Source organism: Buteo buteo, chromosome 25, assembly GCF_964188355.1.
Source record: "Buteo buteo chromosome 25, bButBut1.hap1.1, whole genome shotgun sequence".
NCBI lineage: Eukaryota > Metazoa > Chordata > Aves > Accipitriformes > Accipitridae > Buteo > Buteo buteo.
This window is the reverse complement of record NC_134195.1, coordinates 10031317-10103405: the sequence shown is the minus strand read 5'-3', so window position 1 is coordinate 10103405 and position 72089 is coordinate 10031317. Positions and strand designations below refer to the sequence as shown.

At 44.3% G+C, this 72089-nt stretch overlaps 2 long non-coding RNA genes across 3 annotated transcripts; both read left to right on the top strand.

Moving 5' to 3' along the window:
• The first annotated feature begins 13524 nt into the window (after positions 1 to 13524).
• Positions 13525 to 16765, top strand: LOC142044707 (uncharacterized). Its single transcript, XR_012654400.1, has 3 exons — positions 13525 to 13635; positions 16063 to 16177; positions 16629 to 16765. It is a non-coding gene; the product is annotated as an uncharacterized LOC142044707 (long non-coding RNA).
• An 18533-nt stretch (positions 16766 to 35298) lies between these two features.
• Positions 35299 to 59296, top strand: LOC142044756 (uncharacterized). Of its 2 annotated transcripts, XR_012654415.1 has the most exons (5): positions 35299 to 35939; positions 40500 to 40589; positions 50242 to 50393; positions 53777 to 53895; positions 57793 to 59296. It is a non-coding gene; the product is annotated as an uncharacterized LOC142044756 (long non-coding RNA). The 2 variants fall into 2 exon arrangements; XR_012654414.1 differs by lacking the exon at positions 35299 to 35939 and having other exon boundaries at positions 40272 to 40589.
• Positions 59297 to 72089: the final 12793 nt, after the last annotated feature.

Here is a 72089-nt window from a genome sequence, read left to right as displayed (position 1 = left end):
TCAGAAGAGTAAACACCCAGCTCACAGCGCTGAGAGCTAAAGCTGGGACACCCAGAGCCACAGACTTGCTTGTTTTAGACCACAGGGCTGGAGCTGCCATGGGGGTTTCAGGAAGCCCTTTCACATTCATGCACTGATACAGGGGAAAGTCTGATGGGGACTCACAAGGAGAAGACAACTGAACAAAGCGGTTAGGAAAGCACGAGTAAATACATGTTTTTGCACAGGCAGGACTATCTTCTCTTGCTGCACAGCAATCACCATGCATCTGCTAGGCAAAAGCTGGCGTTTAAAGCAAGCAGAACGCTTACTAAACAGCCTTGCACCAAGGAGGAGGCGAGTAACTGAGCCCCAAAGAACTGTATATGTATGTGCTTGGGTGTGCGTTCCAATTTAGCATACTGGCAATAGTACTACAGCCAAGCAGTCAAAATCTTGAAGTTACCACCAAAAAAATGAGGTTCAAAAAATAGCCTGGGGACTCTTTCTGCTCTTTGTGCCGTTCCCATATATACCTTCTTCACGTTTTCAAGCTTTTCGCACCAGGTAGTTAGAGCCAACTTTCCTTCTTACACTGAAACAAGAGATATTCCGGTGTTTCCTTTGATTCTAGCAGCTTTATAAAGACTGAGCACTGTAAGCTGGTGACCAGAGAGTAAGAAATGGCACACTTTACTCCTTCTTAGAGCAGGAGTAACTTCACCAAAGGACCAGAGAGACAGAAGCAATAAACAGCGTCCTCTGATCATAGACGAGAAGAAAACACAAAGCGACATCATGAGGAAAGTGAAGTCGAAGGGTAGAAAGCTGCACTTCTGAAACGTGCTGTGAAATAGGGACTAAATGTTTCTCCTCTGTCATAATTAGCAGCTCCTGAAGAGAAACCCCTGGCCAGCCTCTCCAGGCTGTGTTGTGAAAGGAGCAACCTCTAAGGATTTACATGAGGCTGCCATGCTATCTGCAAAATCCCAGTTGTGTCTAACTTTCAATACAGCTTGGTCATGTTCGATTTTATGTTCTGCTTCACTATGCTTGAAGTCCAGAAACTAGGAATAAAAGTGTAACAGGCTCGCCCTCTCCTCTAGATTTCAGAGCTACTCTACTGCTGACAAGCACTCAGGAGACTGCTTGGTTGAAGTGAAAGCTCAAAGGTTTTTTTACAGTCTGTGAGCAGTATCTGTACTCATACTGAATCTCCTTATCCATAGTTCACCACACTAAGAATGCCTTATCCCTTAAGTATTGTCCCTAGCAGTAGCTTGACGTGAGTCCTGCCCATGACACCTTCATTTCTCCCAAGGGGTTGCATTGTCCCCAGTCACCATGATTAATAATGCAAAACAAGCCTTGAAAAAGTACCAAAAGAGAAGCTTCCCAGCACACCCAGCTGGGACGCCCAGACGCAGCACAGACATGGCACTTCTTCAATCTTCACAGCTGCGAGCACCTCAGCTCTGCCTCTCGGTGTACAACACTCGGCATTACGGCCTTCTGAAATACAGGGATTTTATCCTTCCCACAAGGAGAAGTTAGATAATGAGCTGCAGCCTTAAAGTGATTTACTCCCACTGTGAAAACTGCTGTTAGAAACATTAACCCTGTCTGAGCAGACTGGATAAAGGGAAACAAGGAAAGTAATGGCAAGGCACGGAGTCAAGCCTGGCTTTTGCAGTAACGAGTTCATTTTCTCCCTCTCCTCTCTTCGGCCGCCTCCTTTCATAAGGGAATGCCCGGCTGGGCTGGCTTTCTTCTTTTCAAAGTGAAGTTCCTCTGTTGTTGACCTCCAAGCTGGGTTTTTTTTCCCCTTAAACTATGGGGCCAATGTACACAGAATGTACTAAAGGAGTGGCGAACACTCTCCATTTTCTTCTTGACCTAACTTCAGAAGACAGAGCAGGCACAAGGAGCTGCGTTGGTATCAGCATCTAAGACCTTATAACCTTCAGGGAAGGGAAGGGAAAGCCCTCATTGAGGGTCATTGTATTTGAATTTGACAGGTATGGGAAAGTCTCATTGATCTCTCTGCCACTATCAAACACCCACTTTATGTCTTCAAACTCTCTCCAGTAAAGAGGCAGGGTAGAGTCTTTCTTGAAATGAAATAACAGATACACAGGCATTTGCTTTGATTCTAGCAACTTCTAAGAAGACCAAACACTTTTTTTTAAAAACAACCACGAGTAGGCAGGCTCCTGTTTTCCGTGGGCCAGGAGGATGGCATGGTTTCACCAAAAGGCCAGAAAGAAGCAGAAGCATCAAGCAGCCCCCTCTGACCATGTTTCTGTTTCTTGTTGCTGCTGCCTCCAAGCAGTTCAACTGGTAGATTCAACTTTGAGTGCTCGTGAGCAGATGGTACTTAGATGAGGAAACATCCCTGTTGTAACAGCCTATATGTTTTTCAACAGCTTTGATAATATGTGATGCAGAGTGACACGGAGCTGCACGGGGAAAAAGACTACCAAGCTAAAGGCAAAACCATATGTATAAGTGTGAGTTGTGGCTATCTGTACGTAATGAAATAACATGGGGGTGTTAGCCTTTTTCTTCCTCCGCTCCCACTCAGGTGTCCAAGCACAGCCATATATGATAGGTCTGGATGCTCTCATGGCTTTCCAGCTCTGGAGGTATCTCCAGAGTCATACCTAGGTATGATTAATATGTACCCTTACCACAGTTGGGACAGGAGCGAGAAACAACTGGCAGATATTCTTAAAAAAATAAGAATAGATTTTAAAAGTCCTTTCATACTCAAGTAATGAAATATAAACTCAGAATAACTAAAAATATATATAGTAAGGGCTTGCCTCTTATTAGTAGTGAGTCATCACTTCCATAACGAAATAGAAAATCAAAATGCAGGAAGATTACATTTCGAGTTCATTATCAATGTGATAGAGATGAAAAATTCAGTCTATTAATTAGAAAAAAAAATGCAGAATAAAACATTTTTAAAAAATGGAACAAAGTAGGGTAAGTTTTCCTTCAGGAAATCCCATGAAGTTCAAAGTGAGCATGAGCTGGCACACTTGTGTGACATCATCTATTGATCCAAGACTGTAAAGAGACTCATAGATCTTACCTTCTGTGATGGGAATAAAGGTCAGCCAAAATATGTCACCTCTCTTTCCCTTCTTCACCCTGGACTCCAGTAACAGAAGTTAGCTTGATATATTTATTCCTGTTTGGATATATAACTCACTGCAAGCTCCGTGACTTCTACCAGTTTGGCAACTAGTGCAACTGCTATGTGTTTTTTAATGACTGGACGGATGGCTTTACTGTGTCTTTCAAGAAATATTACTTTTATGAATCACAAGAGACGATATTGTCTCTTTAAAAAGCTAAAAAAATCCTTTAAGATCTTTTGAAAATATATTGGCATGGCAATACTTAGAGCCCAGTCTTTCCTTGAAGATGTATTTTAACACCAGACTCCCTGTCAACCAATTAATGACACAATGTTCAGCTACCCCTCTGTGGCCTAAATACTAAAACTTCTTAGCTTCAAACTATTCAAACTGTTTTTAAAAATGCATTTTTATCCTTATTTAGACAATCCTGAAGAAAAAGTGTATCACTAAAGCAACAAATAATACTAGGAAATCCAGCAATGTTATCATTCGTAATTGGTTCCGGACTCATGCTCCCATGAGCTCCTGTTCTTCAAATGTGGGAATGAAGCTAACCATGAAATAGTTCATGGGTTTAGCTCCAGTAAGACCATGAGGCTGAGGAGCGTGACTAATAAACATACAAATTACTAGCTCCTTCCATGCTAAGATGATGCACAGGTATAAAACAGAGAGTATATAGGGAGTCACAACAGCAAGGAAACAGCAACTGTTCTACTCACGCTTTGTTACTTTAAATGATGATAATATCAGAGGGACAACAATACCTCAGGAAGCAGTGCAGCCTTTTCAGCTCTGAATTCCTTTCTCCCCTTTAAGGCATAGTCATTCAGCATGGCACCAGCTGGAAAGTGCTGGTGTGTACAAGAACTGTCTTTGCCATCAATTAAAAGGAGCTGAACAAGGATATTGCACTTAAGAGTCACAGTGGAAAGGTTTAACCCCTCTCTTGACCTCCCGTAGCAGCCGATAACCTATTTAGGTTTAAGGATAATTATTTCAGATTTAGTTTTGCAAGTCCTACAGTAGCTCTTATTCGAGATGCATGTAGCATGTTCTGAAAATTGCTTGGTTTTAATTAAAAGGACAAATTCCCCCAGGACTGTAAAACTAGTCACCCTAAAAAAACCCCATGTCCCTGAAGCTTTGGTTCACTGAACCAAGTTGGCTCTGTTATATTCCCAAACTTTGTTTCCTCATCCCTCAAACTAAAAGAAACAATTTCTTAAAATTGTCAAATTATACGAAAACATTCATGTTCTTTCAGGAAAAAGGAATTTTCACGTTGTCCTGGTTTTGGCTGGAGTAGAGTTGATTTTCTTCCTAGTAGCTGGTATAGTGTTCTGGTTTGGATTTAGTGTGAGAATAATGTTGATAACACACTGATGTTTTCAGTCATTGCTAAGCAGTGTTTAGTCTAAAGTCAAGGATTTTTCAGCTTCTCCTGCCCAGCCAGCAAGAAGGCTGGAGGGGCACAAGAAGTTGGGAGGGGACACAGCCAGGACAGCTGAGCCAAACCGGTATTCCATACCATGTGATGTCATGCCCAGTATATAAACTGGGGGGAGTTGGCTTGGGGGGGGGGGTGGGGGAATCGCTGCTCGGGAACTTACTGGGCATCAGTTGGGGAGTGGTGAGCAACTGCATTGTGCATCACTTCTTTTGTGTATTCCAATTCTTTTATTATTATTGTCTTTTTATTATTATCATTATTCTTTTCTTCCTTTCTGTGCTATTAAACTGTCTATATCTCAACCCACGAGTTTTACTTTTTTCGTTTGGGGGGGGGGGGGAGCAAGCGGCTGCATGGTGCTTAGTTGCCAGCTGGGGTTAAACCACGACACACACATATTTCTCGCACACAGAATTGAGCCAATTGGAATGATAAAATGGCTGTATTCGAGCAGGAAGCACCCAGTATGAGCTCTCACAAATTGTGCTGGCAACTGGGGCTGCAAACTAGGGGTGCAGTCATGCCATTTTGGACATCCCACAAGAACAGACAATAATCAGATATGCAACGCCCATCAGTCTTGGGGAGGAAACAACCGACCTGCCTGCTGCTCTCCCTGTTTACTGTTATTCACAGCCCCGAGACTCCCGAGGAGCCACTGGAAGGCAGGTCAGGGCAGTTGCAAGTCTTCGAGGAAGTCTCCAGCACACTTGGGAGAAATCCTGGGGACAGGCGGCACAGTGCTGCACCCCTGGCCGGCAGCCCTGAAGGCTCTGAGGACATAAGAAGTTGCAGGGCTGGGGCTTCATGACTGCTAGTTTAAACCCCGAGGGCACCTCTGCTCTCAAATAACTCAGTTCTCCCATTCAGCCCTGGGCTCTGATGATCTTCCACACTGGGTAAATATTTGTTCACTCCTGGCTTCAGGCGACAGTAGGCTCCAGGAGCAGCTCCCGCCAGGCAGTTTGGAAGTAGTCGCACCAGCTTTGCATCTCTCCACCCACTGCCACCCTGCAGCATGACCCCAGCCCGCTCTTGACCTTCACACGCACCCACAGGCTTTGATGCCACAGCCCCAGGCACAAAACTTGTATCCTCCATTTCCTTCCATTAAAGCATTGCTGCAGTAGGTTAGAACGGAGCCTTCAGACCATTTTGAAGGTTGGAAGCTCAGAAAGTCACACATCATCATCACAACAGCAGTAACAGTAGAAGCAGCAATGGCGACAATCGCAGAGCCAGCAGCTGTGCCACGGGGCTGCCTCCAGCCTGCTCTCGAGGCAGACAGCCCTGAACCATCTCAACAGGACTGCTTTGCACAGCCCGACCTGCTACAGGACCATCCTGCCCTGGAGCAGCCAGGGCACTTGTAGTCACTTAGCAGTCACCTACTAGTTTGTCTGCGCTAGTAAAATAGGACAGGCCAGGGGCTGTGCACTGACACTGAGGACAAACAGAGCCCAGGTCTCCCCTGTATCTCTCCCTCTACTCCCCAAAACAGGGTGGTCATATACGGACTGCCTGGCAGGACGGGTCCTTGGCATATGCCCCTCTCCTCACGGCACCCAGTGTCTGCAGCTGGTAGTCAGTACTGGCCAAAACCATGCCAGCAGCTGCGCTAACCCAGCCAAGCAGTGTGGGAAACCACAGGGCACTGCTCAAACCTATGCCCCGACCCTTACGAGCACAGACAAGGCTCAGATGCCCAGCTAACGGGCACCTCCTGCAGTGCCCCCTTGCCCGATCTGTGCCAGGGAGCCTCGGACCCATTGTCTCACTTCATAAAACTCAAAAGCTGTCAGAAAGGTAGGGCTGCCTCAGGACCACTGACCAGAAGCCTGAGCTTGTGAGCTGGTGGGAAAACAGGCAGATTTCCACTGGAGCTAGGCTTTCCAACAGCTTAATGGTCCAGGAATTGCAAGCACTTGCCATTGCTAAAATATACATCAAAAATAGCCAGGCATTGCCCATACCTCTCTACAGAGGTGTACGTTGCACTGGAGGGAGTGCTCCAGGGGAGAACGCAGTAGGAAAGAAAATAACCTGATGGCTTTGTAAGAAGAAAAATAGATTGACCTTGAAGCCCCGGAGAGGTAAGGGAAGCAGTGAAGAAAGTACTCCAGGTATCTTGAATCAACAACCATAAATTGTTAGAAGGAAGGGCTGCAGCACTGCTCTTGATGTAAAATCTGGCAGCCTGTTGCCGTATCAACACACAGTGCAGGAGGCTCGCAGGGAACAGCTTGAGCCATCAGCACAGAAGAAAGGCTGCTTGCGAAAAGTACTACAGCTCCAGAACCTGAAGGGCTTTACGTCTCTTTTCCAGGACCTGGCATTAGCAACAGTGGGACACGCGTCACCCAGCACCCCACCCCCCTCCCCACCCCCCCGCTGGTAAACAAAGAGACCCTTGAACTGGGAGCCCATATACTATCATAAGCCTTAAACCTAATAGCAGTGAAGTTAACAAATGTTGGAGAAAAATGTCTGAGAGGAAAGACAATCCCTGCGGGTCCTTCAAGCTGCTCACCCCAACATGTGCGAATAACAGAGCTGAATTCAAATTTTCCAAGAGCTATTACATTCATCCCAAGCCTCTCAAAGGTCAAACTGCTCTTACACACATTACCCTAAAAAATGTTATTCACGTTGTCCTGAAGGAATGCCCAAAAAGCCAAGGCAGGAATTAGGTCTCCATGCCTACACAGGTGTTAGTCATTTTTTGACACAGTTAGCAGGATTTTCTGATGTCTTAGATATGAGCCAATGATAACTGACTTCTTGTGACGTAGACTACAATCCCCATTGTAATCACATACTTGGAATGAAAAAAGAAGTGGTTTTTAAAGAAAACAGAAAAACTTTTAATATAAATAATCTGACAGACATTAAGTAGGAGGGGTCTTAGTCCACCTGACCTACTACTATCAACCCCAGGTGTTCAGGTATTTCCCATATCCCTATTCCATGGCAAAACTGTCGTAAGCTGGGACACCGGCAGGTGTTGTGTCCTGTGAAAAATATTCTAGCATCAGTCATTTCACCTCTACTAGTCAGTGCTGTGTAGCCATCAAACCAGCTAGTATTGGTTTGGTTTGGGGGTTCCCCCCCCCCCCCCTTAGCCACGTCTGGAGAGCCTTGCAGGGACCTGCTTCCAAGACTTGCTATGGCTGGGAGACCCCTGCCTATGGACACCGAATTATCATCAACCCTGAGGTGTGCCCATGAAATACTCTGCGTTCAAATAACCATTTTTTATCAGAAGCATGCCTCACTGGAAAATGCCTGGCCAGCTGAAGGGAAGCACATGGACCATTGCCATCCTTTGTCCAGTCACTCTAGGCACCTTCATTAGTACTTCTATCTTAGAAGCCCAAATGTGCTATGATTTTCTTTTCCCGCTCTTCAATCTTGTGTATGACATCAGTCAACAATACACAGAGAAAATCTTTTTCAAATAATGTGGTGTCTACTCATCCCATTGTAATCCCATTATAACTGACACCGAATCATTGTTCCACAAACAGGGAATCACAGGAAGTAGCAGGGGCTCAAATAGTCCCAGCATCTGATGAATTCTAAAATTCCTAAAGTCTGAGTCACATTACCCCATGGCTTAGCAGAGGAGCAAAACTGGAGCGTCCATGAGATGTCTGCTTGACCTGATACACTCGTTAAGTATTTAACATCAGCTTAACATAGTAGTTCAGCTAGAGAGTGAGAAAAGCTGTTATTTAAATAGTGATTAAAGGTTTTGTCTGGTCTCAAGAATTACCTCCAGAAGTAACCACCAAAGCCTACCTCTTCTGCTGAAAGTTGGCATGTTTTGACCGCCAGACCCATCCAGCTCTTGGTTAAGGTGGGGCAGAGCATTTGCAATTTCTAACATGGCCTTAGGGGGCAATTGAGTGCTGGGATAAGTTTTGTACTGGGGGAAAGCAGTTTTACAATGTAGAAAACAGAGCTGCTCCAAGAAAATGTGGTTAGTTAACTGTAGCACTTCAATAGAGCTACTTCATCTTTAATAAACAAAGTATGTGTACGTAATTACATCATTTAGAATATCAACTACCTGTGCAGTGCAAAAATATTGCTCTCAATTGCTTAATTAAAGTGCAGCTCAGCTCACATGTATGTGGTTTGTCTGCTCTCCAGTGCATGGACCTACTCCCTGAAAACTGAGACAAATATGCACAGGAGGTAGGACCAAATTTCCCCAGGTCTTTCACAGAGCAAAAATGCCAAACAGGCTGTATTTTCATCAGCTGATATATGTACATAAATATTACTGGCCTTTCTCCAATGCTAAGTGAAGTCTCTAAGAGCTTTCTGTCAAATTTGGTGAGCTCCACGTTGCGTCCTTTCCCACTCCTCAGTCACTAACCACAGCTCTAAACCAGGGATAGGAAGAAAGCATTGCTTACCTGTACCTAGCAGAAAATCTCTGAGCTATGACAAAACATCTCATTATGTTTATCCATTACTGACGTTTCCATTTACCAATGCAGGGAGGCTGAGGCACTGAGAGAGGTTCAGTGAGTTACCAGGACTTGCCTAGAGCTATAGTTTCTAACCAGTGATGTGGGCTTCAGAGGTGAGGAACGGGCATGTTACACCTGAACCATAGCCCAGTGCCCAAGCTAGCAGACCCACCAGTCCAGTGCAGGCTCCACAGTGACTTGGTGGGCTCAGGGACACGGCTGTGAAAACTGGGAGTCACTGCTCCAGTGCAGCATATGGACCTGTAGGTCCATGTGTCAGAAGACCTTAATCCTAAGGCGGTTGTTATGGTTTAAAAAAAAAAATCATAATTTATTTACCTCACCAAAAAACCCACAGGTATTTCAAGATGTTATTATCCGAAGTCAGCTTTTCAGCAGATAAATTTTTTTTTTCTCTTAAACTCAAATTCTTCTCTTCTTCCTTTTGACACCACAGGAAGGCACGATGTGTGTTATGCCATTGTGGATCTGCACATGGCCAAAAGGCACATGTATTTTGACCAGCCACCTGCCATCTACAAGCATGGATAATAGTCCATTTCTCTCCCATACCATTTTTGGATTTCCTTCCCTACCCAACCACCAAACACCAGACTGATTGACAAACAGGATTTTCCCTGGGAAGTCAGATTAAAAAATTCTTCACCAAGCAATGTGTAGTCTAAAACTCCAAAGGGAGCTTAGGGTAGCCATGCTAAATTTTCAGGCTATCTGTCAGCCAGGGCCAATCATAGCCCAAAGTTAGGCAGAAGAACAGCAATTTCAGAAATTAGCAACCAACAGTTGCCTCTGACACCCAAAAGGAAATACCAACTAGACACACGCTGCCTGATCCTTAACCCCAAAAGTATTTGAACCCCTCACTCTGGACAGTATTCCCAGCCAAGATATTTCTGCTGGAGTTATGCATATACCCAGGTCAGCCTTTTCCCATGGAAAAAGAGGGAGGGAAAAAGGACTTTTCGCAATCCTGTTTAGCAAATAGACAAGTGGCCTTTTTTCTAATCTATTTGGTTTTGAGTCTCTCTCTTATTGACACACCGCTCAACACAATGAATGAAATCTTTATGGGAAGAAACGTTCAAAACTGGTTTGCACAAGACCTGAGGTTTGTACTGGAAGCCAAAGGCAGAGGCAGACTCGCCTCCCTTCGCTCCCCTCCCTCTCTCCCTTCCTTCCTCATCCAGGAGCGCAACTGAGGGAGACTTTATCCCGTGATAATCTGCTGGTTCTCACCAAAAGAATCAGTAAGCACAAGGATTTTGAATGAAGCAAATGAAGCAGAATGTAGATTTTAAAACAGAGAAATGCCCCGACTGCTCACAGGTGCAAGGGGGTACTTGGATAAGTTTGGTTTTGCCCTTTGCCGGCTGTCTTTTTGCATGAGAGCTGATGTGGCAGACGTGTTGTGGGAAGACCCAGAGGCTGGAGTGACTTGGTTTGCAGGAACTATGGTCTATTCTGAGAATCCCCGGGGGCTTGGATAGGAGTAGGAGCCTGATTAGCTCAGCAGGCTCCCCATGCTTGTACCTAACTCCAAAGTAGCCCCAGGCAATCCCAGGTTGTCTCAGGCATGTACAGACAAACCCGGACCAGTTCCACCCACTGGGGTGCTGGGACTGGAAGGACGGGAGCACGGCGTGGCTGGGAGCTGGCTTGGAGATGCCAGATCACTGCATTAACCTGGAGTTGAACCCGAGGTCTGCTCTGAAAATACTTGGCTTTGCTCTGTACTAACACAGGTTTACGGCTTCCAGAGCTAAGCCAGTAAATCCTTATGGGGTGGGACACTTTGCAGATTGACAAACTCGGATCTCCGGCAGTTGTTTTCGTCCTGTTACTGCTCAACTGTGGGACTGCTGAGCATTTTCTATAATATTATCTGAGCAGAGGCCAGGATCCACCAAGATTAATATAGCTTGTTTCTTGGCTTTTCTGAACCACGGCTTAATGAAATAAATTGGAATAGATTGGACAGAGTTGGCTAAGTGCCCAACTCAAGCCTGTTGTCGCTGGGGGAAGAGTAGCATGCGTCAGTATGAGAGGCTACAGGCTTTTGCTGCCAAGGGTTTTATTATTATACGACTCCTGATTTATGGGTGTCAGACGTGGTAGGTGTCTGACTCTGCAGCTCCATCTCTTGGCAAACATCAGGTAACAAACATGCTGTGAAGGCTCTTCGTACTTCAGGCAGAGATGCGTGATAAATACTTTTCAGTGCAAAATACTCCTCACTTCCTTAGCAATAATGGAGGGACATAACTCTCACCTAAAATAGAAAAGGGAATTCTCTTGCGTACTTCCTTCAGTGTTTGTTATGTTATCAACTGTTGCTCTGGAAACAGAATCCCCAAGTCAGAAACCGGCAATTCAGAGAGAAGAAACTGGGGTTTCTGGGGTTTTTTTCCAAATGTTTTGAAAATACATAATTAAATTTTTTAATCTGTTACTATTTTTCGGTCATGAGAATCACTTAAGCAATTCCTGGATAAGCATTTTTATTAAAAAAAAAAAAGTTTGGAATCTTCTTTTCTGATCAGCCAATTTGCCCCTGTGGTGCTGATGTAACCACGAAATACTCAGCTACGCTGTTCTCCTTGTTTGTAGGTCAGTATGTCTAATGAAAAAGAAAAGCCCCCAAATTATCAATCAATTATTATTATTTGCTGCACCGTGGCCTTCTGCAGCCTGTGTAATGGATGAGCTGATCAGCGCCTGTGCTTCCGAGTGAACCTCAGTGATTTAGCCTAGTTGATGAAGTGGTTTTGCCATAAGCATGGACTACTCAAGCCAAATATTTTCAGACTCACTAATAAATCATGGTAATGCCTTGATCTGACCTGGATTTAAAGTATTTTAAAAATGGACAATACTAAAAAGTACAAGATAGCTCAAGTTATCTTGTAACAAGTACGGATAAACTCAGGCTCTGGGAATGGAGACAAATAAAATGCAGCTACAAAACAGTCTTGGGCAGTCAAGTGACAAAAGATTTTTTGCTGAGAAAGTTTGAAAATGAATAAAGAAACAGGAGAGTGAAAATGGTGGGAGGTAAAAACTTTTAAGTAAACTGAGAGGAGCTTGGAGGAGATACCAACGAAGCAAGATGCCATCACAGATGAATGCAGCATTTTCAAACACCAGGTGGTGCCTTCTGAGAGGAAGAATATGAACTACGTCTTCTGGCTTCTAAATTTAACTGTCAAGAGTCATAAAGACACTTGTGTGTCACTGTAGGCACTTTGTTGGAGATGTCTTGCAGGGCTAAAACAAGGAATAGTTAGAAAGGAAAAAAAATGGAACAGAGAAGCGATACTGAAAATACTTTTTATTACCCCAACTTAGCGCATCATGATCAGTTCTGGGTACCTTGGGAAGGTCAAAGCAGAAATGAAATGAGTTCAGAAATGACAATGAAGATAATTAGAGGCATGAAAAGCTTCTAGATGAATAGTAAAATCAAACCTGTTCGCTTCAGAGAAGGGAAAAGATAAAGGTGTTCAAAATAGTGAATGGCACCAAAGAAAGCGAGCCCTGTTCATCATTTGCCATCATACACGAGCAGGAGGGCATCTGCTGAAAATGAAAGGCAGAGGGTGAAAAGCAATTGTTTCCCACAGCATACGACTGCCTGGCGCAGTTCCTTCCCGCTGGAGGCAACCGAGGCCAGGAGTGTTGCAAATTAAAAGGGAATGGAAATATGCGTGGAAAAAAGAGAATATGTTAAGTGCTAAAAATAAAGTTGTGATTTATTTTAATGGAGCTTATCTTCCTGTGTAGGCTGCAGGACATAAAGCAGTCTTTGAGCGTGGGCAAGAGCTAACTTTTTCCCCTCAGATGAGATTCTTTTAAACTACCTTGCTCCACCATTTCACAGACCTTTCACTGCTGGACCCAGCACTTCCCACTGTCCCAGAGAGGATGCTGGAGCAGATGCAGAACTGGCTGGTTATGGAGCAGCAGGTCCTGTTCTACTGCACCAGCAAATAGGAAAAACTAGGAGAAGCTAAATGTGGCCACAGGGAGACAAAAAGAGACAGAGTTTGCAACAGCGCAAAAATGAAAACCAGCCCCACAGTTCAGCTCAGTTCCTAAACAGCCAAACTTTCAGAGAGTGATGCTCCCGCTTGGGAACTAGCAGGGGAAAACAGACAGAAGCTCTGAGCACAGGCTTTTCAGGAAAGATTATTAAACTGACACAAGCCACTGAGAGAAAATTTCATCACCTGTGCAAAGCAGAAGAGCCTTGAGTAACCCAGGAAGCACCAAGGGCAGCAGGAGACGGCAGTTGTCCCAGTGAAAACTGGAGATAGTGTCTCTGCGCCTGGAGAGGAGCACAGATACCCTATTGTCCTAGGTTCAGCTGGGATAAAGTTAATTTTTTACAGGAACCTGGGAGGTGGGGGGGCATAGCCGGGGCAGCTGACCTGAACTAGCCAAGGAGCTATTCCATACCATGTGACATCATGCTCAGGATATAAATGGGGAGCGGGCTGGGGGGAGTTCTCTGGACTTTCGGTGGGGGAAGTGGCGGAGCGTCGGGTTCCAGGTGGTGAGCAGTTGCATTGTGCATCACTCTTCTTGTATATTCTTTCATTAGTACCGTTGTTGTTGTTGTAACTTCTATTTTTTTGTGTTGTCCCAGTAAACTGCCCTTGTCTCAACCCTCGAGGTTCCGGTTTGGGTTTTCTTTTCCTTTTCTCTCCTCCGTCTCCCCCCTATCCCACCGGAGGGGGGCGGGAGGAGTGAGCGAGCGGCTGTGTGGTCCTTTGTTACCGGCTGGGCTGAAACCACGACACCTGTATTTCCCTAACCAGTCTCACTTTCACCTCTGTGCGGTCCCGCATGGTAACTCATACTCACTCCATTTATTGCTTTTATTGACAGTTTCCTGTGTTGTGAAACACACTGTAAGAACAGATACATTCATTTCATTATTTTTTTCCTTAGTGGCTTGGCTAAAACGGAATCTTTTTTGGCCTTTTTAGAAAATATGAAATAGAAAATTAGGACCAGTTTTGGCATATGTGCCATATCCTGAGGAGACTGAAGTAGATGGACGCCTGTAATCTTGAAAGCAGAGAACAGACGACCCTTTATTGCTAAAACACACACATACTTATAGTCACATATTCTGCAAAGTCACTGTACACGCACACAAGCATAAAATATGATTGGTTATATCAGCACTGTACATGCGCATAAACATAAGATACAATTGGTTATACTAACTCTGTACATGCGCATAAACATAGGACATAATTGGTTATATCAACTAAAACACGCGAAACTTGTCTCAGTCTAATTGGTCAAGATAAACTGCCGAATTGAGGTTCTTTGTGCCAAGTTCCCTTTATCGTGGAATGCGCACCTGTGTTCTTCTAATTGGCAACTTTCTTTTTTTGTCTTCTTGTTTATTCTGTTCAAGGTCTCCTAAAGGCATCTGGAATGCTCTTGCAACTGTTAGCTAAATATGTGTCCACAATATCCCACTTCTTTCAGCATCTTCTGTGTTAAAATTTTCAGTAAGGCCCACTGCATTGCTCTCAAGGATTTTATGAACAAGCAGGGTTGCTTTACCACTTTGGGAGATACCAAGCAGGAGTCCCTTTCTCTCCACTGCCTATTGAGGGACTTGAGGTGGGCCAAACGCCCAACCTAGGAACAAAGGCTCATGACCAAAAAGAGATGGAATACAACACACACAAGTTTTCAGTATTCCAGAAATGTTCCGCCTTCTTCCTTGTTTCAGCATGTTTTTAGAGATTTTCTGTCTCTTCCAAAATAGCAAAGGTTCTGAAGTCTGCTATGACTTGAATTTAAAATGCAACAGATATTCCTTTGCGTGTGTAGATGGCAGTTTCTAGCATTAGTTCTGCCCCACGGTTCTTATTTTTGTGCTATTTTAACTCTGCTTCTCTCACCTGATCTAATGTGGCATCCTCCCCAGCTAGTGTGGCTAATTACGCAGTCACTCTGCTTGCAGAGTTAAGCGTGACAGAAGTTTTTACACAACTAATTTTTTCTTGGGCAGCATTTTCCGAAAGCCCAGGTGAAAAGATTCACTTGATGCCTCTGCCCATGCATTAGTAACTTGAAATTCCATTGCAGATAAAGTAATGCATTTGCAAGTAGTTTTCCTTTCCCTTAAAGATACGTAAATCACTACTTGCTGGAAGTTCTTTCTTCTATAAAGGACAAGCTACTGTTTTGAGGGTCATGCACTCTCTCTGAGATTTTCCCCATTTCTGCACAAGAGTTCATCCTCTGAGCACAGCCAAAGGGGAGAGTGGGGCAGAGCAGCAGGGAAACACAGCCAAGGACGGCCTGGGAACAATTTCATGCACCTCTTTCTTTCGGTCCCTCAACGCATACTGACAGAAACAGATATGGCTGAGAACACCACCAACCTGATCTGCTCTTTGGTTTTTAGTTTTTTGTGTAGAGGGGCTGTTCCAGTACACAGGAAGTTGATGAGGTTTTGCAATTAGCAATATGAGCTTTGAAACAGTGCTTAGAATGGTTGGCATTTAAATAAATACAGACACACTTTGCTGTCCAGCACCGGGCAGTTGAAATACTTATTCACAGACCTTTCACAATCTGGTTCTGTGTCTGCATACCACTTCTCAAGCCAATCAGAGATAGGTACAAGGATTTCAGTGAAAAAAACCTGTAAAGTCAAAAGTCTTTAAGCAGCTCAGAGCGTATAAAACTTTTTGAACAGATGATGAAAGTCAGTGAAACAGAAAGGACAAGCTCGTCTGTGTGACCATCTCCAGCTCAAGCTTCTTTGCTGATGCCGGGGGGATACAGTATAAATATAAGACAAAAAAAAAAAAAAAAAAAAAAAGAAACAGAATGAGTCTGATCTCTTCAGCCTCTGGAATGGCATCAGCTGGAATTGCACAGGTGCTCTCGTATCACTTGGTTCTGCACCCCTGCTCCCTGTAACAGATGATGTGCTTTCCTGCAGCTTTTTGAAGTTCAGCTGAGATGGGCAGCTCAAGTTAAAAACTTAATCCGGGGAAGACCAAAGCAAATGTGGCAGAGCGTAGGCACGTGTGTGAAACCTGAAAGGAAAAGCAGAGGTAAGATCCCTTCCATCACTGCTCATCCTTAGGCTTGCCCTGCAGGCACCCCACCCAAAGACTTGCAGTTGGCCTTGGACACACAGGTAACACGAGGGGGGAAATACTTCCTTCCCTACCTATGCCTTTACAAGTAGCAACTCCTCCAGACAGACGGCTTTGCATCTGTGTCAATAAATGCAGCTCAGCAGTTAGGGGACTGTGTATCTCGAAGGACTAAGACTTCAGCAAAACCCCTCTCATCTGAAGGAAATTAATTTGCTTTGCCAAGCCAACTTGACTTTTCTAAAATGGAAAAATAGAACAGCTAAGCCAGAATGTAAATTTATGAAGCGATTTGGAGAAACTAAAAAGTACTTTTGAAAACCAGAGGGAAAATTATAATGTACCAATTAGAGTGGAATGTGAGTCGTCCACACCAATGCAGGAGCCTTTTTATTTTGTTTTCCAGGAGAGTCTTCAAAAATATTGAAATTCAGCATCAGCACCTCAGACTGGCAACAAGGATGACAACAATAATAACAAACCACCGTATTTCAAATAGGCAAGAGAAAAGCTAGGTCTTTCAGGTTTTATCCACTGTCTTAATAACTTGTATCCATTAAAATTCATAGAAATTTCAATGGGATCATAGCTTCACTGCATTTTTGAAAATCAGTAACCAGTAGAGTCCTGTGACAGTGCTTTAGGCTCATGAAAAAGCCTGACCGGAGTAAAATATATGCTTGCATTTTGTCAGCGTTAGTTGCCATCACTTCCAATTCTGAACCAAAACAAGCATGTGTGCACACATGCACGCATAGACATACATCCTTTCATCTTTTTCATAATTGTTTCCTACCTCCCACACGCAAAAAGAAAAGGTGGGTTTGTATTGTTTTACCAATGCAGAAAATTAGTAAACACTGAATTGGTTCACCCCTCACTCTGGGTGAGGTTCATTAAGATCCAGTGGAAGAAAGAGAAGTGCTTTAAAGTGACAGTTTGTAAGAGAATCATGTGCAGCCCATTCACAGATCCTAAAACAGGTTTTTGGGATCTCAAGGTTACGTACATATTTTGACAACAAAGAAATCAGCTCTGAAAACGAAAGTCCACACTCTTTTAAAAATTAAAGAAAATCTTACAGCTCCATTCCCACAAAACTGCTTAAAATGGTTAAATAAATAAAAATGAAAATGAGGAGAAAGGCTCAAGCTTCCCAACACGACTGCAGCCAGCCCAGCGGCAGGGCCAGACCTGGCAGGACGTACTGCCAGCTCAAAACTCGGAGGGAAACAAGGTGAGCCTGGCATCGTTCACCTGGGAGCTTTTGGCTGGCCCCTTGGCCCCTCGCCTGCTCCTTGACCTCGCTGCGCCCTTCAGACCCACCGCAGTAAGCCAACCCCCAGCAAAAGTTCAAAGCCTTATCACCTCCCTCCACTGGGCAGAAACTGCAGCCCTGGGACTTTGAGAGAGCGATGGCAGCCAGGGGAAATGGAGGGAATGGGGGGGAAAAGCTGCTGCGTCACCGTATAACGCTTGGCACCCTGTTGCAGGGAGTGAGACAGCAAAGTCAGCTGCGGTTGAGCCTAATCCTCACCAGCAAGGGGGAGAGCAGGAAAGAGGAAGCTGAGGAGGAAACAGTGGGGAATTCCCCTCAGCAACAGTGATCTTTGAAAGCATAGAGATATGAATTATTTTTGGACTGTAGGGACACTTAGCAGGAGCCGGGGGTTATTCATGCGGGGGAGTTCAGAACAGGCTGTAAGCGCTTTGGGAGGATCCTAAACTGAGTGTAAACTGAGTAAGTCTCTGGTCAGCTGTGAGAGGGAAGCTGCAGTGATTACTTACAGGAACCTTACAGGCTTCCTGGGACCATTGCTTACCACAATGACCATCACTGCAGCAGTGTTCAAGGCATCTGCTGTCTTCACCTCCCACTTCTCTCTGTAGAGGGTATGACACAGGCACTTTTATTTTCAATGCTCATGACTATTTTGCCTGGGAAGCTCAGTGCAAGGGGACTTAAAGCCACTTTTGGTAGCCTCTCAGCCCCAAAGAAATACAAATAATAGCAAAATACACCAACTGAAGCTATCAGAAAGGCCTCTACCATTTCTACCTGTACTTTCTGGGGCTCTGAAGCACCATGGGCTCAAATGTGCATGCTCATTTGGTGGGACAGCCCAGCCCCAAAGGCAGGACCCAGCTGGTGGCCATCAGCAAACAAGGGAAACAGAAATGACAAGCTCAAAGAGAGGAATCTGGAGCAGGGGCCCCAACACACCCACATATTGCCTATTACACTGCAAAGACGTCCAGCAGACAGGGGTCACCAGCAGGAACCCTGCCCAGACGTGTTAAGCAACTCCCTACTGATATGGATTGCATCAGCTCTCTGGATACAGCTAAATCACACCAGTGATTTTTGCTGTCCTTGAAACTCTTTAAAATACACAGTAAAGGCTTTTTTTTTTTTTTTTTTTTTGACCACTGTTAAAACTCAGATTGCCCCACATGTTTTATATTTTCTGTTCATTTGCTGGGACGGAGAATACCTTTGGGCAAAGTCTTTGTTTCCTTAAACTTAACTCAGCTGTATAACCCATAGAGATGAACAGTTTTCAGAAGGAAGGTACAGAGAAGTCCAGCAGTAAGTACAGACTACAGTTTCTTTGCCATGTAGATGATGTCTTTCCTCATTATGGCGCAGCCTTTTCAGTTCCAGTGTGCTTTGCCCTCAGTTTAGGCACCAGTTCCCCGTTTCTTCAGCCCTCCTCGGACAACCTCGAAATTAGGGTTAGGCAGCAGCTAAACTGGAAGACTGCTCTGACCACCCCTGCTCACTCACATTATTTCAAATAACCTCCCGTGTAGAAAAATCTCTCCCAGTTGGAGGGCAGCTTCCCTCCAGCAGCAGCTCATGCCAAGGGATTCTGTGAAGGGCTGGAGCATCCTTTCCTCCTCCCCACAAAATCCTAGCCGGATGATGCCACTGTGCATCAAAAAAAAGAGAGCAAGGTCGCAACGGCACCCACCTCACGCCGCCTTTCTGCCCGAGAGAGGAGGCAGCCCCGTGCGTGGAGGGTGCCGGGGCGGGGAAGGTGAAGGAGGCAGGTGCCGGCGGCCAGGTCACGCAGGCACGCCAAAGGCTTTGCCCATGTCCAGCTTCCACCCTCTGCGCTAACTCTTGCTCCCTCAGAGGGGATGGGAAAAGCAAACCCTGGAGAGGAGCCACAATAACGGGGCTGTCTAAAATGCCACCTCGAAGGAACGGAGCGGTCTCCCACCTGCCTGCCACCCACGCTCCCTCCCCACTACCCCTCTGCCCCGCCACATCCTCCCCAGGCCTGCTGAAGGATCCTGTTTTTACACATCCTGCTCATCCACAAGCAGCCTTACCGATGTCCACAGCCCCTCTGGCCCCAGAAAGGTCTCCTCAAAGTGACTGCCAGTGCTGTCACACGCTGGATCTGCTCCCTTTTGCCCAGAGCCGCACTTCCACAGCTCTGGGATGCTTCAGGCTGAGCAGCGGCCAAAACTGAAGAGCAACGAGCCATCCAAGCACTGTGTTAGAAGACACCCGAGTCAGATGTGGAGTGGATGGGGATCAGCATAGTCTGATCTGGGTTTGGGGGAGGCAGGGAGCAGGTGAGGACCAGCAGCTGGAGCATGAAAAGGCAAAGAAGATGAGGAGGGCAAAATGGGGGGGACACAAGTTTGGAAGCTGGCAAGACCATGAGGAAAACAACATGCAGGGGGAGTAGAAAGGGAAAACTGGGACTGGCTGAGTAGTGAGAGCATGAAAGAGCAAAGCAGGGACTGGTGTTCAGCAAGGCAGTAGGAAGAGCGACATATAAATAAAACATGGTACAAGAAGCACAGAAGCCTGGGGAGAACGAGGAATGTGGAGAAAGGCGAGCACGCGGCATCAGGAGAGAGGGAGAGGTACAAAACATTATACAAAGAAAAACTAGAAAGATTAAAGCAAAAGCTTCTGTGCTCAGGAGCTGAGAGGCATTGGAGCTCTCCTGGTTTTTTTCTTTTCTGCCCAGAAATGCCTATGAAAGTTCCTGACAGAGTGTCCCAGCTCTCCCAAAAGCCTCAGCCACCCTGCACAGGGCAGCTGGCGGCTGCTCTCTGCCACCTTCTTCATCCTGTACCTGGCACCAGCCCTGTAGGGAAACTCCCATTTTTGTCCTGGCTGTTGGCATGTCTGCAGGTATCAACGATATGATAAATCCATGTGTTTTCTTTGCTTTTTAGAAACCCAGGCTCCCAATCTTGATTCCATCCGCCGCGACATGTAGCATCATGTAACCCCTGTACAGAGAATACACGTTAGGAGACACAACCCGCCAAGGACTCTGCTCCACTGACTGACTCTATTTCTTTTTAAAAGAAGAGATTTCAAATGAAATATTCGGAGCCAGTGCAAAAACCCCAAATGTATTCCTCTTAAATTCAAGCCCGTGGAAGGAAAACATTTTCATTTTATTTTTCTGGAGGAAAAAACAAAAGCATCACACTTCCAGAGTGACACAACCACACTTCCCGCAGGGGTTTCCAGCTAAAAGCAAAACCCATCAATGGACAATTTAATTTTCTTGAAATGGCACTTTCCCTCAATAAATGAATAAACTTACTTCATTTTTTACTTTCTATTGTTAATCTGTAAAGCACAGTAATGCTACCTATTAATCTCTTTGAGATGTTATGAAAATAAAGCCATGTGAAGCACTCAGTTGCTGTAGTAATTAGCATCATAGGAAAAGGCCAATGAGGAAACAAAGGACATTGTCTCCAGAACACGGTTTAAATCATGCATGAACTGTGCGTTAACCTTAAGACCCACGTAAAATGAGGAGGAGGAAAAAAACCACACTGAGGCAAAAATCCTGCAAGAATAAATATGCTGTGTGCTGATATAATTAAAGGCTTCATGGCTCACACAGGCACCTTCTTTCTGACATTTCCTGGGAGATTTTTAGGCAACTTGGCAACCAGAAGAATGTTTTTATTAGCTAATGGGTTTTGTGTCAAACTCTATTTGATTTGCCTTGTATGTGTAATTTAGTCTCTTGTCTGGATACTTGAGGAAATTATGAATTTTGAAGTTCTTTTTCCATTAGACTAGGTAGCTCATAAATATATCTAAACCATACCCTATATATATATATATTTAAAAATACTTAGGATAAAAAAACTTCACTTTCTGTTCTAACCTTTGTCCACAATCTATTTTTTTGCTCTGGAGGACTTTCTTTTTATCAGCTTTATGCTCCACTCTATCTTCAATAAAAAAAAAAAAAGAAATGCTTCCTAATCACAACACATGACAGAGCTTGCTACGTTTTGAAACAGCAGTATGCTTGGGTGCTTAAGAGCATTTGGCTTTGTGCTTTGCATCTAACCAACAACGCACCCAGGTGAGCTGCTATTGGACAGGGACTTAATCCCTGTCATGTTTAATCACTACACTAAAAGATTCAAAGACCAACGTTAAAGGCCATTCAGTTTGAGCACCATAGACTAAAATGAGGGAGTTGGGAAAAGCCACTTGGTTTTATCTAGGCAAAACCTGTTTTAAATCTTTGAGAACAAAAGCCAGGGGAGCTGAGAAGAAGAATCCTTCTCCGGGGCCCCTGCTCCCCATGGCTCAGACATCCACCCCCATGCCCTCGGACTTCCTGCAAATTTCACATATGAGGTGTTACTTGCACCATTTACTTAAATAGCTGCAAAAAATTGTGAGCTCTGGCCTGCTTCTGTTCTGCATGACAGCAATAAGAAAGTTATTAGGTCAGTACTGAATGCACTGAAAAATCCCATCCCTGCTCGGTGCACAATGCTCTGCAGCGAGGATGACTCATCTGTTCCCCAGTGCAGAAGACACGAGGGGGCCATTTTACATTCCCTCAGGAATTTGATCCCCAAATGTAAAGTCTCCTGCTTGAATTCCATGTCGTTTCGGGATGTGATTGCCAGCAGCAGTAGCCAGGGCTGTTGCTACCTGTCCAGTTGGCTAAGGATTTAGAAGCCTCTCTTGGAGGTGTGGACTTTGCTAGAACAAAACCCAGGTGCTGTCACGGTGCTTAACTCAGATCTCAGGCAGCTACACAGGTTTGTCCCCTGGGGCCACATGGCTCCCATGTTGCATGAACTCCGTTGGCTTTCAGATTCAGTTCTCCGGCCCAAATCCACTACTAGGCATTTTCAGCCTAGTAATTCATCAGCTGGAGGACTCTGATGCTACTATGGGGCAAATGCAATGCCTTCTGCACTGTGTCCCAAAGTCTCTGTCCCTCAGTGCCCAGATGAGGGCACTGATGGAGGCGACCACAGATTCTTCCTTGAGTTTCTTACAGGTTTTCTTCCAGTGGAAACCAGGGTAGGCAGTGGGGGAGGAGAGATGCATGCTGGCTCTCTAATGTGCTGTCAGGGTGCAGGTACGACAGCTCGGAGGCATCTCCATGGCTGCCCAGATAGATACCTCATGTCTCAGAGGATATACCACTCCAAGTTCCTTTCACTGGCAAAGAGCAAGTTTAACCAACTTCGGAGGATGCTTTGAGGATAATTAGTTATTTAACCAGACCATTTCCAGAGTGTTATTGAGAAGACCAGAGAGCTTGAAGGGTATTTTAGTCATTTAGTTCGTACTTCCTTACATGTTGTGCTAGTTAACTTTGCTGCTCAGTTTATACCTGTGTTAAGTGTAAGTGTATCTGGAGGTGGTATATAGATGCATCACATAAAAGGACAAAATAATAACATTAATCATCATATTGATTTTAACCATATTCCTACAATATAAATGGAAGCTGAAATTCCAGCTGAGATGGACACCTGAGATGCCTTCCATTGAGTAAGGAGAAAATACAACATTACAAGACCATCATAAGGAACTCTACTGAAGATACAAGATCTTTTTAATTGTATTAATGAATTCATATATGAAAAATCAGATTTCAGAACTCAAATCACAAGGTAGTTGAAGGAGAACTTGGGTCTACAGCAAGGTTTCCCCACATTACGATCCCTCTTCTTGCAAAGAACGGTACGAAGAACTGAACCTGCAAATCCCGCCTCGCATGACCTTCCCTGTGAACAACAGGGGCTGTCCAAAGCCTCTCACATTACTTTCCCAAGTGGGTGAGAAATTAGTGTTGCGATAGCAGTGCACACGGTACCTTTATACTTGCTTTATCTACAGATAAAATTTAGTTTTTCACAGGCAACCCTACAGTAATCATCACTCCTTCCAGCTACCAGAACCTGGCACAAACTTCCAGGGAGCAGCTCTGTTTCAATAATCAGCTTCTGCCAGCACCCGTGGGGCAAAGACACCCCTCCCTGATGCTTTCCCTGCAGCCCTTTTATCTATGCTGCCTTGACTGAAAACATTTTCACAGCCACAACGCTAACAATATCACGCATCTTTTCAAACATCAAGTCTGCCTCATATGGTAAAAAAAAAGAAATTGTAAAACAGCAGACTACACAGTGATAAACACTGATGTAGAATCTACATCACATAAGGGTCTTGTCAGTAAGGTCATTCCTTATGAATGCTCATTTGGATTTACAATGCCTCTATACAAATAATTAGCAATTTATTCCATTTATCCCCATTTTATGTTAACACTATGTGGCATCATTCAAACCATGCAACTTTTTTTCCATTAAAAATACACCACTGTTGTTTTCCTACCAATTCCTTATCAGGGTAATAAAAAATTGTCTTTGTCATAGGTGTATGATATCCCAATACAGGTAGGTTTTAATACTCCAAAACAGCTTTTTCAAATGTTAGCCTTTATCATACATTTGCCTTCTCTTTTCATGTATCAACATGCACACGCACACACACACACACACACAGATAAATACAAACAAACAGAAAAGCTAAGGAAAATAAAATACTTTCTAGCCCAACCACTGCTAGCAACAGACACTTGAAAATGAGACAAATCATGGTCTCCGTACACAAGAGAATTATTTGCCGAGTAGGTCAGGGAAGATTTGGCCTAGGATGTTGTTTAATGAAAACGTAATGTAAAAGACTTTGCAGTTCGAATATTCCATCATTCACATGACTTGCATATAGTCTGTGGCATAAACAGCACGGAAAGTGGGCTTCTCTTGTGCTAAGTATATATATTTTTTTTTAAATTTAAGAGAGTGGAAACTGAAATATGAGCACAAAGGAGTCGTCAGTGGGGGTCACTCTGTGAGATGGCCTCTCCAGTTCTCCCTCACCATAAAAACGCATGTGTCTGTGGAAGGCAGATAAAGCTTGCATGCCCTCTGTGTCTGTGATGGGACAGCGTGAGAGGTGTTTTCTTCTTCTAAGGAAAGTTCAACAAGAAGTATAGAGCTGCTGTTCCTTATGTATTCCTTACCCAAATATTTGCGTATTGCCACAGTAAGACCAAGGATCAGAACTTTACTTGGTGGTAAACTTCAGAGCTCATACCTAGTCCTGAGTATTTTGACACTGATTTTGATATTATTTTCAACTACTTCCAGTTCGTGATTTTACAGATTTGGCATCACTTTATTTGGGGGGAGGGGGGGGCAGAGAGAAGATTTAGGGATGACAGCTAATGTTTCAGCTAGTTATGTCTTAATTAGTAACTAAGCGTATGACGCACTTATGACACACAGTATGAAAGTACTACTTCCAGCATTACAAGCATTATAGCATTAGAAATCACTCCACAACTCTATTTCTAGTTCACAAACGATTACAAGCACTTACTATGCTATATAACCCTTAGCGGAGGATCCTACGTGCTTTATAAGCAAGCTTTTGAGAAGCCTGGAGTCTTGGCAGAGAAATCAAACCACAGTATTCACGCTCAGGGCAAAGATTTTCTTGCGTAAATCTTGCTTTCAGGTTCAGTAGGAGTGTTTTTATGGTGAACGGAAAAAAAAGCGGGGGGTGTTACTGGCTACATTTAGGAGCTCATTCGTTTAACTGAAGAGTGGAGAGCGCGGCGGTGTCTGTAAGCATGGAATCAACCAAAATTATAAGATGAAAATGGAAGGATGTTCTTTCTGGAGCATAACATGCCAGTCGTAGAAACATCAGTGTGGATACTTTAATGAAAGATAAACCCCCATCCTACGCAATGCATCTTACCACATTTCCCCTCATTCTGCAGGACAGACCCTTCAGCAATTTCCAGCTGTCCACTCCAAGCTGGAGAGGGTAATTTGTGCCTTGAAAGAAAACTGCCCATTCCAACACGGAAGTTCACACTGGTGATTGAGTCTCAGAGATGCAATTCTTATGACTTTGGCTCCAAAAGCACACCAGTTTAAAATTCACTGTGCCTTTTCACCTCCTTTATGGTCATTACGGGTAAAAAGTCCTAAATAACAAACAAGCATCCAGTCTTTCTTATAAGAAAAGTAAGAACAAGAATCCGAAAACCAGCAGACTACGCCGTGATGTCTGCTGTTACAGAATCTGCATCGTATAAAGCTCTTACCCTTGAAGTTATGCCTTGTGACTGCTCATCCAGCTTTACAATGCCTTTATGTCTGTAACAACACCAATTTTGATCAATTTAGAAGCGTAAGATTGTATATTAATTTTCAATATCCTCTCTAGAATGGTGCGGATAGCGGGTGAGGTACTTCTTAAATCAGATGTCACTTGTGAGAAAGCATATAGGCACTCACCCGCTGCTTCCTTTTGCAAAAGCAGTATCAGTTCAAACTTTCAGGGTTACAGAATAATCCCTGGGCACAGAATCACATCTGCTCTGTGATTTATTTCTTTATTTATTTATTTATTTATTTATTTTTAACATTCCTTTCCATAATTGCAAGGCTGTCGGGGAACTTGCAGGCTTCCAAAGGAAAACCTGACTAGAAGTCACAATTAACTTTTATTGTATCTGTTTGAATCTGATTCTCGTGTGCATGAAGAGCTCTATACTTCTTCTTCAATGTCTCTAAACAGTGCGAAGTAGCTGGTTTTTATTTTTAAGTGCCTGCAATAAATGATCATTGTAGGTTAGTAAAGAAACTAGTTCAAAGGAGCTTGTCCGATCTTTAGCAACACAATAATTTGCTCTCACAAGCTTGGCCTTTTCCATATAAGTAAAGTAAAATCAGTATTTCACAGTTCACACAGATTAAACACCAGCCTAGAAAATCAGTAACAAAAGCAATACACTGTTTCGTACCTGAGCAGACTTTTTGAGAGACCAGAGCATGAAGATCCTGTTTTAAAAGATACTTATTCCTAGTTCAAATGAGTTCTGCATCCAGACAGCTCCAGTCATCATATTTGAAAGAGAAAAGCAAGGGGAACAAGGAGCTCTGAAGCACCTTGGTAAAACTCCAAGGTCTATTTCGATCCCAAGGGCCAAACCTTTCAGCACTTATTCAGGCAAAACTCCCACATATTTCATCTGGATTTTCCTCTGTCATGTAGGATTTCACCTCCTCAGTGAAAATATCTGCATTTCTCCAGCATGCCAGACAGGAAGCATTATTTTCTAATACTACAAAATGTAAAATTAAGAAAGCAAAACTGTGAAAGCAAAAGCACAAATGCAAAGAAGACCCCTTACCCTAGACCTATGTTTGGGCAGTGACGGATTGACATGTATGGGATAGATGTTCAATGCTTTTCCAGACAAAACACTTATTGAATGCATTTGCTGGGTGCATAATGGCCTGGATGATCTCTTCTCCAATACGGGTATTACCAGTCCAGAGTATATTTCAGCTCTGGGGTCAAGAGGTGTGACATGGCCACATGCCAACGTCACATGGGGCTGAGACAGACTATATAGTAGTTTCCATAGAAAGGCAATGCAGGCACATGGGTCAGATGCAGCCTGCAACACACTCTGGCAGGACCCCAAGCATAAAACTACATCCTCCAGCAGATATCCGTATGGCGTCTCCCAATCCAATGCCTCTGTGGTGAGCTCAGCACTGGGGATAGTCGTTGTCTCAGGAGACAAACAAGCCATAGTACTTTTAACCTCTGGGTTCAAACACAGTTCATCCCCACTTTAGTAATAAATTAACATTTTCATCCCCTTCTCCCCAGCTACGCTCTTCAGTGGTCAATGTCTCCCACGTCCTTGTCCTTCTGCCCCCTCCTCTGATGCTCCTTGGAAGTAAGGCAGGGAGCAAGGCCCAAAACACAGAGCGTAAATTTCCACCTTATACTAAAACCAGGCAATTCACTGGGACAAGGCATGTGAGGCAGCTTAAACTCTCCTTCTTCTTCTCCACCCCCTCTTACTTCTGTGTTTTCCTGCCCCTGCAAGGGGCAGCCAGCCAAGCATCTGGTGTTTATATACTGATGAAAAAATGTTGTGACTTGTATACTCTACCTTTCGGGTAAGGGCATACTGCAGGATAGGTCCCAATAGCTACAGTAAGCAGCAGCAAGAGCTACAGTAAAATGAGTACTGCTGCTGAGGAAAGGAGGGGAGCTGGGCTTCTCTTCTAACATCTTCTGACACCTGATCCAAGAGAGGTTGGAGCTGTGGCTGATGCTTTTTCTTCTCAAGCTAAATAAGGTTTCATCTTCAAGCAGACATCCCTCGGGACTGCCCTCCTTTTCAAATTAAAACCTCCCCAGAGAACAGTATTACTGATGCAGCTGTATAAAGATACTGGGTGTGGAAAGCTGCATATTGTATACTAATTACTTGAGCCTACAACTTCTGAATTATGTCACAATGACCTTTTAAAAATCATTTATTGACTGGGAAAAATATGGATAGCTGGTTGGACCTGATTTCACCAAGGTGCCGCTGCAGCGCTAATAACCAAACCATATTTTGTATTCTAGGAACGAGCTGTTTAAATAGGAAAGTAATTACACCATTAAGATACCAAAGGAGAAAAAAAAAAAAGGCAAATTGAATTTGTCATTCTGTAGTATAACCCAAGGGTAAATTGAGTTTCAGGCATGATACAAGTTTCTCTTGAAAAAATAGAGTGTCTCATCTCAAAAGCAATATAACCAACTGGGCATTGTGCGGTCCCTTGTTTTAGAAAAACATGTGCCGTGTTTGCACTGGGATTTCTTGTCAGATTTTATTTTTAGCCATGGCAGGTTGATAAATGCGGATACCTGCACCTTCCAAGCATTATTAAGCATGCCACATTAATTGCACAAAGCCATCTTCCTCTGCTCAGCAAGTCAGAGTTCTATATATACCTTGGAAAAATAATGCAGGCATTTGGTCAGAAAAACAGCTGTCAGTCAGGCTTCTCTTTTACAACCGAAACAACAGTTAACCCAAAGCTGCATAGCTATGTGACGTAAGGCAGTTTTTAGCTGCGCTGCATGCTGCAGAACATACCAAGAAGTCCCCATGAAATCTCTGAGTAAACAAAAGCATCTCTCCTAACCATCTTTCACAACTACAGCAACTGCTCAAGACTTCTTTCTGAAACCAGACACCATGTCAGGAACCAGGACCAGGCTGTGAATGTAGAAAAGCACATGACACAGCACAGCAGAAAGCAAAAAGGCAGAAAAAAAATGGGTTGAAAATCCCTGCAGTGCTGGCATCCTCACGGCACAGAACCGGAAAGAATGCAGAATGGCCAAAAAAAAGGGAGCATTTCCAGTCCATCTGCAGAGGTGACCAAAGGAAATAACATGGAGACCTGCAGCAAAGCACAAATGTCTATATTCTGCTCCCTCAGGATGACTGGAGGAGGTAAGTGCAAGGCTGGCTGAAAGGTGGTACATGAGACTTGGAGATGAAGGGGTGCGCATGAGCTGCTTCTCCTTTCACCCTATTTCTTCTCAGAGGCTACCGTGCCGGGTGAAGCATTCAGGGAAACAAGACTCTCCCTGGACAGGCTCACTTCAGCAAAACGCAGCAGGAAAGCTCCCTCAGCTCACAGGGAGGAACTGAAACATCCTCACTCGATCAAGATCGGTCTTCGGGCCACAAGTGGGAACTGCTTCAAGATAGCATGAACCTCCACGTCACAGCTTAACCAAGAGACTAGTTCGTCTCTTCATGTGCGGAAAGGGGAGAACAGGACTCGGAAGCACACATGGCACTTCAGAAATGCCCATGGCAAAATTCAATTCTTCAGGTTAAAGTGAAGAACGGGAGGTAAGTAGCTCAGATCCTAGAACGAAATATTGAAAACTGCTCTCAATAGCATGTTGACTGATCACTCATCACCTTTTCCTTCTCCGGCGGGAATTTAAGTTAATTGGAGGCATACCTGACAAAAGTCAATGCCAAGTTTAGTCAAGGAATGAAATAAACTTTTCTGAGTACTGCTTGCATTTGGCTTCTGTATTTTTCAAACTGGCGTTTCTGTCTTGTGAATAAAAAGAGCAGTAATTTGGTAGAGTCTAAACATTCTCCTTGCTATTCCTACACACCAAACCAATGACAAAACCCAAGGGTTGTTTCAGACATTAAAAACCAACATGGGCAAAACCCCAACCTGTATAAAACAATATGGGAGGTGGGGGGAATCATATCTGGGCCATGTCCAGAGGACTTTGAAAAGAGACGTGCCTGTTTCCCTATTTCCACTCGCTTCACTCATATCTGACTCCAGTAAGAGTTTCACCACAGCTCTCAATACAAGGAGGGTGGAGTGGCCAGAAGGGGCTGGACAGGTTTTACAATTTTAGGGGCACATTACTAACCACTTTAAATTAGCCAACTCCTCACCATCATGACAGGAATGGGAGACGAAAAGCTTAGAAGCAATGCCCACTTCAGTTGTGACCTGCCTTCTCCTACATCCAGGGCTTGAGCTCAAAGCATCTCGCCTGCCTGCCAAGGCCTGCCCATGCAGCCTACACCATGCCATCTTAGCTTCACCGCCTGCTTAAGATAAGGATTACACTGTATTAAGCCAACTGATTTTCAGTCCCCTATGGACAGCCTTAGGAGCTCAAGTCCCCCTGTCTGCAGTAAAAATGAGGAGATCTGAGTCAAGAGTGTTATCCCCACCTCCAAATCTCTACCAGGGAAAAAAAAAAGGAACAGATGAGAGGACAGACCACCACAGTCCATCATCATCACCCAGTCACTACACGGATTTTTTATCTCCCAGTTGCCCAGACTAAGCTCTAACTCAGAATTTCAGTATTTCCTTACATTGCTGATGATCTTTTTCCCTTCCTTATCTTTTTATCTGCACAGGGAGGCATAAAGGCTTCAGCTATCAGCAAGTCAAAGCATTTGGCTTGGCTCCCAAAGGCTCATAACACTTCAGTGTACTCCTTCTGTCTAAAGAGGATTAACTAAGGTAGATTGTTCACAAAAAGATGTATCATCTAAGGAGTTACACTTACAGAGCTTCACAATCTAATTTTCACTCACATAATTACTTGAAATCAACACCAAAAAAACGTATTATCAGGTCATTTGTATTGGGGTTTTCACATGAAATGAGAACAGGACACACGCAGCATTCTCTGTGTGTTTACAAAGACATCCCCAGAGGAAACTATTTTCTACAAAGCTCTGAAGTGAGACATCAACATCTACTGAAATTAATATGCAGCAGACTTGGTTCATGATGGCATTTCTCCAGCATCACAAGTAAATAGTGAACGAGGCTTGGGATTCTATTTTTAATGTTCTTTTCCTCCCCCTGGAAACCGCTGCCTATTCCATACAACTTGTATATGAGGCAAGTTGTATTTGCTTCCCTTCAGCAGTTGAAAAAAAGACACTTGTTTCCAGATGTTAAGCTTGGATTTTCTGCACGGCTTCTACTTAGTGACCAGGTTATCAGCTATAACTGTTGATTTTCAGTTTTCCACCAAGCATTACTTCAGTCACGTAATTGAAGCATCTCACTAGAGCCTGCTCTGCGGAGGGGATTGCTGCAAAACACAGTCTAACCACTTGTTCTCCTCAGCTGCAGTGCACACCCAGGCCCTAGAGCTGCAGCAGGGAGGGAGTGGTGGCTTTTCCACTGGGAATTCCATCAGGTTTCTCCAAATTCAGAGTCTGCTCAGCTGGGCAGATCCAGTTGCTTTCCAGCAGCTGGCTATACCAGTGTAAAGTAGCTGAAAGCACTCAAGGCAGCAAAAGCATTTCTGCACCCTAATACCCCAGCACTTCAGAATATGTAACATATTTAAATGAAGCAGGAAAGTACAATTATCCCCATTGTAACAGAAACAACTTGGGCACACCAATGGCCACAGTTAATCTATAGCTAGTCAAGCTACTTCCGTGTAAGAAAAGTTGCAAGCACATGATACAAAACCTAAAAGTGATTCAGTACTTCCTCCAAAATAGCAATTTATCCCCAGCAGAATCAAAGTGAAATCCATCGCGCAGCTTGGCCATCCGTGCACCACTGCTATAGAGCAAATTGCTCTGGGTATATTCCTTAACGTATCATTCTCCGCATGTTCACAGCCAATGTGATTTGTCCCACACCTTCTCAAAACAGAAGGAACGCTGATTCTTTCCATATCTGTGTCCTATTCGGAGAAGGCTCCTTCCCATAACCCTGCATCCAGCCAGTGCAGTACATAAACCCCAGCATCCACATTAGCTGGATCCATCCCGCCCATTTCCTCCGTCTGCTATCATCTGCCTCTTCCTCACAATTGCATTGGTTTCTTCAGAGGAAAACCTGTGATGTGTCTAAGCCATATGACCTCAGAGCAGTGATGGGCCATGAGCTGCCCATTACCGACCAGGGACAAGATCTCAGGATTGCAATCAATAGTTCCACGGAAAGAAAATGCGCTTGATCCTTTGCAAGGGCCCAAAAACCCAACTCCAAGCCAAGTGTAGGCTACTATTTGGAAACAAAGAGGGGTAAAAAAGACCATCATAGCATAAATCCACAGTGTCCCTATCTTGGATATTTTGAGCAGTCCTGGTCCTTCCTGCTACAAGGATGCAAGAAGATGACCAAATGTCCTGATAAAAGTTACGGAGACAGCTTCCATGCAATGATTGACCGGAGTATGTTCCAGAAAGGGCTTTAGGAGCACCACGTAAGCATGCAGGGATGAAATTGTGAAGGCCAAAGCTCGGCCGGAGTTGAAACTGGTGAGGGATGTGAAGGGCAATAAGAGCATCTGTGGGTACATCAGCAGCAAAAGGAGGACTAAGGAAATTGCGGCGTTGCTGCTTAACGGGGCAGAGCACCTAGTGGCACAGGACACGGAAAAGACTACGTCAGCGTCAGCGCTACTGGCAAGGTGTGGTCTTGGGGATCCCAGATCCCTATGGGTAGTAGCAAAGCTTGTGGGAGAAAGGTGCTGCTCACAAAAGAGGAGGATGAAGTTATGGACTACTTAGATAAACTGGACATATGTAAGGCCATGGGATCACAGCACTGAGAGCTGGCCAATGTCATTGTGGGGCCACCTTCTGTCACCTCTGAATGATCATGGTGTTCATGGGAGCTCCCCAAGGGCCGGAGGCGAGGAGGATCTGGGGAACTTATGGCTGCTCAGCTTCACCTGAAGCTCTGGGAGGTTATTTCCAGACTCAGTAAGAGCAAGAAGGTGACTGGGGACAGCCAGCATGGATTTACCAAAAGCAAATTACGCCTGACTGGCCTGAGCACGTCTGTGATGAGAAGACTGGCTCTGCAGGCAAGGGGAGAGCAGAAGATGTTGCTTACTTGGACTTTAGCCTGTGACGTGCTTCCCCATAGCATCCTTACAGTCAAGCAGGAGATAAGGACTGGACACGTGGGCTCTGCAACAGAGCAAGGGAAAAGCAGCAAGAGAGTGCACCTTCCAGATCCAGTTTTCTCAATGTTGTTATTTCTAACAGGAAAGCTCATGGCACAATAAATTTCGTCCTGAATCTGAAATTTTAATGTAGGGGTCGGCGTTCGGAAGATCTCGCGTTGTCACGGAAAGTTAGAGGGTTAGTCGCAGCCTTGTGATGTACCTGTAACCCCACCTCCCCTTGTTAGTATAAAAGGAATTAACTGCGCAATAAAAGGCGGAAGTTGGCGCTCACACTGCGTGTGTTATCTGTCTCTTTCCCTGGTCCGGGCCGACCAGTGATCTAAGCGTGGCACCTTGATATGTAGCAAATGCTACATTTTAATACATCAAAGTTGGCAGGTTTTGCTACTGTGTGGGAGAGAGCCTCTGGATCAGAAGTCTGTGTTCATTTCAGTGATTATTTTTAGATTAATATGATGTCCATCTGAGCACAGCAATGTACCCTGCTTTCAGACCACACTGAAGTACAAGAGTACTTCATTCAGTCTTAGTATTTCAGTTATGCATCTGCCCACTATCTTCTTTGTGAGTACCAGGACTCTCTGCACTGATTTGTAACAATGCGGTTTAAGCCCATTGGTCTTACCAGCTATTACCTTGTAACATACACATTAGGCCTTCCAAAATTGTGCTAAAAACTGTAATGGATCTATGTCTTCTTAGAGATCTCAAATGCAGATTTCCTGGCACAGAACAAACACTTGGCTTCAGTATCATGCTTTTGAAAATTTATGTTTATGGTTTTAACAGCTTATTCTAGCATTTAAGAACTTCTCATGCTTCTAGATTACACTTTTTTTTTTTTAAATGTATACTCTTTGCCAGGGTAGAACCACCTCTATTTAATTTCCTTTATTAAGGGATAATGTAAAAAAGATGCAGATCTGTTTTCCTTTTTTCTTTCTACTTACTCCTCCCCGCCCCACGCTTGCAGCTCCACATATGTAATGCCTAAAAAAAGTCAAAACCCCAAAAGGTCAAATTTTGCACGTGTTGCCCAATTTTGAAATTATTTGATCAGCCTGCTTTCAACACTGACCTGCCAAAACGCAAATTTTACTTGCGCTTTTAAAATCCCTCAAAGAGCATACTTGCAACGCATAGGCCTGGGCGCAGGTAGGGGAGGGAAAGGGAAGAAATGACCCGGGAAGCAAGGGAAAAATTATTTGTAGGGGCAGATGAGCGAGGCAGGCTTCAGGCAGGGCTGCGCAGGACCAGCGGGTTTCTTGCCCACCCTTAGGGCCTCACGCCCAGGCCTCGCTGCTCCCTGACCCTCCCATCCCCGCCAGCCAGTCCTGCCCTCCGCAGGGATTTGGGTTTCAATAACATCGGGCTTTTGGTGACCTAAATTTGCACCGTCGCGGCCCTCTGCCCACCTGCCCGCCGCTGCGGGCTGCGATGGCCAGGCCCTCCCCGTGCCTCGCCACGAGCCGGCCGCCCAGCCCTTGCTCTCCCCGCCCTCTCCTCCCTCGCCTGCCAAGGGGCCCGACGCGGCTGGGGTGGCCCGGCCGGACGCCACCCGTCCTCGCGTGCCTCGGCCGGCGGCGGCTCCAGCGCGGGCTCCTCTCCAGAGGTCACCGGCCATTCCCCTTCCTCCGCTCCCTCCCGCCGGCCAGCCCTGGAACCCTGCCCAGATTAAACTTGATAAACCCTGGGCGGGCTGCCATGGGGCCCGCCGGACGGGCCTGAGGCTGCGGTGGCGGGGCTTGGCGGTGGCGGGGTTCGGTGGAGACCTCGCCGAGGGGCGAGAAGGTGGCGGCGGCTGCTCTCCTTGCCCACAGCAGCGACAGCCCCTCGCCGCGCCACCGCCCCCGGGCCGTGCGTGCGCCTCGACGGCTGCCTGCTCGCCTGCCTGCAGCAGGGCGTGCGCGCGAGCGGGGTTGTACGTGTGCGTGTGCACGTGCAAAGGTACGTTATGCGTGCGCGTGTACACGTGTGCCCGCGCGCCTGCTGTGTATCGATGCGCATGCACGCGCACGTGCGTACACCACGCGCGCTCGTGTACACACGGGCATACTTGCGTGCCTGCGGACACGCAGGCCCCTGCGGACATGTCTCCGTACGTGTGTTCATGCGTACGTCCCCTGGCAGGTATGCCTGCGTGCACGTGCACATGTACCCGCGCGTGCCTGTCAGTCCGCACACGCACATGAATGCGGACGCGAACACTTCCTCAGGCGCGCGTGGGCGCGTGCCCCCAGCGGCCCCCCCGCGCCCCGCTCCTCCCTCCCCCATCCCGCCCGGGGCTCGCCCCCGGGGCCTGCGCAGGCGCGTCCCCGGGCTCCGCCCCGCTCGCGCGTCACCGCCCCGCCCGCGCGCCGGACTGACTGCCGCTCCATAGGCAGGGAGCCCCCCGCCCCCCCCCCGGTCGCCTCGCTGCCCTTTTCCAACATGGCGGCTCCCGCCTCACGCACGCCGACGCGCAGGCGCCACCTCGGCTCCCTTCCGTCGGGCGCCGCCACTGAAAAAGGCAGGAAAAAACCGGCCTGGGAACTCTATGGTTTCGCGCGGTGGGTAGCGTGGCGCAGCCGCCTCGTCCGCTCGCTCCCCCCGCCCCGCCCGCGTTGCACGCCGGGACACAGTGGGTCCTCCTTCCTGCCCACCCCCGCCCGCCGCGAGCCCTCCGAGCTTGCGCCGCGCCGATATCCGCGTTGCTCCCAAGATGGTGGCGCGGGGCTCGGGCTGAGAGCGAGCGAGTCCGCGAGAGAAGGCGCGCCCGCGGGCCCGGCCCGGCCCGCCCTCCCGCCGCGCCGCGCAGCGCCGCCGGCCTCGCCAGGCCGCTCGCCTCTTCCCTCCCCCCACCCCAGGCCGCGGCCCCGTCTCCTCCGCCCCGGGGCCCCGACGGCTCCACCGGCAGCAGCAGCAGCACCAGTAGCGGCGGCGGCGGCGCCTCCTCGCCTGCGGCGCGGCGCCTCCTCGCCTGCGGCGCGGCGCCTCCTCGCCTGCGGCCCGGCCCCGAGCGCAGCGCGGCCCCCGCATGAGCCCGGGCGGCGGCGGCGGGAGTGACCGGGAGCAGCAGGCCGCGGCGCCCAGGTCGGTAGGCGCTGCGCAGTGCCCGGCCCGGGGGAGGGCCGGGAGGGGGGATGGCGCCCGTCCCACGCCGGCCCTGAAGGGGAGGGAGCCGGGAGGCGGCCCTGCCCGCTACCCTCCGCCGGGGAGATCCCCTGCCGGGGGTGGGGAAGGCGCCGGCGGCGGGGGTGCGTGGCCTCGGTGGTCCTCGTCCTCCTCCCCGTGAGGCGCATGGGTGCGGGGCCGCCGCGTCCCTCCCCAGGGAGGCCGGGCGGGTGGCTCCGGGCTTCAGCCCGGTCCCCGGGGAGACTGGCCTTGCTGGGCGACCTTGGGTGAACCCCGCCTGCCCCTGCCTCAGTTTCCCGGCTTGGCCGAGCGGGGCAGCGGCGGGGGGCGCTCCGCGGGGCTGCTGCGGGCATGGGGCGCTCGGGTGCCTTCGGCACGGCCAGCTCTGACAGGCGGAGAGGTGCGGCTGTGTGAGGTGCTGCGAGGGTGCATAACTAGTGTGCAAGGCCTGCTTAGCAAAGTACGTACGTTCACTTGCTCCCGTTACCTTCTGTCCAGTCTGATGAGTTGGATCTGCTAACCTGTGAACAGGCTGCTTTGCTGATAAATGTCATCTGTCACTCCTGACTGCAGGACTTTCTGGGTTTCAGTTTTTAAGCCCACCTGCGGTATTTCTTTTAAAGGAACTCTGGGTTGTTATGGCTCACAGTCGATTTGTAAATCAGATGTCTGAGATGATGTGGGAAGAGATTAAGAAGTTACTGCTGCTTGGGAAACAAAACGTGTCCCACAATTCTCCTTTAAGTGGCGAGAACCTGTAATCTATAAACTCATAGTTATGTCTTTTTTTCCTCTCCAGTTAATGGAAATATTTGTTTATGTTTCCTTCTGCGTAAGCGGTGTTCTAATTCTGGGACAAAGCCTCTGTTTTACACGTCACTACAGGGATGGTCCCTCTGTGTCTGTGTGGAAACTTCCCTACCTCAGTAGGAGTCCGCAAACCTGAGGCTCTGTGAGAATCAGCTTGTCAGATTAGTTTACCATGCCTCTTGCACGTCTACCAAAAAGTTCCTCAGTGGGAAATTGTACCTGATTTTAGCTTTGGTTTCCTAACAGAGTGAGGCCTACATGATTGTATTGTCAGGTCTTTTGTTTTTGTTTTTTGATTGGTTGACTGGTTTGAAAGGGAGAGGTCTAAAAGATAAGATTAAGTTCCTAGTTCTGCAGATAGCATTCAGTTAGAGAGAGATTCCCCGCTAAGGGAGAAGCTACACTCTTAAGTTTAACCGCGTTGTTAGACATCTGTGACTGGGTGAGAGAATAATGGAGGTGGTGAGAGCTACCTCTTGGTAAGAATGAAAACTGCTGGAAAATGGGCTTTACTGTTCTCACAAACTGCTTGGTTTGGATGGTGGCACTAAATACTCTTGTGCCCTTTCATTCTGGAAACAGTTGAAGGTACTTGGCTTTTAAATTTGAAGATTCTGTGTAACTCAGAGTTTAATGGGTGTGTTGAATTGCAAATATGAAATGTGCATTACCAGTCTGCTATGGATATTTGAGTTTTCCTCACATACATTTGTCTTTTAGAACAGATGCAGTTTGCAGTGCTTATGACTTGTCTTCGTAACCGTAATGTTCTGTCAGTTTGAGACAGACAAACCTTGGCAGAAAAGCTAGGCCACTGCTTAGGTTTACAGGGCTGAAAAACACCTTTAATTTAAATTATTTCCATGTCATATTACAGATACTTCATCTCTCTTCTATGAATACCTTCCATTCCACTCTAAGTGTTTCCTATTTAATGTAGCATCTTTCGTACTGGAATTAATGAAATTCTTTTTCTGTTTACCAGGGTTGTTTGCTATTTCTCCTCACTGGAGTATCTCCCAATTAGAAATAAAAGCACCAAGCTAGATGGCAAAATTAATGGTTTGATTTGTTTGGGTTTTTTAGGGCAATGATTGTGTGACTGTGTAAAAAAGGTGACTGAAGGAAAGGCAGGCTTGAAAAAGTGGAGGTGTTTAACTTTCTCACATCAATCCAGGTCCTCTTCAGAACTCTAACATTGTGGGGGTTTGATCCTGTTTTTAATAGCAAACAAAACTTTTAGTCTTTTTTTAATTAGTGCCACTGCTTAAAGACATATGCAAATGATGATTCTTTTGTGAATGAAATTTAAAACTGTGTGTATATGTTAAGTACATCTAGGGATGCTCTCAGCTTGTTAGGGTCCCTGTTAGAGCACCTTGAGATTGTCCCTGTTCTAATCGACTTGAGAAAATAAAACAGGTTCCCTTTCTTTTCATTTAACTTCACTTTTTGTAGGAGAAGACCTGCTTCCGAAATGTGAAATAACATATGTACCCCAGTAAAAAATCATGTTTATTTCATTATGAATATGTGCTTTGTTGATGTGTTCTTCACTAGTTCTCTATGAATTCACAGGTTCTACTTAACCAAATACATAATTGGGGGGGGGGGGGGGGGCGGGAAGTATCTTTGAGTCAAGTTGTAATAAACTTGTTTAATTGTGAGCATGTTTAAGCGTCTAACACTTTGTATAAACAATGATTAGTGTAGTACATTATATGACACCATGGAACGAATTTAGTGTTTACATTTCTGTAAATATGCATCATCTTAGTTTCTGCTATGCAGGAAAGCTTTTTGGTTTTGTTTTTGGGTTGGGTTTTTTTTTTTTGATATATATATATATATATATATATATATATGTATACACACACACACATAGATATATATGTATTTTTTTTTCCTCCGCTATTTTTGGTTTCAGTTTATTTAGTGAATGTCCAGAGGGAATCCATGTTTTTTTTTAAATGCAGGAAATTTCTTTCTTCCTCCCCACACCAGTGTATTCATACACTGGAAGATAAAATCCCCTAATTCTTAAAAATTGTTGTGGTTTAACCCCAGCCAGCAACTAAGCACCACGCAGCCGCTCCCTCACTCCCCGCCCCCACCCAGTGGGATGGGGGAGAAAGATCAGGAAAAGAAGTAAAACTCGTGGGTTGAGATAAGAACGGTTTAATAGAACAGAAAAGAAGAAACTAGTAATGATAACGATAACACTAATAAAATGACAACAGCAATAATAAAAGGATCGGACTGTACAAATGACGCACAGTGCAATTGCTCACCACCCTGCCGATGGACACCCAGCTAGTCCCTGAGCCCCCGTTTATATACTGGGCATGACGTCACATGGTATGGAATACCCTGTTGGCTAGTTTGGGTCAGGTGCCCTGGCTGTGTCCTGTGCCAACTTCTTGTGCCCCTCCAGCCTTCTTGCTGGCTGGGCACGAGAAGCTGAAAAATCCTTGACTTGAGTCTAAACACTACTTAGCAACAACTGAAAACATCAGCGTTATCAATATTCTTCGCATACTGAACTCAAAACATAGCACCAGTACCAGCTACTAGGAAGACAATTAACTCTATCCCAGCTGAAACCAGGACAAAAATAGAACGTGCGATTGAGGGACGAGGGGAGAGAATTCCTAAAGTACGTAGGCATATATCTAATTTCCAGTGTCAAACTTTGTTTCTGGTACTGTGGGCCAGGTCTTTGCTTCACTTCAGTTAGTGAATTGATACTGATTTTTAAACAAAGGAGGTACGTTTTACACTTTTTCTGAAGTATCCAGTACATTTAAGATAGCCATGAGTTTATAGAGGAGCAGTGTTGAAAGGTTTTCTGTCACTACCCAAATTCTGATTTGTATGTGGAAGGAGAGGCGTAATACATTTGCTGTCATAGTCTGTAACAAATAATTTAGAATATGATGTTTACTTTTTAAAAAAATAATCTCCTCCTCCCTGCCCCCCCCCCCCATCCCCCTGGAGGGTGCTGTAAGCTCTGCTAAATAGTTGGTTCCCACAGACAGCAGAAATGAGCAAATCTCATGTTTGAAGTCACTTTTGTCACCTTAAATATTTTAACATTTACTGCTTTAACTTCATGTATTTATAGGCAGTGCCTGACAACCTCGTAAGGCTGTATTGCCCATGAATAAAAGTTTGGGAAAAAAACCCTGTGTAATATATATGTGTGTAATATATCTGGTTGGTTAGCAGAAAGTAAGCAAATACATTGTAAAGGTAATATTTTGTAACAAAGCAATACTTTGGTAGCTATACCAGCTGGTGAGACATTTCTTCAGGAAAATAACCTCATAGGAGAAATATAAAAAAGGTAAAATCAAATAATGTTGCGATCCAGGATTCATGCTTGGTAACACATGACCTAATAGCACTTTAAATTGCTGTTTTTGAATAGTTCCACTTTCTTGTGGCCAAGAGTGACAGAACTTATTGACAGAATAACTTACTGGTTGCAAAATTACATTATAAATTAAGTATTACCATAGTGTTCTGTCTCACAAATACTCTTATGAATGAGTCTCTTAAAGGAAGCATTAACTACTTACTTTTAATAGGTTGAGCGTGCTTCCCTGTATTATGCAAACTGCTGAATGGAGGAAGGGGGTGGAAGTCAGTCTTTACCGATACTCTTTCTGTTACCATCCTGCATGGTTCTTTACCCATGTTTTACAGAGTGGTGAAGAATTAGGAGAAGCTGCTGTTGTTCAGCTGAGTGGAACTAAATGGGTGGCTTCCCTTTGGACCCTCACTTCACTGTCTTAGGTAAGAGGGGTGACCTGCTTCTTTTGAAGCAACTTACATTTCCTTGGAACAGAGTTATACGTGTTTTAAGAGAAACTTCTAGTTAGTGAAGCAGAGGTTTGGACTCTTTTTGATGGCTTGAAAAGGATGTTCACAGTATGTAGCTCTTCAGGACTTTTCATCAAAAAGCATTACTGTTTGCATCCACCCAAATAGCTTTAAAAACATGCTCTATGCTTACATACTTTACCTTTGAGAATTGTGCTTATCTTGTGTAGTATGTCAACAGTGGGACTGTCCTAGAGGTGAATTACAGCAGTGGTGGTTTAGCACAGACTTGAACTGAGGTGCCAGTTGGCTGCTTGATATGGAGGGTATTTTTTTTTTTTTCCCCATAAAATCACAGAATGGTTTGGGTTGGAAGGGTCCTTTAAAGGTCATCTAGTCCAACCCTCCTGTAATAAGCAGGGACATCTTCAACTAGATCAGGTTGCTCAAAGCCCCGTCCAACCTGGCCTTAAATGCTTCCAGGGATGGGGTATCTACCACCTCTTTGGGCAACCTGTTCCAGTGTTTCACCACCCTCATTGTAAAAAATTTCTTCCTTGTAACTGTCTAAATCTACTTTCTTTTAGTTTATAAACCGTTGCCCCTTGTCCTATTACAACAGGCCCTTCTAAAAAGTTTGTCCCCATCTTTCTTACATGCCCCTTTTAAGTACTGAAAGGCTGCAGTAAGGTCTTCCTGGAGCCTTCTCGCCTCCAGGCTGAACAACCCCAAGTCTCTCAGCCTTTCTTCATAGGAGAGGTGTTCCATCCCTCTGATCATTTTTGTGGCCCTCCTCTGGACCTGCTCCAACAGGTACCTGTCTTTCCTGTACTGAGGGCCCCAGAGCTGGATGCAGTACTGCAGGTGGGGAGAGCAGAGGGGGAGAATCCCCTCCCTCAACCTGCTGGTCATACCACTTTTGATGCAACCCAGGATATGGTTGGCCTTCTGGGCTGCAAGTGCACATTGCCAGCTCATGTCCAGCTTTTCATCCATCAGTCCCCCCAAGTCCTTCTCTGCAGAGCTGCTCTCAATCTACCCATCTCCCAGCCTGTATTTGTGCTTAGGATTGCCCTGACCCATTGAGCTGTTGACCACTACCCTCTGGATGCGACCATCCAACCAACTCCTCATCTACCGAACAGTCCACCTATCAAATCCATATCTGTCCAATTTAGAGAAGGATGTTGTAGGTGACAATGTCAAAAGGCCTTACAGAAGTCCAGGTAGATGACAGCCATAGCTCTTCACTTGTCTGCTGATGTAGTCACTCCATCACAGAAGGCTACTAGGTTGGTCAAGCAAGACTTGCCCTTGGTGAAGCCATGCTGGCTGTCTCCAAACACCTCCCTGCCCTCTATGTGCCTTCATGTTCAATCCTTGTGTGACATAATTTCAAAGCTGTGACCTAAGTAACTAAAGACAAAATTAAAGTGTATCAAAAACTGTAAGGTGCAACATCTCAGTTTGAAACTCAATGGAAATTTGGTCTTGGTGGGCCTTGCATCAACCAATGGGATCACAAGCAGAAAATCATGGAACCTGTATTTGGGTTTGGTGGTTGTTGCATAACTCTCTGGCAGCGATTAGTCCACATGGCTTGCTTTTCTTTCTGGTGTCCTGTGAGGACTGTGGGAGGACTTCTGCTGTCTTGACCGAACTAGAGTTCTAAGGGTGAAGGTAGTTCTTCATCTCTCCTTCACAGAGGAGACCACACTCCCGCTCCCTTTGGTGGACCCCTTTTTGGACTTGTTGATACTTCCTTGATAACCAGTACACCAAAGAAATTGGTGAAATAGATTAGAATGACAAATAAACACCCCCTCTCCCTTACCTTTAGGAGCTGTGCACAGAGGAGGCACAAGAGCTATCTGTGATGTGTTGCCAAGCTTGTGTGGTGCTGAGAGATGCCAGACTTGTCCAGGCAGCCGGGCTCTGGTATTACTTGTGTATTCCTGCTCTGGTGTGCTCTGTGGGACCCAGGTTGGAGCAGCTGCAGTTCAGCAGGCTTGTGGTGTTAGAGGGTGGTTGAGTGGCTCTTAAAGGAGCTGAACTTCTAAAACAGGCTGCCGGTCAAAATACTTTAGGAAACGTTGCCATAGTTGTAGACGAGTTTTTTCTTTTGCATTGTGGTTAGTCATGTGTTTGAGCTGATTAATGCTTAAAATATTTTGATTTTACAGTACAGTATTTTTCGTTTTCTTAGAAGGTATCAAAAACTTTTACAAAGCTAGCTAATACTGAAGAGGTCTATTGCTACTTCAGAATTTCTGTTTCCAATATGATGTTTTCACCTTTTATATTTGTATAGCCGCATTCAGATGATGATTACCTTTTATTTCATAGTGAAATCTCATGTCCAAAGTCTTGGTGATTAATATTGTGGTTTAATATGTGTACATACCCTATTTTATTTTTTAGAAAGTCCCAGATATACTAGCATACACTGGCTGTAGTAGCAGCACGTAGATGTGTTTCAGCTGTTGTAGCAAAACTTGCCTATTGTGGACCATAGAAATACATACACACACAGTCCACACAATCTGCAAGTCCCATCAGAGTTCAAGGACACAGGAGCTCTTAAGAGAGTGTATCGCTTCTGTGAAATACTGGTATTTTTTGGTTGCAAAGGTTGAGCCCTTTATGTTGTAAGGTGGTGATAAATACTCCACTTGCGTGGTTCCTATGACCTGAATATCTTATTGAAAGAAGGATGTTTGTGAATAGTTGCTTTTTATTTGGCTAATGTTGTTATATTAAGAATGTCAGCTGTGGAAGAAAATGATTCTTATTTGAACTTATTTATTTGAAATTGTATGAGAGCATCAACTAGGTATAATACCTATCATTTTCTTTAGAGTAGTGCTTTCTGAATTCTTTCTTCCGCTCCTGTCTCGTGGCAGTGACTGCAAAAAAAAAAAAAAAAAAAAAGTGGAAAACATTGTTTAAGCACATGATAGAGGTGATTTTGTGATGTCTTTCATGAAGCCAGACATGAGTTGCAAAGTATTTTTTATAATTTATAGTTCATTTCTTAAGTATTTTGCAGTTCTGTGTTCTACAGTTTGGTTAATTCAGTGGCTTACCATCTCTGTTAATATCATTCAGTTTGCCCTGAAGTCTCTTTTTGTTATTGAAAATGTGTGACATAGTTGTAAACAAGCAGCTCTTTTGGCTCTGGTCATGTGACAGATCAAGATTTCTTTATGTTGAGTGGAAGCAATAGTGTTAGCCATGCTTTTAGTCACATTTGTCATTTGCATTTTTTTAGGTAGGTGTGGCTTAATGCTAGTTAATAAAAATACTAAAGGTGGATGTCAAAGCTCATCTGACTTCATTAAATTATTTTCATTCCTTTTAGACAAGCATTACAGATTCTGTATTTCATTTTGTTATTGGTCATGTAGCCTTTGAGCAAAATTTTTTAGTAGACTGCTGAACTCCTGCTCTACCTTGGTGGTAGCTGGTGGGGGGAGATTGAGGAAAGAGAACTGGAAGTCCAGGAGCTTCAGTTTTGTGCTGTTGAAATTACTTGCTCTTCTGCTGCTGGCTACATGTTACTAACCAAATCCTCTGTCTCCATCTCCTCTGCTGTGGTCTTATTTCTTCTGTAAATTGTACTGTCTTAACCTACATAGCTTCAGTTATGTTGGGAACCTTTGTTTTCTTTTCTCCTATTGCTGGGCAATAATCATAAATCCCTGATGTATTTGTGATACATTTTCATGCTGTGCTTTGTCCTCTGCTTTTATACTCTGTGCACACTGAAGGCTGGTGCTTTTGTACCTTAGAGGAGAGTGACTGAATTTTATATAGGTGACATTGCTCTGTGTGTGTACATGAACAAAAATATACATTGGAGTTTAAGCTGGAAGTCCTGTGATACAAGGTGTGAAAATACTGGTCACATTTGTCAGAATACTTTAATTAAGTTCGCCTAATGGCATCACTTTCAATGAAGAATTATCCTTTAACAGAATACAAGATAGAAATTCTGGATTTCTGCTGTTGGTATGGAGTGGATGGGAGCTCTGTGGTTTGACATCTTTTAAGACAAACCTGAATGTACTCTGAAGCTAACCAGATCAGGGTTTCCTTCGTGGGAACTCTGATCTGTATCGGAGATGAGCCTAAATCAGCTGCATTGGATTTGATTGTTCTTAATAGAGTTTCAGAACCAAGAAATTAAATATTAAATCTCCACGATACTGAAAATGTGATACTCTGTGCCAAATGAGTAACTGTCTGGAAAGTAATTACTAGATTTCTTTAGTTATATATATGCCTGTTTCTGTCACTTTTTCCCCTGAAATTGGTTGTGCTTTTACGTGTTTGTTGAAAATGTTTGGAATATGTTTTAGTCATGTGTCCCTTGTTAATTACGGCTTCCCTGAAAGTGAACCATTTGTAGAAAAGCTTATCAAACTCCAGCAGTTTTGTGCAGCCAGGACAAAGATGCAGTTCTATCTGTGACTTCTTTTGAGTGTTTGGTTTTTTTTTTCCTTATTATAAATACCAATTCTTAAAAAAAAAGGGGGGGGGGGGGGAACCTTGCCAGAATCTTCCAGAAGAAGGAAATGGATATTTGTAATGAACTGGATGAGTGGAATTATAAAACTCTATTGCATCACTACAGAGGAAAGAATAGGGAACGTTGTGTGTATGAACTTTCTGCTTTTGTAGTTTCCCCAAACATAATAAGTATTTTCTGTTGTGGTTTTTATGGGAAGTATGATTTAATTTGGGAAGTCATAGGATCTAGTTTTAGGTAGTCCTGCAAGGAGCAGGGAGTTGGACTTGATGGTCCTTATGGGTCCCTTCCAACTTGAGATATTCTATGATTCTAGGTATATGTTTTCCTTTAGTTGCAAACTTGTGACTAATAGAAAGGCCATTCTTGAATGTATCATTTTTAAGTGTATTGAGCTTCAGATTGGTATGGAGCATACTACAAAAACTGAAATGTAATGTTTTGCATTATAGGTAGAAGAACTGTAGAAGTCCATTTTAGAATTTGAAAGAACAAGTTCCAGCAGCTCTGGAAAGATATGGTATATTCACTTATGTTGTGTGTATGCTAAGAATTATAATAACAAATAATTATACTTTTGTTCCCTGATTTAAAAAAAAAAAAGTTGAAAACAAATTCAGGAAGAAACACACACATTCATTTTTCCCATATTTTTTCGACTGTGATGTCTGTCACTTAGGCATAGTTCTCTAGATAACTGAGTTATTTGATTTTTCTTGGAGAAAATGAATACTGATGATACAACATTGATGAATTCCCTTTTAATTTGTTTTACAAGCTCAGCATCATGCTGCTACCATCCACCTATTTCTCCATGGACTGGATAAGAATTGGTGCTGTTTCTGAATGTTTGGGGTTTTTTCCTTGCTGCTGAGCATATTTATAGTGAGGCTTGTACAGTTTTTAGGTATGACTTGAAAAATAAGTTCAGAACTACTGGAGAACTTAAGCAAAGATCAGTGTAAGTCAAATTTGCAAGTTGGAATGTTAGGAAATACAGAAACGTAACCTTCATTAGCAGTGTTAATGTGAGCCAGTGGCACATGGTATCTCTTTTTGTCTAGGCTCTTAAATGTCCGGCCAGCTTAAAAATGTGTACATGTATTACAGCAAGGTTGGAACCTTAACTTGTAGTTATTTTAATTTCTGTTTTCTAACTTTAATCTGGTGTAGTCCTGTGGAGATACCTGCTAGTATGGAGTAAGTGCACCACTCTGTTGTGTCTCTTAAGTTCGGTACAAAGAAAATTTTTGAAACTTTTTGCATTGCTGCATTCAGAAAAACAATTCTTGTTTTAAGTTCATTTTTCTACCATATTAAATAGGTCTGTTAATGCATATATAAAATTGTATGTCGTTACTTCAACAACTGCTTCTAAGCTATGTGTGTACTTTAACCACTTAAATTGTGGTGAAGAACTCAGTAACTGCTGATACGGGTTTTATATGCCGTGGGTTTATGTCTAGATTTTTCTTTTGAAGATAATTTAACATAGGAACATAGTTAAAGTTTTGAAGTCTCAACCTTGCAGAAAGGTTGTTGGGTGTCTCCTTTTTTTTTTTTTTCCTTTAAGTTCTGTTTCATAGGAAGCTATAGACAGGAGCTAAAATGATTAATTCTAAGCTGAAACTTTAAATATAGTGTATGCTAATTAAAAACTGTAAATCTCTTAAAAAGCTATAATGTTACATTATCACAATCCAGATGTTCCTGAGAGAATTGTATAGATTGGTCCTTTACTCTAGCAGGCATCTGGCAGGTAGTGTATATTCATTTTTGCACCAACAGCACCACTGGGACCACCCACCTGCTTCTTGCTCTCCAGTTTCAATACCAGTTGCGTGTATGACTGCTCTTCTTCAAACCTAAGACATTATTTCTTTCTTGCTATTATTTCTGCTGGCTGCTTTTTTTCTGAACGTTTAACTGCTTGCCACTGTATGTATGCATAGAGTCGTTGTAATGGTATGCGCTTCCTAAATGGATGAAGAATTCCCATCTAATCCCCCACAACTTGTGAGTAATGAATATTAATGGAACATCAGAAAAACTGAATGTCACACTACAGAACTGCATGATTGCTTGGTCTTAATATAAACTATATATAAACAAACATGCTGGTGACACTGAAGAACTTGGTGAACAGAAAGGTACTTTACATGGAAGGCTGCATGAAAGACAGGTAGCAAAAGAAAGCAAAATAACAAAGCATAAGCAAAAGGACAGGTGGAATAAAAGTTTAAATATTAAAGCTGAAGTGAAGCTGTAAAACTTACCTGTTTGGAAAATAACTTGATACTTAGCCAATAAAAGGAGAGCTACTAAAAGAAATTTAAATAGATGATTGGATTTCACCTCCTGGTGTACGAGGGGCTTTCCATTCATAACTGTGTATCACTTTGGAGAGAGCCTGAAGTTGCAGGCTTAGCTGAGATAGAAACAAATGGTTCTGCTGCAAAAAATTAGTATGTATAGCGGAAGAAAAATCAGCTGTGGTCCAAGTGAAAAATAGAGATGCTAATTTCAGGTCTTTCCCTCTTTTACAAAGATGAATAGAGTACATCTATGATCTTACTGAAATATCGAACTAAAAACAAATGTTGAAGGGAAAATCTAGGGTACGGAGTTGTGGAGGCAGTTGTAGAAAATGAGAATAACACACAGGCCTTTAGCTTTGGGGCGGGGGGGGGAATGGGAGTAAACACTAGACCTTTTTCTGTTGCTATGTGATTTGTGGAGTATTGACATCAAGGCAAAGTAAGTGTACAGATATTATAGGATGAAGCATTTATGTAACTCTCTAGTCAATCTCTCAATATAGAGATGCACCAAATTCTACCTTTGTTTAACTCAGTAGCTTGTGTTTTCACTGAAGTGTAAATTCCAGAATGGCACCAGCTTTAATCTGAGGATAGTAGCAAATTCAGATCCCCACCCCAAATAATTTATTCAAGTGTTAATTGTCCTCGCTATCCTGCATGCTTGTGTCCCTACTCTAATTTGAATTTGTCAACCTTCAGTTTCTATTCATGTGGAGGTTTTATATGCTTTCTTTTAATTGGAAGATCTTTTTTATGTAATCTTTCTGTGCTATGAGAGGACTTAATTTCTTCCAGTATCCATATTGATTAGCTTGATTAACTTTGAACTCTTTCCGTTATCTAATCACAAGGCAGTTTCTCCTGTCTTCGTGCTGTCTTCATGGCTGTTTTCTGCTACTTCTGGAACACTTTTGGAAGATATTGAATATTTGGAGAACTGAGCTCAAGTTTTGAACATGTCTGAAGTACTTTGTGCAGATGAACAGACACCTTTCCAGGAACCCTTCATGAGTCCTACCTGTCACTCTAGCCATAATACTGGGAGCATGTGTATGTTTGCTCGTCAGTTGTGACTGCCTCAATCACTTCAGGTTGACATTTTCCAGGATAGAACCAAATTATTTTGGTCTTCCAACTATGTGATTTTGTATTCGTCGTTATTAGTTGAATGGTTTGGTTTACCAGGCAGTGGAAAAAAATTTGTATAGATGCCTTACCACTGGTGTTTTTGTAGCTCTGTTAGGATTTATGTGATCAGGGGGTTTTTTTAGTGGCTGTTTTATTTTACTTTAGGATCATTGATAATTTGACCTGCTATTAGTTGCATGAAGAAAACTTACAGAATCTTACGTCTTTTCATGTTTTCTATGTTGGAAGCAGCATGCGAGCAACAAAAGTAGTTGATGTTTCCAACATTTGCAAGAAATTAAGTCTCAAACATGCCTATTACTTTTTTTTTTTCCCTGCAAGTGACAGTTAAGATTGAACTTAGGGATTTGGTGAACATTCTACAATTTCCTCCAGGACACTTGAATCAATCTTAAGTTCTAAAAGGCCAGCTTTCCTATCAGTTGTCAGTTCCTTTTTTGAAATAGTAAGCTAGCTAGCATAGTTCTGTGGGCACATTTTACTGTATAGATGATGACTGTTGGTTTTCATCATGGTACTCAAAGTCATTCTGGAAATGTATCATTTATTCTTGGGGGATTCAGAGGGATTCTTCAGAAAACATAAAAAAAGCTGTCTTTAGTGGTATCTTCTTGAGAGAGATGGTTATTTTTAATTGAGCAACTAAAATTCTGGCACTGGAAGGTAAGGAAGATCGTGGTACTTCTTTGTACAGGTGAATCACCCCCATTTTCATTAGATCATCTGTCAAAAAGAGCATCTCAATACTTGGATCAAAGATTGCTTGGGTGGATACTAAAAATGCTTCTGTAAAGGAAACTTAAATTCCTACAAATGCCACCTCCCAGGGTACCTGTCCTTCAATAAGGTCAATAAGAAGTTACAGTTTAAATAAGAAAAGTGCCTCCTCTGGAGGGATCTTCCTAGACCTCAGATACTGGATGTCAGCTGCCAGATTGCTGTGTTGTCACAGAAAATGAACATCAGATAACACAGGGAAAGTCATAGGTGTAGGAAATCCACACAAGTTGACAACTTTCAATTAAGTGATTTGTAGCTGGAAGTTTTTGGCTTTGTTTTTGGTTGCTGACAAATAGATACTTAGGTTCTCTGTGGTGTGACTTTAGGTTCTGTATGTTGAAGCTGGGGACCTCTTCTGGGTTCATGTTTGTGATTCCAAACTTTAAAGATTAAATGAAATATGCAAAGAGAAGATCTCATCAGGCTATGCAGCAAGTTGCTTTTAGCCCCTTTGGATGCATCTGAACTTGGTTTCTGACTTCTTGCTCTTTCACTCATTTATTATTTCCTTCCTCTTTTTGAGTTGATAGGAACATTATTTTCAGAAAATCCACACCTTTGCCACTTTGGAGAAATGCATGTTCTCTCAAACTACTGCATAAAAATTATTTATCCTGTTCCCTCTCAATGAGGGCTACTCCAAGCCACACAAGCTTCTTCAGATACATGGTTTGAAGGCATGGATCTTGTGTATTGCCTTGCTAATTATAATAGTTGTTGCAGTCCTGGTTGAATCTACCTCTTGTAAATAGTCACTAGGCAGATAGATATGTGTCTGTACTGGAGCCTGCCCAGTCCCAAAGAGCCTAGCAGCCATCTTGGATTTCTTGGACATATTCCACAGGCACAAACTTCGTCTGATACCTTCAGCTGCTCTGTGTGTCTGAAAGCCTAAACTGTAATCCATGCTAATCATGACAGTGAAGACCAGAGAAATCTGTCTGAGTAATAAGAATAAATATCTGCTCTGGGGCTGCTCTTCCTACCTTCTAAAAGGTAAGTTACGTTCGGGGGGGGGGGGGGGGGGGGGATTGTAAAAGAATTCCTGTGACAGAAAAGCAGTTGGTCTAGGTCAGTTTCCTATTCTTCAAAATGCCCTTTTCCAAGATGTTAGTGTATTCATCAGTGTGGCTTCCCTTTCCTGATCAAGTAGTGTCCTTTGACTCTCTTAGCAGGTTTATTTTCTGCCTTGTTTGGATCCAGCAGTCAAAATGTCCTTTGTTCAAACTAGATTCAGAATAAGGAGACTGTCTTTGATGGCAGTCTCCTTCACCACCCACCACATGTTTCAACATGTTGGTCTCTTTGCCAGTGGAGAGTACTCTGCTGATGCATGGATGAGTAAGGTTTTAGAAAAATGAATTCTTTCACCTGTGCTAGGGAATCCTTGCCAATCATATTCTGTCCCACAGGAGTGGCAGCAAGGATAGGTGGTGAAGGTAGGATGAGAAGGAAATAGAAGGAAAAATGATTCATCAAGATTTCTTGCATCTGGATTGTTGAAAAGTAGCATGAGATTTTTAGACCCCAATACAGTATATCTAGTTTTAAGGTGTCTTGTAACAGATTGGAAATGCTGCAACTACCTGATTCAAAGCTCTGATCCATGATGAATTCAATTTGTAGGTATAAATTTCTCTACAAAACTTAGATGAGTTAACTTCAGCTCAGTGAGATTCATGTCAGTTCAGATACTGCCTCTCTTCACAGAGCTGCTGTAGATACTATGTTCGGTAGTGTGGTAAACCTGACTCACAGCATTGGATCTGTGTCAGGCCTCAGCACAAACTTGTCTTGGCCATGATTGTGGAGCTGCCACCTCATCGCATATTCTTTAACATTCCAAAATCTAATGGTTTTTGAATCCAGCACCAACACTTTATGTGTTCCTTCATGTCGTGGTTTAACCCCAGCCAGCAACTAAGCACCACGCAGCTGCTCACAATTGTGTTCATGACTTCTCTCCTCCCGTAAGAAACAGCCTCAGGAAAACCCTGTTTCACTGAGGTTGCTGTCAGCCTGTTGTTCTAAGATGCTTGCAGTTGAATGGAATACTACTGTAATTATTTTTTGCCCATGGTCTGTGTGATATAGGACACAAGTCTAGGTAGGGAGTGATTGATTTGGTGAACTCCAGGACATGAGCTGGAACTTCTAGCAGTCAGACAGAATGTGGGTGTCCCAAGCAATGAGGCATTAGAGATAACACCACTGTCCTCTGTGACCAGCACACTAAAAGTTACTTGGGTAAAGTGCTAGAAGTGGTGTTACTTTCTAAATGCATTTTTACAGAACCATTTCACATCAGTTCAGAAAGCAGCAAGAACGTAGATTTAACTTTTGAAGAAAGCACTGCCTTACAGTAGGTGTCTGTTTCTTTAAAGCTGAGGCTTACCTGAAAGTAGACATTGTCAAGTCTTAAACAATCAGAATGCCATAAGCAGTGGTTTAAGGTTTCTTAGTTTTGCTTCAGCATCTTGGTTTTTGCTGTTTGCTTTTCTGTACAGCTGATGGTCAGCAAACATTAATTTGAAAACCATTGCCCTGTTTGTCATTTAATGTTGACAGATGAGGAACCTTTCCAACTTACTTTTATTCATTGTACTGTGTTGCTGGCATTGACTCAGTTAAACTTTGACAATTTACACCTGTAAAACATAGATACTAGAGAACCTCTGTTTTGTTTCGGAGGTTTTCGATAGCCTGCTGCTTTTTTGCTTTCCTTATGTTGACTGCATTTGTGTTTAGATGAGAAGACTCAAATATTACTGATGTTAAAATAATTAAATGGCACTTTTCCTACCTCAAGGAACATACCCAATAAAACTAGTAAGCATCATTCTGAAACTAATACAAATTTTTGTTCTGTTGCAGAGTTTGTAGTAGAATGGCAAATTGTAGTAGAATGGCAAAAGTCAGCAGCTTTTCTGACAAACCTTAGAAAATCACGGGCCTTGCTTACTGATCAGTGATTTCATATCTCTGACAAGTCAACAGATACAAATTAGCATTGAGAATGCTTGATTGCTCATCAAACCTAAGACCTTACTGAAAGACTCTTGCAATAGATTGGACTGAAGCACAAAAGTTTTCTTTACTGAAACATTTAAAGCTCTCTGATGTGCTCTCTTAGTATTTGCACCAGGTAGTTATGGCTGTGGGTGTTGCAGGGAGCTGCAGGTGTGCCCTCAGTAGCTCGCTAGCCTTTGTGCACCTGGCTTCTGTATGAGGCTTCTGCTGCATGGCAACCTACAAATGTGAGGTTTCATCTGGCTTAGAGCCACAGGAGTAAACTTCTCAGATACTGTACAGAGGTCTGTCTTCATAGCTACCGGCTGTTTAGAGAAACTAAGATAACTTTTTATTTACTAAACACAGTAATAACATTTCAATTTTAATCAAAACTTTGTATTAACAGAAAGTGAATAATGCTGTTTGTGATCTGACTCTCCATCAGAGGCCTTTTTTCTTTACAGTCTTTGTCCAGTGCACCTAGGAGCTTGGGTGGGAGAGAGAATGGGGTGAATTGAGTGTTGAGGGTTATGTTTGGAAATATTTTATCAGTTAAGTTCAGTTTAGAGTAGATAATAGCACTAGGTAAGAGACTAACTGGTTCCTTTTCAGCCATGGAAGTAATCAGCTGGGGTGGTCCCAGGGTGCTCTGGGCACAAGTATTGCTGAGTGATCATTGGCTGCCACCCGCGTGACAAAGTAAAGGACCAACCCTTCAACTTATACTGGTGGAGCTAGATCATGGGAAACAATTGACAGGTGAAATACACTTTTGAAAATTTAAGGGAGAGAGTACATGTGGTGTAAGTGGAGCAAAGAACCTAAAAGATTGGCCACAGATAGCAAAGGTTGCTCCTCTGAAACTTTGACATATCTTTAGCTTACTTCATTTTGGGGAGAGGCACACAGCAAAGAGCAAGTTACATGTTGCTCCCCCTGGGAACACAGAGCCTTGTTAGGAACCAGTATTAATTGAGTTGTAGCAGGGAAACAAGTAATGAAATTTTATTGTAGTTAGAAATTACACTTTATATTTATGCACATGCTTCCAAATCTTGGAATGCTTGTTGTCTTGACGTTGGGTGCTTTCCACTGGTCCAAGAGATGGGTATTGGGTTTGGTTTTTTAGAGAGGCTAAAAATAAGTTGATGAATTTTCAAGTTCACCATTTGAGTGTACTGTAGTGAGTTACTCTAGAAGTCTTAGAATGCCATTCAAAATTGAACTAACTTTTGTGGAGTAGGTCTTAATCTTGCAGATAAAATAGTGCTTAGCATCAACATTTTTCTTATGTTTTATGGTTTTTATTTTTAGTGTACTGGCTGAAAATAATTTCTACGGACTTTTAACTAAATTTACTTCCTTAGAGTTGTTAAGCTTATGCTTAGCCCAACATGATACAGGACTGGTGCAACAACTCGTTTTTAATCAGTGATTCAAAACTGTGATCACCCTGATGTCACCGAATGGCCACAGCTTGTAAAAGGTAAGCATGAAGTGTATCATGTTTTTTCTTGGGATCATTTTTAGTGTGATGTTTATTTTAGAAGTATTTAATTTGTATGGCTTGAAATTAGTTTTGTAAGTGATATTAAGGAATATTGTTTGTTTAAGATAAGTCAGCTGGCAAAGTTGACTTACCCTCTTGCTTAGTGATTTCAAAGCTCACTTAGCTTGTCCCTGCCTGCTTTTTAAAATATGAGCACCGTGGTGCTCCGTGGTATCCCTCTTAAGAGCAATACTTGTGGGATATTTAGAAAACAATGGACATATAGTGAACAATCCAGGCACAACGGAACTGATTCCATGAGCCAGAGGCCTCTGCAGGCAGCAGGCCTCAAGGACGTGGCGAAGATTAACTGTTGCTACAAGTTTGTTGAAGCGAGCACGAAAAGTAGAACAAGGCTAACTGTTGCTACAAAAGTTTGATGAAATAAGCACAAAATGCTGAACAAAGTTGGACCTACGTGACTGAAAGCAGGACACAGGACAAGTTACAGGCGGGGGGAACCATTCGCGTGATCAGAAGGCCTTATCCTATCAAATTATTGTTTTAGGCGCGTGGACAGCACATGCTAACCAATCAACAGATGGCTTACGCATGAGCAGGAACTAAAATACTTATATAAACCAAGCTATTTGGGCAATAAATTGGCATCTGCTTTAATCATATTGATTGTGTGCAGTGTCCACGAATCCCGCGTCGACAATACTATCACTTAAAAGTCTCTGATGGTTTTTACTGTCATACTGAGATTTTGTATATAGCATACTCATTTAAGCACTTTGCTCAATTTTTTAAAGTATTTGTCCAGGAGGCTTGAGGATGTTAAAATTTGTAGGCTTGCATAGCTTTACTTTTCTCTCCTAGGGAGGTACAGTGGAGGAGGTAAAAGTTGTGGCTTGCAGAATGGAGAAATTGCTCCCTGTGTTATTGGAAGTGAGCCACCATTTGAATTTGCTAGCTCATACTATAGTATTCAGATTAGTTGGTGTCTTGTGATCAGTATCTATGATCTAATACAAAGCTAAAATCTATAAGAGCATTTGCTCTGAGATTTTCTCTGAGCAGAACTCATTTCAGATTTTAAGCATGATGAAAGGACATCTTGCCATACTATGTAGTTATTTTTCTGTACTGTTGCCTGCTCAGAGGAATAACAAGGTATCTTGTTTGTAAACAATTGGGTATTGCAGAATAAATAGCTTCTCAACAAACAACTACAATTCCTATAATCAGATTGGTCTTCCACGTTGTTCTAATGAATACTGAGAGCTCATTTTATTTGGTGCTTACATTGTCATTTGAAACCTTTTAATATATGGTTAATTAAGTGCATTAATAGTTCTGCAAGTCATAGTTATGGTAGGTCTGCTCATGTTATAGAAAACAATAAGCTGAAGGAATTTGATCCTTCTCTTCTGTAGAACCACTTACCTTAGAGGACCAAACTTTTTTTGACTCAGCTAGGTTTTATTTTTTCTGAACTTTCCTGAAACTTTGTCTTCTATCATTTATCTTACAGAAGAAACCTTTTCTGCAGAATAGCATGTACTAAACTGCACTTTCTGTTCAAAGTCCACATAAAACTCACACAAATGATACGGATATAAAAGATTTTGGATACACTAATAGCTGTGTTTATGTATCTATACTGCAAATCACCAGGCTGCCTTTTTTACATGCTAAATTTAGATGCCAATCTGTTCTTTTTCTGTAATTTTTCATACTGCTGTGCATTTTAAAGGCTCAAAGTGATTAATACTCTCTATGTTTTTTGTTTTAACACCACTATTTCACTTACATTTTCATAGCAACTTAAAGCAGTACTCCTACCCATACAACCAATAGGTTGTATTTCCTATGACTAGAAGAAAGACAGCAACCACCTCAAACTTCCAAACTCTTTGCTGTCAGTTTCTGAAGCACAGGATGTGAATAGAGGAGCTAGCCAGTATGAATATAAACACTCTTCTTTCCACTGCTCCTCAGATCGTATGGCTTCTAGCACTTACACACTTAGGTGAATAATTGGGGGGGGGGGGTCTATTCTGTCTGCTAAGTATTTAGTGACTTGTTTTGGTCACTGGAGTTGAAGGGAAATGAAATTTTGGGTTGTTTGCTGTCGAATGTTATTTTTGTCAGCAACTATCTTGTCAGTCCTGAACTTTAATGAGTAAGAGAAACATCATTTGGAGGGAATAAATAGAGACCAAATTATGAGATTGGGCAGTTTTTAGTTACTTTCCAGTTAGAGGGTATTTGCATTTCAAACATGAGTATAAAGTTAGTTGGACAGTAAGTTCAGAATTCTGTCCATAGTGTCAGCTGAATTTTATAACTTAGTGAAATATAAATAAAATAACTTCTGTGTTCCGCATCATCTGTCACTGCATAGTATCCAGCTAGCCTAGGAATTTTAAATTGTCTGCCGGAAGTGCCTTCTCGGCACTGGGTCTGTTAATATAGTACAGTTTGGTAAAATCCAGAAAGTTGCTAAGATCTGGTATGTCAGTAAAGGGATTAAGATTTTAGTAGAGAATTGGGAGAACAGTCCAGGCATTAATAGGAGGGACCATCCGGTAAGGGAGCACAATGAAACATAGGGAAAAGGGGAATGTTTCAGGCTACAGGTGGAGATTTCTTAGAGTGTTCAGAATAGCACAGATAGTCATATAGTAAATAGAGAAATTCAGAAATTCCATTTCTGTAAAGAAAGATTTTCCCGGTAAAGCTATGGGAAAGCCTGCTTAGCTGTGCTAACTGAGGTTCCCTAGCAAATTCTGTTGAAACCTACAAAGTGAGTTTTATTTGAAGAATTTAGCTCACTTCTGTTCTGAGAGAGCTCTGTCATGAAAGACATTTTTGTTCATATAAGCTACAGAGTTTTACTGTAATGGCTGTGCTCTGTTTCCACTCCTCACACAATATATTCAGCATGGCAGTTCTGGTCAACTCTACCAAAATCTATACCCAAGTGAAGGTTGGATGAGGTCCTGCAGGATATGATTTCAAGGCACCTTAAGGTGATTGAAGTCAAAACTGCTGCATTTGTACTGCCTTGTCTCCTGGGTCATCTGGCTACAAACTCACTGGGTAGGGGGAAGTCCCGAATGGAGGAAAAAAAATAATCTGTCTAAAGAAAAATTAAATGTTAACTTCTTGCATCAGTGCTGGCATAAGGAAGAGGATGGGAATGAGGAGCTAAACAGCTGTAATTTAGCCTACTTAAGTTAATGAGGAACTATACCCCTTAAATTACTCTGTAAATTAAGTCAAGGGGGGTGGCAAGCTGAACATAGCTGCTGCTATGTGTTCAAAAATGCCAGGCAGTAACATCTAATTCTGAATATTAATGGCTGACCTGTTGGCTGGAAGGAAGAAACAGAAAGCTGCCTGTGAGATTGTGTCTATAAATTCAAGTAGAGAGAGACATGAAATTTGTTTTGAGATCGTGTTGAGACCTGCTTCTGAGCTGCTGCTTCTTAGTGTCCCAACTGTGCAGAGAATCTGTTTGTAACAGTTGATCACTGATAAACTTTGAGTATACATTTTGGTTACAGAAGTGGTTATGAAGGATTAGCCCAGAACTGATGCAATGAATACAGAAATACTGCCAGCAGAACTCTAATGGCTGCTGTTGTGTAAGCTGGGGGCGGGGGGGGCGAAGTGCTGTCCTCCTTAGAGAAATTTGGCTTAATGATACTGTCAGGTTTTATGTTATAAACTGTCTTCTAGAGATTGGTCAAATTAAATGTGCAAGTGCATAAAAGTTGATGTTTTTAGTGGCTGTACTACATTGTCATCACATTCCACCTTTCCTAACTCTTCATATTGTAATGACTTAAAATAATGCTTAAGGTCTTGTATCTGTATTTGCAGATCACCAGGAGAACCTGACTCTGAAAACATTGAAACTAGCTGAATGTAAGTAAATGAGTGGGTGAGTTTGGTATCTCTTCTTTAAAAATGTTTTGAAAATATGTAACAGTTACTATTGCACCTGCTTAAAATAAAAAAAATAAAAGTCACAGTTTCTACAGAGGCTTAAAATTATTATTCCATAGCAAAATACTCTACTTTTTCTAAGGTAATTCCATAGATCTACACAGCTTTTTTTTTTTTAACAGTAAATGTTAAGGTCAAAAAATTTAAGGTGACAAAAGTGACTTCAAACATGAGATTTGCTCATTTCTGCTGTCTGTGGGAACCAACTATTTAGCAGAGCTTACAGCACCCTCCAGGGGGATGGGGGGGGGGGGCAGGGAGGAGGAGATTATTTTTTTAAAAAGTAAACATCATATTCTAAATTATTTGTTACAGACTATGACAGCAAATGTATTACGCCTCTCCTTCCACATACAAATCAGAATTTGGGTAGTGACAGAAAACCTTTCAACACTGCTCCTCTATAAACTCATGGCTATCTTAAATGTACTGGATACTTCAGAAAAAGTGTAAAACGTACCTCCTTTGTTTAAAAATCAGTATCAATTCACTAACTGAAGTGAAGCAAAGACCTGGCCCACAGTACCAGAAACAAAGTTTGACACTGGAAATTAGATATATGCCTACGTACTTTAGGAATTCTCTCCCCTCGTCCCTCAATCGCACGTTCTATTTTTGTCCTGGTTTCAGCTGGGATAGAGTTAATTGTCTTCCTAGTAGCTGGTACTGGTGCTATGTTTTGAGTTCAGTATGCGAAGAATATTGATAACGCTGATGTTTTCAGTTGTTGCTAAGTAGTGTTTAGACTCAAGTCAAGGATTTTTCAGCTTCTCGTGCCCAGCCAGCAAGAAGGCTGGAGGGGCACAAGAAGTTGGCACAGGACACAGCCAGGGCACCTGACCCAAACTAGCCAACAGGGTATTCCATACCATGTGACGTCATGCCCAGTATATAAACGGGGGCTCAGGGACTAGCTGGGTGTCCATCGGCAGGGTGGTGAGCAATTGCACTGTGCGTCATTTGTACAGTCCGATCCTTTTATTATTGCTGTTGTCATTTTATTAGTGTTATCGTTATCATTACTAGTTTCTTCTTTTCTGTTCTATTAAACCGTTCTTATCTCAACCCACGAGTTTTACTTCTTTTCCTGATCTTTCTCCCCCATCCCACTGGGTGGGGGCGGGGAGTGAGGGAGCGGCTGCGTGGTGCTTAGTTGCTGGCTGGGGTTAAACCACAACAATTTTTAAGAATTAGGGGATTTTATCTTCCAGTGTATGAATACACTGGTGTGGGGAGGAAGAAAGAAATTTCCTGCATTTAAAAAAAAACATGGATTCCCTCTGGACATTCACTAAATAAACTGAAACCAAAAATAGCGGAGGAAAAAAAAATACATATATATCTATGTGTGTGTGTGTATACATATATATATATATATATATATATATCAAAAAAAAAAAACCCAACCCAAAAACAAAACCAAAAAGCTTTCCTGCATAGCAGAAACTAAGATGATGCATATTTACAGAAATGTAAACACTAAATTCGTTCCATGGTGTCATATAATGTACTACACTAATCATTGTTTATACAAAGTGTTAGACGCTTAAACATGCTCACAATTAAACAAGTTTATTACAACTTGACTCAAAGATACTTCCCGCCCCCCCCCCCCCCCCAATTATGTATTTGGTTAAGTAGAACCTGTGAATTCATAGAGAACTAGTGAAGAACACATCAACAAAGCACATATTCATAATGAAATAAACATGATTTTTTACTGGGGTACATATGTTATTTCACATTTCGGAAGCAGGTCTTCTCCTACAAAAAGTGAAGTTAAATGAAAAGAAAGGGAACCTGTTTTATTTTCTCAAGTCGATTAGAACAGGGACAATCTCAAGGTGCTCTAACAGGGACCCTAACAAGCTGAGAGCATCCCTAGATGTACTTAACATATACACACAGTTTTAAATTTCATTCACAAAAGAATCATCATTTGCATATGTCTTTAAGCAGTGGCACTAATTAAAAAAAGACTAAAAGTTTTGTTTGCTATTAAAAACAGGATCAAACCCCCACAATGTTAGAGTTCTGAAGAGGACCTGGATTGATGTGAGAAAGTTAAACACCTCCACTTTTTCAAGCCTGCCTTTCCTTCAGTCACCTTTTTTACACAGTCACACAATCATTGCCCTAAAAAACCCAAACAAATCAAACCATTAATTTTGCCATCTAGCTTGGTGCTTTTATTTCTAATTGGGAGATACTCCAGTGAGGAGAAATAGCAAACAACCCTGGTAAACAGAAAAAGAATTTCATTAATTCCAGTACGAAAGATGCTACATTAAATAGGAAACACTTAGAGTGGAATGGAAGGTATTCATAGAAGAGAGATGAAGTATCTGTAATATGACATGGAAATAATTTAAATTAAAGGTGTTTTTCAGCCCTGTAAACCTAAGCAGTGGCCTAGCTTTTCTGCCAAGGTTTGTCTGTCTCAAACTGACAGAACATTACGGTTACGAAGACAAGTCATAAGCACTGCAAACTGCATCTGTTCTAAAAGACAAATGTATGTGAGGAAAACTCAAATATCCATAGCAGACTGGTAATGCACATTTCATATTTGCAATTCAACACACCCATTAAACTCTGAGTTACACAGAATCTTCAAATTTAAAAGCCAAGTACCTTCAACTGTTTCCAGAATGAAAGGGCACAAGAGTATTTAGTGCCACCATCCAAACCAAGCAGTTTGTGAGAACAGTAAAGCCCATTTTCCAGCAGTTTTCATTCTTACCAAGAGGTAGCTCTCACCACCTCCATTATTCTCTCACCCAGTCACAGATGTCTAACAACGCGGTTAAACTTAAGAGTGTAGCTTCTCCCTTAGCGGGGAATCTCTCTCTAACTGAATGCTATCTGCAGAACTAGGAACTTAATCTTATCTTTTAGACCTCTCCCTTTCAAACCAGTCAACCAATCAAAAAACAAAAACAAAAGACCTGACAATACAATCATGTAGGCCTCACTCTGTTAGGAAACCAAAGCTAAAATCAGGTACAATTTCCCACTGAGGAACTTTTTGGTAGACGTGCAAGAGGCATGGTAAACTAATCTGACAAGCTGATTCTCACAGAGCCTCAGGTTTGCGGACTCCTACTGAGGTAGGGAAGTTTCCACACAGACACAGAGGGACCATCCCTGTAGTGACGTGTAAAACAGAGGCTTTGTCCCAGAATTAGAACACCGCTTACGCAGAAGGAAACATAAACAAATATTTCCATTAACTGGAGAGGAAAAAAAGACATAACTATGAGTTTATAGATTACAGGTTCTCGCCACTTAAAGGAGAATTGTGGGACACGTTTTGTTTCCCAAGCAGCAGTAACTTCTTAATCTCTTCCCACATCATCTCAGACATCTGATTTACAAATCGACTGTGAGCCATAACAACCCAGAGTTCCTTTAAAAGAAATACCGCAGGTGGGCTTAAAAACTGAAACCCAGAAAGTCCTGCAGTCAGGAGTGACAGATGACATTTATCAGCAAAGCAGCCTGTTCACAGGTTAGCAGATCCAACTCATCAGACTGGACAGAAGGTAACGGGAGCAAGTGAACGTACGTACTTTGCTAAGCAGGCCTTGCACACTAGTTATGCACCCTCGCAGCACCTCACACAGCCGCACCTCTCCGCCTGTCAGAGCTGGCCGTGCCGAAGGCACCCGAGCGCCCCATGCCCGCAGCAGCCCCGCGGAGCGCCCCCCGCCGCTGCCCCGCTCGGCCAAGCCGGGAAACTGAGGCAGGGGCAGGCGGGGTTCACCCAAGGTCGCCCAGCAAGGCCAGTCTCCCCGGGGACCGGGCTGAAGCCCGGAGCCACCCGCCCGGCCTCCCTGGGGAGGGACGCGGCGGCCCCGCACCCATGCGCCTCACGGGGAGGAGGACGAGGACCACCGAGGCCACGCACCCCCGCCGCCGGCGCCTTCCCCACCCCCGGCAGGGGATCTCCCCGGCGGAGGGTAGCGGGCAGGGCCGCCTCCCGGCTCCCTCCCCTTCAGGGCCGGCGTGGGACGGGCGCCATCCCCCCTCCCGGCCCTCCCCCGGGCCGGGCACTGCGCAGCGCCTACCGACCTGGGCGCCGCGGCCTGCTGCTCCCGGTCACTCCCGCCGCCGCCGCCCGGGCTCATGCGGGGGCCGCGCTGCGCTCGGGGCCGGGCCGCAGGCGAGGAGGCGCCGCGCCGCAGGCGAGGAGGCGCCGCGCCGCAGGCGAGGAGGCGCCGCCGCCGCCGCTACTGGTGCTGCTGCTGCTGCCGGTGGAGCCGTCGGGGCCCCGGGGCGGAGGAGACGGGGCCGCGGCCTGGGGTGGGGGGAGGGAAGAGGCGAGCGGCCTGGCGAGGCCGGCGGCGCTGCGCGGCGCGGCGGGAGGGCGGGCCGGGCCGGGCCCGCGGGCGCGCCTTCTCTCGCGGACTCGCTCGCTCTCAGCCCGAGCCCCGCGCCACCATCTTGGGAGCAACGCGGATATCGGCGCGGCGCAAGCTCGGAGGGCTCGCGGCGGGCGGGGGTGGGCAGGAAGGAGGACCCACTGTGTCCCGGCGTGCAACGCGGGCGGGGCGGGGGGAGCGAGCGGACGAGGCGGCTGCGCCACGCTACCCACCGCGCGAAACCATAGAGTTCCCAGGCCGGTTTTTTCCTGCCTTTTTCAGTGGCGGCGCCCGACGGAAGGGAGCCGAGGTGGCGCCTGCGCGTCGGCGTGCGTGAGGCGGGAGCCGCCATGTTGGAAAAGGGCAGCGAGGCGACCGGGGGGGGGGCGGGGGGCTCCCTGCCTATGGAGCGGCAGTCAGTCCGGCGCGCGGGCGGGGCGGTGACGCGCGAGCGGGGCGGAGCCCGGGGACGCGCCTGCGCAGGCCCCGGGGGCGAGCCCCGGGCGGGATGGGGGAGGGAGGAGCGGGGCGCGGGGGGGCCGCTGGGGGCACGCGCCCACGCGCGCCTGAGGAAGTGTTCGCGTCCGCATTCATGTGCGTGTGCGGACTGACAGGCACGCGCGGGTACATGTGCACGTGCACGCAGGCATACCTGCCAGGGGACGTACGCATGAACACACGTACGGAGACATGTCCGCAGGGGCCTGCGTGTCCGCAGGCACGCAAGTATGCCCGTGTGTACACGAGCGCGCGTGGTGTACGCACGTGCGCGTGCATGCGCATCGATACACAGCAGGCGCGCGGGCACACGTGTACACGCGCACGCATAACGTACCTTTGCACGTGCACACGCACACGTACAACCCCGCTCGCGCGCACGCCCTGCTGCAGGCAGGCGAGCAGGCAGCCGTCGAGGCGCACGCACGGCCCGGGGGCGGTGGCGCGGCGAGGGGCTGTCGCTGCTGTGGGCAAGGAGAGCAGCCGCCGCCACCTTCTCGCCCCTCGGCGAGGTCTCCACCGAACCCCGCCACCGCCAAGCCCCGCCACCGCAGCCTCAGGCCCGTCCGGCGGGCCCCATGGCAGCCCGCCCAGGGTTTATCAAGTTTAATCTGGGCAGGGTTCCAGGGCTGGCCGGCGGGAGGGAGCGGAGGAAGGGGAATGGCCGGTGACCTCTGGAGAGGAGCCCGCGCTGGAGCCGCCGCCGGCCGAGGCACGCGAGGACGGGTGGCGTCCGGCCGGGCCACCCCAGCCGCGTCGGGCCCCTTGGCAGGCGAGGGAGGAGAGGGCGGGGAGAGCAAGGGCTGGGCGGCCGGCTCGTGGCGAGGCACGGGGAGGGCCTGGCCATCGCAGCCCGCAGCGGCGGGCAGGTGGGCAGAGGGCCGCGACGGTGCAAATTTAGGTCACCAAAAGCCCGATGTTATTGAAACCCAAATCCCTGCGGAGGGCAGGACTGGCTGGCGGGGATGGGAGGGTCAGGGAGCAGCGAGGCCTGGGCGTGAGGCCCTAAGGGTGGGCAAGAAACCCGCTGGTCCTGCGCAGCCCTGCCTGAAGCCTGCCTCGCTCATCTGCCCCTACAAATAATTTTTCCCTTGCTTCCCGGGTCATTTCTTCCCTTTCCCTCCCCTACCTGCGCCCAGGCCTATGCGTTGCAAGTATGCTCTTTGAGGGATTTTAAAAGCGCAAGTAAAATTTGCGTTTTGGCAGGTCAGTGTTGAAAGCAGGCTGATCAAATAATTTCAAAATTGGGCAACACGTGCAAAATTTGACCTTTTGGGGTTTTGACTTTTTTTAGGCATTACATATGTGGAGCTGCAAGCGTGGGGCGGGGAGGAGTAAGTAGAAAGAAAAAAGGAAAACAGATCTGCATCTTTTTTACATTATCCCTTAATAAAGGAAATTAAATAGAGGTGGTTCTACCCTGGCAAAGAGTATACATTTAAAAAAAAAAAAGTGTAATCTAGAAGCATGAGAAGTTCTTAAATGCTAGAATAAGCTGTTAAAACCATAAACATAAATTTTCAAAAGCATGATACTGAAGCCAAGTGTTTGTTCTGTGCCAGGAAATCTGCATTTGAGATCTCTAAGAAGACATAGATCCATTACAGTTTTTAGCACAATTTTGGAAGGCCTAATGTGTATGTTACAAGGTAATAGCTGGTAAGACCAATGGGCTTAAACCGCATTGTTACAAATCAGTGCAGAGAGTCCTGGTACTCACAAAGAAGATAGTGGGCAGATGCATAACTGAAATACTAAGACTGAATGAAGTACTCTTGTACTTCAGTGTGGTCTGAAAGCAGGGTACATTGCTGTGCTCAGATGGACATCATATTAATCTAAAAATAATCACTGAAATGAACACAGACTTCTGATCCAGAGGCTCTCTCCCACACAGTAGCAAAACCTGCCAACTTTGATGTATTAAAATGTAGCATTTGCTACATATCAAGGTGCCACGCTTAGATCACTGGTCGGCCCGGACCAGGGAAAGAGACAGATAACACACGCAGTGTGAGCGCCAACTTCCGCCTTTTATTGCGCAGTTAATTCCTTTTATACTAACAAGGGGAGGTGGGGTTACAGGTACATCACAAGGCTGCGACTAACCCTCTAACTTTCCGTGACAACGCGAGATCTTCCGAACGCCGACCCCTACATTAAAATTTCAGATTCAGGACGAAATTTATTGTGCCATGAGCTTTCCTGTTAGAAATAACAACATTGAGAAAACTGGATCTGGAAGGTGCACTCTCTTGCTGCTTTTCCCTTGCTCTGTTGCAGAGCCCACGTGTCCAGTCCTTATCTCCTGCTTGACTGTAAGGATGCTATGGGGAAGCACGTCACAGGCTAAAGTCCAAGTAAGCAACATCTTCTGCTCTCCCCTTGCCTGCAGAGCCAGTCTTCTCATCACAGACGTGCTCAGGCCAGTCAGGCGTAATTTGCTTTTGGTAAATCCATGCTGGCTGTCCCCAGTCACCTTCTTGCTCTTACTGAGTCTGGAAATAACCTCCCAGAGCTTCAGGTGAAGCTGAGCAGCCATAAGTTCCCCAGATCCTCCTCGCCTCCGGCCCTTGGGGAGCTCCCATGAACACCATGATCATTCAGAGGTGACAGAAGGTGGCCCCACAATGACATTGGCCAGCTCTCAGTGCTGTGATCCCATGGCCTTACATATGTCCAGTTTATCTAAGTAGTCCATAACTTCATCCTCCTCTTTTGTGAGCAGCACCTTTCTCCCACAAGCTTTGCTACTACCCATAGGGATCTGGGATCCCCAAGACCACACCTTGCCAGTAGCGCTGACGCTGACGTAGTCTTTTCCGTGTCCTGTGCCACTAGGTGCTCTGCCCCGTTAAGCAGCAACGCCGCAATTTCCTTAGTCCTCCTTTTGCTGCTGATGTACCCACAGATGCTCTTATTGCCCTTCACATCCCTCACCAGTTTCAACTCCGGCCGAGCTTTGGCCTTCACAATTTCATCCCTGCATGCTTACGTGGTGCTCCTAAAGCCCTTTCTGGAACATACTCCGGTCAATCATTGCATGGAAGCTGTCTCCGTAACTTTTATCAGGACATTTGGTCATCTTCTTGCATCCTTGTAGCAGGAAGGACCAGGACTGCTCAAAATATCCAAGATAGGGACACTGTGGATTTATGCTATGATGGTCTTTTTTACCCCTCTTTGTTTCCAAATAGTAGCCTACACTTGGCTTGGAGTTGGGTTTTTGGGCCCTTGCAAAGGATCAAGCGCATTTTCTTTCCGTGGAACTATTGATTGCAATCCTGAGATCTTGTCCCTGGTCGGTAATGGGCAGCTCATGGCCCATCACTGCTCTGAGGTCATATGGCTTAGACACATCACAGGTTTTCCTCTGAAGAAACCAATGCAATTGTGAGGAAGAGGCAGATGATAGCAGACGGAGGAAATGGGCGGGATGGATCCAGCTAATGTGGATGCTGGGGTTTATGTACTGCACTGGCTGGATGCAGGGTTATGGGAAGGAGCCTTCTCCGAATAGGACACAGATATGGAAAGAATCAGCGTTCCTTCTGTTTTGAGAAGGTGTGGGACAAATCACATTGGCTGTGAACATGCGGAGAATGATACGTTAAGGAATATACCCAGAGCAATTTGCTCTATAGCAGTGGTGCACGGATGGCCAAGCTGCGCGATGGATTTCACTTTGATTCTGCTGGGGATAAATTGCTATTTTGGAGGAAGTACTGAATCACTTTTAGGTTTTGTATCATGTGCTTGCAACTTTTCTTACACGGAAGTAGCTTGACTAGCTATAGATTAACTGTGGCCATTGGTGTGCCCAAGTTGTTTCTGTTACAATGGGGATAATTGTACTTTCCTGCTTCATTTAAATATGTTACATATTCTGAAGTGCTGGGGTATTAGGGTGCAGAAATGCTTTTGCTGCCTTGAGTGCTTTCAGCTACTTTACACTGGTATAGCCAGCTGCTGGAAAGCAACTGGATCTGCCCAGCTGAGCAGACTCTGAATTTGGAGAAACCTGATGGAATTCCCAGTGGAAAAGCCACCACTCCCTCCCTGCTGCAGCTCTAGGGCCTGGGTGTGCACTGCAGCTGAGGAGAACAAGTGGTTAGACTGTGTTTTGCAGCAATCCCCTCCGCAGAGCAGGCTCTAGTGAGATGCTTCAATTACGTGACTGAAGTAATGCTTGGTGGAAAACTGAAAATCAACAGTTATAGCTGATAACCTGGTCACTAAGTAGAAGCCGTGCAGAAAATCCAAGCTTAACATCTGGAAACAAGTGTCTTTTTTTCAACTGCTGAAGGGAAGCAAATACAACTTGCCTCATATACAAGTTGTATGGAATAGGCAGCGGTTTCCAGGGGGAGGAAAAGAACATTAAAAATAGAATCCCAAGCCTCGTTCACTATTTACTTGTGATGCTGGAGAAATGCCATCATGAACCAAGTCTGCTGCATATTAATTTCAGTAGATGTTGATGTCTCACTTCAGAGCTTTGTAGAAAATAGTTTCCTCTGGGGATGTCTTTGTAAACACACAGAGAATGCTGCGTGTGTCCTGTTCTCATTTCATGTGAAAACCCCAATACAAATGACCTGATAATACGTTTTTTTGGTGTTGATTTCAAGTAATTATGTGAGTGAAAATTAGATTGTGAAGCTCTGTAAGTGTAACTCCTTAGATGATACATCTTTTTGTGAACAATCTACCTTAGTTAATCCTCTTTAGACAGAAGGAGTACACTGAAGTGTTATGAGCCTTTGGGAGCCAAGCCAAATGCTTTGACTTGCTGATAGCTGAAGCCTTTATGCCTCCCTGTGCAGATAAAAAGATAAGGAAGGGAAAAAGATCATCAGCAATGTAAGGAAATACTGAAATTCTGAGTTAGAGCTTAGTCTGGGCAACTGGGAGATAAAAAATCCGTGTAGTGACTGGGTGATGATGATGGACTGTGGTGGTCTGTCCTCTCATCTGTTCCTTTTTTTTTTCCCTGGTAGAGATTTGGAGGTGGGGATAACACTCTTGACTCAGATCTCCTCATTTTTACTGCAGACAGGGGGACTTGAGCTCCTAAGGCTGTCCATAGGGGACTGAAAATCAGTTGGCTTAATACAGTGTAATCCTTATCTTAAGCAGGCGGTGAAGCTAAGATGGCATGGTGTAGGCTGCATGGGCAGGCCTTGGCAGGCAGGCGAGATGCTTTGAGCTCAAGCCCTGGATGTAGGAGAAGGCAGGTCACAACTGAAGTGGGCATTGCTTCTAAGCTTTTCGTCTCCCATTCCTGTCATGATGGTGAGGAGTTGGCTAATTTAAAGTGGTTAGTAATGTGCCCCTAAAATTGTAAAACCTGTCCAGCCCCTTCTGGCCACTCCACCCTCCTTGTATTGAGAGCTGTGGTGAAACTCTTACTGGAGTCAGATATGAGTGAAGCGAGTGGAAATAGGGAAACAGGCACGTCTCTTTTCAAAGTCCTCTGGACATGGCCCAGATATGATTCCCCCCACCTCCCATATTGTTTTATACAGGTTGGGGTTTTGCCCATGTTGGTTTTTAATGTCTGAAACAACCCTTGGGTTTTGTCATTGGTTTGGTGTGTAGGAATAGCAAGGAGAATGTTTAGACTCTACCAAATTACTGCTCTTTTTATTCACAAGACAGAAACGCCAGTTTGAAAAATACAGAAGCCAAATGCAAGCAGTACTCAGAAAAGTTTATTTCATTCCTTGACTAAACTTGGCATTGACTTTTGTCAGGTATGCCTCCAATTAACTTAAATTCCCGCCGGAGAAGGAAAAGGTGATGAGTGATCAGTCAACATGCTATTGAGAGCAGTTTTCAATATTTCGTTCTAGGATCTGAGCTACTTACCTCCCGTTCTTCACTTTAACCTGAAGAATTGAATTTTGCCATGGGCATTTCTGAAGTGCCATGTGTGCTTCCGAGTCCTGTTCTCCCCTTTCCGCACATGAAGAGACGAACTAGTCTCTTGGTTAAGCTGTGACGTGGAGGTTCATGCTATCTTGAAGCAGTTCCCACTTGTGGCCCGAAGACCGATCTTGATCGAGTGAGGATGTTTCAGTTCCTCCCTGTGAGCTGAGGGAGCTTTCCTGCTGCGTTTTGCTGAAGTGAGCCTGTCCAGGGAGAGTCTTGTTTCCCTGAATGCTTCACCCGGCACGGTAGCCTCTGAGAAGAAATAGGGTGAAAGGAGAAGCAGCTCATGCGCACCCCTTCATCTCCAAGTCTCATGTACCACCTTTCAGCCAGCCTTGCACTTACCTCCTCCAGTCATCCTGAGGGAGCAGAATATAGACATTTGTGCTTTGCTGCAGGTCTCCATGTTATTTCCTTTGGTCACCTCTGCAGATGGACTGGAAATGCTCCCTTTTTTTTGGCCATTCTGCATTCTTTCCGGTTCTGTGCCGTGAGGATGCCAGCACTGCAGGGATTTTCAACCCATTTTTTTTCTGCCTTTTTGCTTTCTGCTGTGCTGTGTCATGTGCTTTTCTACATTCACAGCCTGGTCCTGGTTCCTGACATGGTGTCTGGTTTCAGAAAGAAGTCTTGAGCAGTTGCTGTAGTTGTGAAAGATGGTTAGGAGAGATGCTTTTGTTTACTCAGAGATTTCATGGGGACTTCTTGGTATGTTCTGCAGCATGCAGCGCAGCTAAAAACTGCCTTACGTCACATAGCTATGCAGCTTTGGGTTAACTGTTGTTTCGGTTGTAAAAGAGAAGCCTGACTGACAGCTGTTTTTCTGACCAAATGCCTGCATTATTTTTCCAAGGTATATATAGAACTCTGACTTGCTGAGCAGAGGAAGATGGCTTCGTGCAATTAATGTGGCATGCTTAATAATGCTTGGAAGGTGCAGGTATCCGCATTTATCAACCTGCCATGGCTAAAAATAAAATCTGACAAGAAATCCCAGTGCAAACACGGCACATGTTTTTCTAAAACAAGGGACCGCACAATGCCCAGTTGGTTATATTGCTTTTGAGATGAGACACTCTATTTTTTCAAGAGAAACTTGTATCATGCCTGAAACTCAATTTACCCTTGGGTTATACTACAGAATGACAAATTCAATTTGCCTTTTTTTTTTTTCTCCTTTGGTATCTTAATGGTGTAATTACTTTCCTATTTAAACAGCTCGTTCCTAGAATACAAAATATGGTTTGGTTATTAGCGCTGCAGCGGCACCTTGGTGAAATCAGGTCCAACCAGCTATCCATATTTTTCCCAGTCAATAAATGATTTTTAAAAGGTCATTGTGACATAATTCAGAAGTTGTAGGCTCAAGTAATTAGTATACAATATGCAGCTTTCCACACCCAGTATCTTTATACAGCTGCATCAGTAATACTGTTCTCTGGGGAGGTTTTAATTTGAAAAGGAGGGCAGTCCCGAGGGATGTCTGCTTGAAGATGAAACCTTATTTAGCTTGAGAAGAAAAAGCATCAGCCACAGCTCCAACCTCTCTTGGATCAGGTGTCAGAAGATGTTAGAAGAGAAGCCCAGCTCCCCTCCTTTCCTCAGCAGCAGTACTCATTTTACTGTAGCTCTTGCTGCTGCTTACTGTAGCTATTGGGACCTATCCTGCAGTATGCCCTTACCCGAAAGGTAGAGTATACAAGTCACAACATTTTTTCATCAGTATATAAACACCAGATGCTTGGCTGGCTGCCCCTTGCAGGGGCAGGAAAACACAGAAGTAAGAGGGGGTGGAGAAGAAGAAGGAGAGTTTAAGCTGCCTCACATGCCTTGTCCCAGTGAATTGCCTGGTTTTAGTATAAGGTGGAAATTTACGCTCTGTGTTTTGGGCCTTGCTCCCTGCCTTACTTCCAAGGAGCATCAGAGGAGGGGGCAGAAGGACAAGGACGTGGGAGACATTGACCACTGAAGAGCGTAGCTGGGGAGAAGGGGATGAAAATGTTAATTTATTACTAAAGTGGGGATGAACTGTGTTTGAACCCAGAGGTTAAAAGTACTATGGCTTGTTTGTCTCCTGAGACAACGACTATCCCCAGTGCTGAGCTCACCACAGAGGCATTGGATTGGGAGACGCCATACGGATATCTGCTGGAGGATGTAGTTTTATGCTTGGGGTCCTGCCAGAGTGTGTTGCAGGCTGCATCTGACCCATGTGCCTGCATTGCCTTTCTATGGAAACTACTATATAGTCTGTCTCAGCCCCATGTGACGTTGGCATGTGGCCATGTCACACCTCTTGACCCCAGAGCTGAAATATACTCTGGACTGGTAATACCCGTATTGGAGAAGAGATCATCCAGGCCATTATGCACCCAGCAAATGCATTCAATAAGTGTTTTGTCTGGAAAAGCATTGAACATCTATCCCATACATGTCAATCCGTCACTGCCCAAACATAGGTCTAGGGTAAGGGGTCTTCTTTGCATTTGTGCTTTTGCTTTCACAGTTTTGCTTTCTTAATTTTACATTTTGTAGTATTAGAAAATAATGCTTCCTGTCTGGCATGCTGGAGAAATGCAGATATTTTCACTGAGGAGGTGAAATCCTACATGACAGAGGAAAATCCAGATGAAATATGTGGGAGTTTTGCCTGAATAAGTGCTGAAAGGTTTGGCCCTTGGGATCGAAATAGACCTTGGAGTTTTACCAAGGTGCTTCAGAGCTCCTTGTTCCCCTTGCTTTTCTCTTTCAAATATGATGACTGGAGCTGTCTGGATGCAGAACTCATTTGAACTAGGAATAAGTATCTTTTAAAACAGGATCTTCATGCTCTGGTCTCTCAAAAAGTCTGCTCAGGTACGAAACAGTGTATTGCTTTTGTTACTGATTTTCTAGGCTGGTGTTTAATCTGTGTGAACTGTGAAATACTGATTTTACTTTACTTATATGGAAAAGGCCAAGCTTGTGAGAGCAAATTATTGTGTTGCTAAAGATCGGACAAGCTCCTTTGAACTAGTTTCTTTACTAACCTACAATGATCATTTATTGCAGGCACTTAAAAATAAAAACCAGCTACTTCGCACTGTTTAGAGACATTGAAGAAGAAGTATAGAGCTCTTCATGCACACGAGAATCAGATTCAAACAGATACAATAAAAGTTAATTGTGACTTCTAGTCAGGTTTTCCTTTGGAAGCCTGCAAGTTCCCCGACAGCCTTGCAATTATGGAAAGGAATGTTAAAAATAAATAAATAAATAAATAAATAAAGAAATAAATCACAGAGCAGATGTGATTCTGTGCCCAGGGATTATTCTGTAACCCTGAAAGTTTGAACTGATACTGCTTTTGCAAAAGGAAGCAGCGGGTGAGTGCCT